Source organism: Nuphar pumila, chromosome 2 (assembly GCF_984573655.1).
Source record: "Nuphar pumila chromosome 2, dmNupPumi1.hap1.1, whole genome shotgun sequence".
Lineage (NCBI taxonomy): Eukaryota > Viridiplantae > Streptophyta > Magnoliopsida > Nymphaeales > Nymphaeaceae > Nuphar > Nuphar pumila.
In genome coordinates, this window is record NC_143250.1 from 127,985,486 (window position 1) to 128,057,574 (window position 72,089).

General features: G+C 36.6%; 2 protein-coding genes across 2 annotated transcripts in view; both read left to right on the forward strand.

Annotated features, from left to right (window-relative positions):
* The first annotated feature begins 29,873 nt into the window (after nt 1-29,873).
* LOC149847073 (signal peptide peptidase 2-like) lies at nt 29,874-52,023 on the forward strand. Its single transcript, XM_089996786.1, has 11 exons — nt 29,874-30,272; nt 31,648-31,763; nt 31,840-31,991; nt 32,103-32,188; nt 33,766-33,893; nt 37,181-37,231; nt 38,104-38,190; nt 38,291-38,360; nt 41,815-41,951; nt 42,025-42,102; nt 51,606-52,023. The coding sequence occupies exons 1-11, from the start codon at nt 30,233-30,235 to the stop codon at nt 51,714-51,716; spliced, it is 1,056 nt and encodes a 351-aa protein (XP_089852912.1). The 5' UTR covers nt 29,874-30,232; the 3' UTR covers nt 51,717-52,023.
* A 17,847-nt stretch (nt 52,024-69,870) lies between these two features.
* Nucleotides 69,871-72,089, forward strand: part of LOC149847074 (very-long-chain aldehyde decarbonylase GL1-9-like) — a 14,637-nt gene continuing 12,418 nt past the window's right edge. Inside the window, exon 1 of the mRNA XM_089998284.1 lies at nt 69,871-70,101. Coding sequence (XP_089854410.1) covers nt 69,871-70,101 — 231 coding nt within the window. The remainder of the gene's footprint in view (nt 70,102-72,089) is intronic.

Genomic DNA, 72,089 nt, shown 5'->3' on the forward strand with positions numbered 1-72,089 from the left:
TAGTATACACTGAATTACAGAACAAACAAGTAGTTCATGTCACAGCACGCACGTCTCAACAATGTGAATAATTTACATTTTGTTCTGATTATTAGCAGGTTACTGTGGGTACGCATAGGAAAATGTAAAAACAATCGAGATCGATCTGGGGGTATACTATGCCATGTATTTTATGATACCCTGAATGACTGACTGAGTCTGCTCCTAAGGAGACGACCAGTGACCAAGAGAGTAAATCCCCAAAGGCATTCGTGGCCCGTGGATGCATTCAAACTTCTGCAGAAGTGGCCTGAAGGCTATCTTTGTAGCATTTCTCCTAACTCTGATGAACAGGGAAGCCGAGTCATTTCCTCGAAATAGCCATTAATGTCATGTCCATTAGAGTTTTGTTTCATCCATCCTCTCTCTTGATGAACCATTTCGAACGGGCACAATAGAGATTTTTTAACCACTGCCCCATTCTACATGCTTAGGGCCATTATGCCCGCTCGAGCATCTTGCCTGTAAAGGCGCATAGTCACCATTATGTGACATATATGTGTAAATGCATGTTAAAGGCAACCACACACCTCTCATCCTACTCACCGTAGTATGCAACTTACCTATTCAAAAGTACAACCGCGATGAGAGGGTTCAACTCATAATGAGGGTATTAATATCACCATTTTAATGATCTCAAAACATATGACATTGCACGTTCGCGGTAGACATAGACCTCTCATCCTACTCATTGTAGTACGCAATGTACCTATTCAAAAGTATAACTATGATGAGAGGGGCATGGATTTCTCAAAAGGAAATCCCCACAACAATGCTTTGTCAATAAGATATGGTGTAACCATTTAAGTTCAAACTTGTCATGCTCAGGTCCTTTAGACTGTCACGAGCTTCTTGCCTGTTAGGCGAACATCGATAATACATAATTAGCAAAAAGTGTCAAAACACGTCTCAAGGTTACTACAGACCTCTCATCCTGCTCCTCGTAGTCCAAACATATCATACATGACTAAGGGTATAAATATAAAGAGAGAAGCATAAATTTCTCAGAAGAAATCCATCAGCAATAATCTTGCGAAGGAAGGTAAAGCGCCAACTATGTTAGTTTGGCCAGAAAACCCAATAACTAGGTCTCGCATCAAAGGTGATGCAACACTAGTCTAGCGATGGCGCAGGTTCCTTAGTAGAACCTTCGTCCATCTCATGCCCCTTAAACAAGGTTATCCGAGTTATATTGGATACTCAAACTGAAGTTGTAAACACTTTCCCCAAATACATCAATTTGGGAGATCCAACTGCTATTTCATAAAAAGGGTTTCGAAATTGGCTTTACACAACTATCCGTTTCGAAAATAGGTTGGTGCTTAAAAGTCATCCTTTGGAGAACCAAAGTGCATAAGTGTGCATCGTGTCTTTTAAGACTAATGAACAAGTTGGAATACGCTCGAAGCTGCATTCAGTGAGTGCAAGCCAACAAAGAGCAAGTCCGTGCACGTTACAGTGCGGCGATAGAGTACGATCGATCCGCAAAGTGTGAAACTGCATCGAGTGCAAAACCTCATAAGCAAAGCATAAAGTACAAAACTGTACCTCAACTAATCAACCAAGCAAGTACGTGAATACTTAAAGCAATGCATATGGTACAAAACCACACCTCGGCCAAACAAACACGCAAGCAAGTGAACACACAAGGCATCATAGAAGGTACGAAACAATACCTCAGCTAGACAGATGTGCAAGCAATACTCAAAGCAAAAGAGCAACAATAACTTAAAATCCAACAAGAACAGAAAGGAAAGCCTTGGCGCATAAAAAGCGGGGCAACAGAAAGGAAAGTACAGAAAGTAAATACGAAACAAAAGCATGGGAACATTGTTATTATCGCAAAATTTTTACTTTTGCAAGTCAAACTGACCTTTGAAAAAGATTTTGAAAATAACTCGCCTCCGTTTTAAAATGCGAGATAATTCCGAAGAATGGGACTCGTCTGTCGGTACGAGGTTCAACCGTTCCTGGCGCCTTTACCAGGGATAATTGAACCAAGGATCAATTGTATGCTTAACTTTGCTCAACTTGTCTAAATCATGTTTTATTTCCTAAATGCACAAAGAATCAGGCATGTGCTATGGCTTTTTGAAAATGCAAGTTTGAAAACATGATGTTTGCTTTGAATATTGGAAAATATTTGGAGATTCTTGGAAAAGATAACACTTGGAAAATCATGAGCTTAGTGAGAGAATATTTCTGAGGAAAGTGAAAATCGATTTTTGAAGAAATCTTGAAGTTTTGTGAAAATCGATTTTGAGAAAGGTGAAATAACTTTGGAAAATTTTGATTTCTTTGAATTCAAACTTTGAAATTGAATATATAACTTAGAAAATCGGGATTTTGAACTTAGTAAATGCTTGAAATATCATTGGAAAATCAATGTTTTGAGAAAATCGATTTTAGAATAAGACTTAGAACTTTTGAGAAAATAGATTTCTTTAAATTGAAATTGAAATTGAAATTTGCAAATGAATGAATATGGATTTGAAATACTTGATTTTGAGGAATTGAGGAAATCCTTTTTGTATTTTTGAAAAATGCACTGCATTTTGAAGTTAGCCTAAGAGTGTAGGCTGAATGTGGCTAATACGAAGATTATAAATCTAGGTATCATTCGTATTCTGACTATGGCCATAAATACAAATTCCACCAAGTTTGTCAACTCCATAAGAGCTTGTGCACGTGCCATTCGTGTAGACCATAGTGAATTTGAAATATGTGCATGAATTGGCATACATAGCAGTTATATATCAAAGCTTAAAACTATATGCAATGCAAATCCTAATCTATGCAGGAATTGAAATTCTTATTCCAAAGTTTATATTTAATTTACATCACTAATTGAATTTAAATACATAAAAATAAAGAAAATAAAGTCTTCAATGTTCCTGCAAAACTAGAAAAACAGGTTAGTGAAAATATGTTGGCTTTTCTAGATTTATCCAGTAATATCTAGAAATTGCTGGATTTTGCTAGATATAAGTCTTTTTCCATGATTCCCTTAAATTAAAATAAAAAAATATGAAATAAAATTGAATAAATAAGAAAGATAAGATATGAAATTTCGAAATTGGGGTTAAAATGACCAAAATACCCCTAATAGCAAGACTATGGCCTTGAAATCAGGGTTTTTAGAAAAATATTTGGTAAAATGTAAGTTTTGAAGTTCAAATAAAAATATATCAAGCTAAATATGATATGACATGCTTAAAAATATGAAAATTAGGGTTAGGGATTTCGAAATTGAGGTCAAATGACCAAATTGCCCCCGATAGCAAGACTATGGCCTTGAAATCAGGGTTTTCTGAAATAGATTTTAGTAAAACTTGAGATTTATGATTGAAATAAATATAAAATCAAACATGAAACATCCTAATATGATTATAAACATGAACAAACCCTAAAAACACACAGTTATGCACAAAAATTAAGAAATATCACAAAAATTGTGATTTTGGCAGTGTTTTGGGATCCTGTGGGGCCTTGTTTTGCAATTTGATCAATTTAGGCATTAAACGGATTCCAAATTTCATAAAAATTGGTACCTGCACTTGTTATGTCTCTGAAGTCAGATTGAAATCATAAAAATAATTTTTTGACATTATTTTAATCCGAAAATTGCATTAAAACTCTAAAATATGCTATTTTTAACCTAAGTCACAAACCAGTTTTAGAGTTAGACCCGAATCAGGGGTGAATCCTCCATAAAACTTCTGAATTTTTACAGAGATAAACTAGGAAGAAACACAGAGATTTCCCAATTTACAGATCGGAAAAATTATCTTCGGTTAGGGAGAAACCCTTCCGGCAATCTGAACCAAAATATAACAAATCTAACAGGGGTTAAAACAGCTACTTAGGATTGAAAATACAGAAATAAATAGCAAACCTAATAAAAAATTTCTGAACTTTTAGCAGTGAACCGTGAACAGAAAAATAATAATACTCACTTTTTAGAGATCATGAATCGGATCTGTGGTTTGGAATATATAAATAACACAAGTCTGATTAGGATTTTGGTAAACCCTAACGAGTTTTAAATTTAAAATCAGATTCTCTGACAGAGGAAAAATACTAAACAGAGATCAAAAACTCCCAAAATTTCACAGTAAATAGATCTCATTAATATGAATCCATGGCACTTTACAGATCTTGAATCGGACATCGGATGAGAAAACCCACACAAGTGCAAGTTACCCTTCTGATTTTAACAATGATTTTAAAGTTTTAAAACCCAATTTGATGTCTGATTTTTCTGACAGGGTTCCCGAATCCCAAAATCTCTGATTTTTTTATAGTAGTTCAATTACACATGCATGTATCACATATAAAAAAATCAGAAATTAACAGTGAATATTTCAATCCGAAACAGCATGCTCTTTTCTGTTCTAAACTAAAAACACACAGAAATTTGATAAAACCTAATAAATCATGCTTTAACTAAGGAAAACAACAAAATAAATAATAAAACAGTAAAACAAAATTGATTTCTATATTAAAACACATGTAATAAACATAACTAAGTAAAAATAAAAAATAAAAACAGGGAACCCATGGCTGGAATTTGATTTTACCTTTAAAAGAATGGATTTAACCCATAAAAAGGGTAAATCACATGTTTTATCGGTTAAGAAGATGTAAATCAATGCTATATTTGATTCTAATGGATTAGAATCCCTGTAAAAACAATAAAACCATGTTAGATCATCTTCTTGGACCGTTCTTGATGGTTCTTGAGGTTGAATCATGGTTGAATCCATGAAATAGATGGTACCAATGGCTAAACTAGCATCAAATCATGAAAAATATTAAATAAAACTAATAAAAAAATTTACCTTGGAGTTGCAGCAATGGAGGAAGGGATAGAGAGGAGAGAGAAGCTCCAAGAAACCTCAATGAGAGAGATGGAAAAATCGACCCCCCTATGGCCTCTATTTATAATAAAAAATTAGGTTTTAAAATCAAGTCTTTTAAAAATTTTGGACTCTAGCAAGGGGGGGCGATTTTGGTGTGAGTTTACCTAACTACCCCTAGCATAGATTATCCTAATTAAGTCCTAATTAGCCCTTAGCTAAACCTAAAAAATCCCCAAATGTGATGCCACTTGGCATTTTCCACATTTGGGTTTTTAAAGTTCTTTTAAAACCTTTAAAAACACTAATTTTAAAATCCAAACTTCAAAATGAGTTTTTAAAATAGCTTTTGACTCTTCTAAACCTCTAACACTAACCAAGACACTGACTAACCCTAGTCTAGTCCTGACTTACTCGAATATGGCACCACCCCGAGTGGGCCCTACTTGAGTTTTAAAAAAAAAATGATTTTAAAACTTGAAATTGAGAAAGTTTTCAAAAGATTTTCAAAAGTAAACTTTGAAATTTAAATTTTTGAAATGGCATAGGGTTCTAACTGGGTCAGAACTCCTCTGGATATGGTTCCAACTAAGTGGGCCCACATCGATTTTTGAAATCTGTGAAATAACACTGAAAATGACTTTGAAAAGGGGTTAAAGTCAATAATTGAAATTTGAGATTTTTGAAAATAGAGTCTCAAGTGAATTGGGACTCCGGGTTAGAGTCCTGGACTCTTAGGATTCTGAGATTTTGGATTTTAAAAGCCAAATGAAAGAATTTTCGAAAGATTTTATCAAGAAATGATGAAATAAGTCAGAAAATACAGTCAGGGTTAGACTCCTAACTTGACCAAAACTCATAAATAGAGTCCTGAATTAACTAGACTCTGTAAAATGACCTAAATTTTGAAAACGAACGGAAGAGATTGAAAATGGAAGTAAAACAAAACTTGAAAACAAACTCCTGACTGGATTAAGACTCTGGGACAGAGTCCTGATCGGACTGAAACTCTAGATTTCTGAGAAATTTGATAAACAAAGGAATTCAAAAGCGACACCACCTAAATGGGTCTCATCTGAGCTTTGAAATCAATCGAAATTTGAATTTAAAATGAATCCAGATTGTTTTCTAAGAAAATATTTCGAAATATAAAGTCCTGGGGTTGGAAAATGATAGAATATTGAATAAAAACCCAGGTTTTGAAATTGATTTTTGAAAGAAAAGCTTTAAAACTCAATTCTGGATTGAATATTTTGAAAACAAGAATGTTGATCTCGAAAATGAGATGTGATGACATGCAATGCTATGCAATGCAATGAAATGGTATGCCGAATGGATGAAATGATATCGCGATGATATATGAAATGTAAACACTAGATGAGGGTGAAAATTTGGGGTGTTTACAAACATAAAGTGCATCAACAAAGTAAAGACAAGTAAAAAGCCATGGCGCATAAAGCGCGGGGCAGCAAGAAGGTAAAGTGCAAAAAAGTAAAGAGGACAAGGATCATGAAACTGTGTCCTTGAATTAAAAGACATGAAATGTAAAGACATGAATTAAAAGCCTGAGCACATATAGCACGATAGTAATAGAAAATGAAAGTGCAAGGAAAGTAAAGAGGACAAGGATCGCGAAACTGCGTCCTTGAGTTAGAAGACATACATATATATTTTATAAGTATATATATATCTATCATTGTCCTCTTTCATTTTTAATTATATTTCCTTATTTTAGCATTTATTCATTCATTGTCCTTTTACGCAAGAATCTCCGACCTTGAGGGGTTCTGGGTCCTCGTACGCCTGTAACGTAGGTAAGCATAGGCTCAAGCTACGAAGAGCGAGTAAGCTCTGTCGTTCAACCTACGAGTGTAAAAGTGTTAGCATGCCAAAATACAAACGAGAAGCAGGTTCGATAAGACATGCAACAGTATTGGACCCCGATCAGAGAGCTCATATCCCTATAGGAGGACAACAAAGGCAGCAAGGCAGGGTGTCTTGGGTTCCCTGCCTGCTCGAACAACAAAGGCCCCCTGACAGGGCCTTGCTGACCACCGACAGCAAGCAGTGGCAGAGGCAGAGAATTCTCATGCCAGACGAGCAGAGACAAGGAGTGGCAAGGGCAAGGGTGTTTCGCTCCTGCCGACCTATCGAGAAAGGCAGAAGATGGTACGGGCTTGACCCTTGCCGGCTTGCCAGCAAGAAGAACAGGTGGCAGGGAGCTTGGCCTCTGCCGACCCGCCGGAACCACATGGAGGAATGGGGATCTACTCCCTACTTGCTTGATAGAAAGAACACAGAGGCAGAGGCTCTCCCCCCTGCCTGCTGGAAAGGAGCAGATACAGGGGTCAGGCCCTGTTTGTCCAACAAAAGCATAGAGAGAAGGGTGGAACAGGGAGGGCTTGACCACTCCCCGCCTACCAAAATGCAAGGAGACGGTAGAGGCTGGTCCCTGTCGACCCATCCGAACATACGAAGGTGGCGGAGGATCGATCCCTGCCCACCTAACGAGAAAAGAGAGGGAGACGGTGATAGGGCTTGACCCTTACCGTCGTTCTCAGACTCAGAGAGGTGGCAGGGTCTTGACCCTTGCCAACCTACCGAGAACAAAGGAAAGGGAGGTGGCAGGGGCTCGGCCCCTGCCGATTTGCCTGAACAAGAGGCAGGCAGGGGGGCCTTGCCACCTTGTCGACCAAGGCATGAGCGGTCCCTTCCTCGGGAGCCCCATGCCCAAGAGAAGAGGCAACGCAGGCGATAGCTATGTCGTCTGCTAGAAGGAAAAAAGGGGGTAGATGACTAAGGAGAGGTGCTCAGCACCTCCCTCCTTGGTAGACCCAGAGCCACCACGATGGTGGCTCTGATCCATCGACCCGAGAATAGGAGGGTCAAGGGAGACGAAGAAGAGAGGAGACAACGAGGCGGGGTGTCCGGCACCACCCTACTGGTAGACCCAGAGCCACCCTTGATGGTGGCTCTGGTCCACCACCACCAAACAGAAACAGGGGTGGGCTTTACCTGGGAAGATCGCGGTGATGGGGGAGTCCACGGACGATACAGGCGATGGCGGCGGCGTCGGGACCTCGTTCGATAGGTGAAATGGGACGAAGGAAGGAGAGGATGCTCTCGGGAGGGAGCTCTGACGTCGGGGGGCTCCTCTGTGAAACCGAAGAGGCATGAAGGAGAGGGTAACGCGATCGTCGGAGGTTGCTCAGGGAATCGATCATCAGGTGGCCTTCGACGAGCAGCGGGTGATCGTGACGGAGAGGGGGGTGGCTGAAACCATCGGCACACGAGGTTGGATGGGAGGTCTCATCACCAGGACTCACAACCATGACGGTGTGAGGCGGCCAAAGAAATGGGTGTCTGCTGAGGCCACCGAATTGAGGGTGGTTGTCAGCAGACGTCGAGCACGGGCAGTGATGATAGGGATGCACCACAAAGAGGGAGGAGAGCAGCGATAGTGGCATCGACCGAATACAAGGAGGAAGAGGGTGACAGGGACAGGGGGGTCGCTGGCGCTCAGAGGTCACCGGCACTCAAAAGTCATCAACGGCTCCGATCGCCGACGTCTACAAGGAAGGGGCTATAGATGAGGAGAGAGAGAGAGTGGCGAGGGTTTTACCCCTCGCCCCTCTCAGCCCATATCTTTTAAAGATGCAGGCTCTCATAAAATTTTGAGAGTTCGGGTCCAGGTCAGGCTCGAGTCCGGGTCAAACTCAGATCCGGACCCGACACGGCGGACCAACCTCGACACGTGTCTGACACGTGCCCAACACGTGTTTGACACATGTCCGACACGGATTTTTTTTATATATATGCTTTACATATAGTGTCCTTAAGCTGGTTTTCGAATGACTCCTTTGCATCAAAAATCAATTGCCTGGTGGTCTTGATCTGCTCATTCACCTCTCCCTCAAATTGATGCAGAGTCTCTTCTTTAATGGGGTTATTGGGTTGGAGAAGTGCCTAGTAAGCCGATCTTGAGAGAAGATCTGATAAGTTCAACAAAGACTCTTGCTCGGTATTCTCTAGCTTGAGCTTGCGAGCATAGGCAGCATAGGTGTTAACAAGGGCAACATGATCGTTCACCTGTTTTATGATCAGGTCGACAAGGGTCTTGAGGAGATCAGATTTGAGGGCGAGGAATGTCCTACTGACATAGGCGTGAAGATGGTGCTGGTGATTTGGATTCTTTAGAAAGCCAATGGGATTTGATTTGGTGTTCATGGTGGTGGCGGTAAGAAGGGAGATGCAAAATTTGGCTCCGCCACCGGGTGTCTTCCATGATGCAAAAGTCGCAATATCTAGAAGAAAAAAAAGGAAATGGTTGAAACTCACCAAAAGATCAAAATGAAAGCAAGGAGAGGGAATCTACCCTCAAGGTTGTCCTAGAGAGGGGGTTTAAGTGCACTGCGTGATGATGAAGGTTCTCGCGATGACAATGATGATGATTGTTGTCATTGAGTTGAGAGAGAGCTCTCACCGCAGGTCGAGTGAAAATAGCAAATGCCCAAGCATCGAGAGGAAGCCCTATTCGGCTAAGGCATGGGTTGTGGAAAGATGAAGAAGGAAGTGGCCTAGGATGCAGTAGGTGGATGGGGCTGGTCTAATGGTTGTGCGTCTCCCAGTGTGGGTGTCGCCCCTTTGGGGAAAAAGGTTAAAGAGGATGGGAGAGAGAGTTCACTAAGCAAATAAGAAGTGAGAAAATGGGCAAAGAGAGAAGCAGAGGGGTCAAATTCTCTAGTGGTGTCGCCCATCTCCCATTTTGAGTGAAACCAAATGGGTCTCATTTGGATCAGGTTTGGATCTAAATTACCTAAAACCCCAAAAACAATACTAAAATATATCTTATCAAAATTATTTTTTGTTTTTTAAGATCTATTTATCCAACATATTGTCTAAAGCTAAATCTTATAATTAAATAAAATTTTATTTACTATTTAAAACCCTTAAAACTCTATGTTTGGATCTAACCCGTATAGAGTTTAGGTCCAATCCATAATTTTTTTCAAAAAATTTATTTTTCTTATCTACCAAAATAGCTATACTAATTCTAAAAAGTTCATGGTTTTGGTACTTTCTAAAATCATAAATTATTGATTAAAATATTTCCCATAAATTATTTTATGACCAAAATACCCTTTTTGAGAATTTTTTTTTAAAACCAACAAAATACATCTGGTTAAGTTCCAAAACACCTAGATAAGTTTGTGATTCCTTAAAATAATTAATTTTCATGATAATTTAAATATTTTAATAATATTTTGTTTGAAATAATTATTGAAATAACTATTTTATCCTTATTGATCCGAAAAGAATAATTAAGCATGTAAAATACCAATACTTGAAAATAAAAAGTAGAAATCCATTTATAACTCAATGATAAAGTTGAATTCTTTATTTATTAATAATTCTTAAAAATTATAGGCTTTATATACAGTCAGCTCATCCGAACTTTGAAAAGTTGTGTGAGAGTGCCCAGAAGTTGAATGCACAGTTCTATCATGAGGACGAGACCATTATGTTTGGGGATGGATGGTGGGTTCTAAAGGCCCTTCGGGAGGATCTAATAAGCGAGGCCCATAGGTCGAAGTATTTTGTTCATCATGGTAGCACTAAGATGTTTTAAGATTTACAAAATATATATTGGTGGAATGGGATGAAACAAGATATTTTTGAGTTTGTATCTCAATGTCTTACTTGCCAGCAAGTTAAGATCGAGTATTAGAGGCCTGGTGGACTGTTACAGCCTTTGGACATCCCTAAGTGAAAGTGAGATAACATATTGATGGACTTCATCATGGTTTACCAAGGACCCATCATCAGCATTATGCCATCTAGGTGATAGTAGACTGACTGACGAAGAGCGCTCATTTTCTACTAATCAGGGTGAGTCAGAGTTTGAGAACTTGGCATATTTGTACATAGATGAGATCATTAAACTTCACGGGATACCACTTTTGATTGTGTCAGATTGAGATCCTTACTTCACATCTTCTTTCTAGCACTAGTTGGAGAAAGCCCTTGGTACCAAATGAAAGTTCAGTACAACTTTCCATCCACAGACCAATAGACAGACAAAGTGCATTATCCAGACCCTTGAGGACATGTTGAGAGCATGCACGTTCGATTGGGCAGGAGACTAGGATAAGCATGTGAAGGTTGTAGAGTTTTCATACAACAACAACTACCATGCCAGTATTAGTATGACCCCATATGAAGCTTTGTATGGTAGACCTTGCAGATTCGTTGGGATGAAATTGGTGTTAGAGAAGTGAAGTCTCAAGAGGCGATCCAGCATTATTCAGACCAGGTATAGAGGATTCACTAGTAGTTAGTTGCTGCATAGAGCCTACAGAAGAGCCACACCGACCAGCGGCATAAGGAGCTTAGTTTTGCAGTGGGCGGGCATGTACTTGTTCGAATATCGCCTATAAAAAGTGTTTTTAGATTAAAAAAAAGGAAACTTAGTCTTCGATAAGTGAGACCTTTAGAGTTCCTCGAGTGAGTTGGTGAGTCAGTGTACCGAGTAGCACTTCCATCTCAGTTTTTTTAGATCCACATCTAGATGTTGAGAAAGTGCATACCATACCCCTCATATGTTATTCAGTATGAGGAAGTCGAAGTATAACCAAATTTGACGTCGAAGGAGAGACTAGTAGAGATTGTGAAATGCCAGGAGATGATACTTTGGAGTAGGACAATTTTGTTCGTGAAAATGCTTTGGCAACATCACAGTCTGAATGAGTGCACCTGGGAGCTTGAGACTGATATGCATAAACATTACCCACACTTATTTGGTATATTATAATTTTGTAGACAAAACTTTTTTAAGGGGATAGGGATGTAATATCTCATAAATTTCCTTTATTTTTAATTTTATAAATATAATTTTTAATTTTATAAATATAATTTTTAATTAAATATTTATATTTCATGTTTAAAATTAAAAATAATATAAAAAAATTACATATATATTAATATATATAGACTGACATTAATATGGATCTGAGCAAGGTCCAAGACCCATTGATGATATATATATATATATATATATATATATATATATATATATATATATATATATATATATATATATATATATATATATATATAGGGGCGCTGACTATGGATCGAGACATGGTTCAGAATCCATATTGACTATGAATATACAGGGGCTGAAATCTAAATGGACTTGGGTCATGGGTCCAGCCAAGACCCATAGTTCATCCATAAGTTTTTAAAATAAAAAAGAATTTAAAACTTTAACTAAAAAGAATATATATATAAGTATATATATATTAACAGAGAATAATTAGGGAAGAATTTTATGTTAAATAGAACTATATCCCAAAACAAACAAAGGGGAGGGTGTCACCTCCTAAAGAGGAGTCCCTCTTGTGTTATAAGAGAGCGGCTAAGCCTTTCTCTCTCAAAAACGTCAAAGACAGAGGAAGAGAGAGAAAGAAGGATGTCACCTTCTCTACCCTCTTCTTCTTCTTCTTTTCGCATATTTGCAACACGAAGGTATGGGTTCTTCTCTTTTTTGATAGATCGAGGGTTTGGCATGGCCTAAATCGCATGGGTTTAAGGAAAAATCATGTGTGTAATTTTTTGCATGTATAATACATGTATTTATAGTGTTTTTTATGCTTAAATCTAATTTTTTGCATACTTGAACATGTCTGTAATTTTGAACATATATTAAACCCTAAACCCTCAATCCTAAATCCTAAACCCTAAACCGCAAACCCCAAACCCTGAATCCTAAACCATAAAGCCTAAACCCCTAAAATCCTAAACACTAATCGCGATTGGGCATATGATGATGTATGTTTTCTTTGATGATGATGGTCATGTATTGTATCTAAGCCAAACCATTGGTCATGATGTATTGTAACTAAATACTCATATATTTTGTAAATGAATGTGGTTGTAAATCATGTCGATTTGTAGTTATGAAGTTATTGGGACAACGATATATCTTTGTGAATGATGTTGATTTATATTTATGAAGTTACGTCGATTTGTATTTATGAAGTTACCTCGATTTATAGTTTACTAAGTCTAAACATTGTGTCAATTTGTTTATTATTTTTCTTTTTCGCCTTTTATGAATCAGTTATTGTGTAAATCGCGATACGACATATCATTCACATAAAAAATGCTTGTAAAAGCAAATCGCAATAGGACAACAAATTTTAATCCTGATTCTTACTAATATAGCATTATTGTGTAAATCACAATTTTTATTTATGAGTGCTAAACGTGAGATGATGATTTATAATAACGGGTTCTTACTAATATAGCATTGTGTAAATCATGATAGGACATCGTTCACATAGACAATGCTCGTAAACGCAAATCGCGATAAGACAAATCATTTTCGCTTTATGTCTGTTGTTGTACAGATCGTGATAGAACACCTTCTATAAAACAGTGATAGCGATTTGCAACTTTTACTTAAATATTTATATCAAGTTGTAAATCGATTTGTACTTTACTAAGTCTAAACGTCATGTCGATTTGTGTACATGTGGGTAAAAACCCTATTCTATGTAAAATCCTAATATAGATCTATGTAAAACCCTATTCTATGTAAACCCCTACCTGACCCGACCCGTTGTCAACGTCTAAAACTCTAATCTATTTAACATTTTTTCCTCTTTTCTGTGGCAGCTCAACAATTTTGTACATGTATTAAACATGTATTTTCAATGTTCTTGATGCTTAAATCTAATTTTTTTTATACTTGAATATGTCTGCAATTCTTTGCATGTATTAAACATGTATTTTCAGTGTTCTTGATGCTTAAATCTAATCTTTGCATACCTTAACATGTCTGTAATTTTCTACATGTATTTTCTAACATTCTTGATGCTTAAATCTAATTTTCTGCATACTGGAACATGTATGCAATTTTTTGCATGTATTAAACATGTATTTTCAGCATTCTTAATACTTAAATCTAATTTTCAGCATATCTAAACATGTCTACAATTTTTTTCATATATTTAATATATATTTTCTACATTCTTGATGCTTAAATCTAATTTTTTCATGCATTCTTGATGCTTAAATCTAATTTTTTGTATACTAAATATATCTGTAATTTTTTGCATGTATTAAACATGTATTTTCAGCATTCTTGATGCTTAAATCTAATTTTCTGCATACCAGAACATGTTTGCAATTTTTTGCATGTATTAAAATTGTATTTTCAGTGTTCTTGATGCTTAAATCTAATTTTCTATATACCTGAACATATCTACAATTTTTTTGCATGTATTAAACATGTATTTTCAACATTCTTGATGTTTGAATCTGATTTTTTGTGCTCTTATACACATGCCTGTGATTTTCGACAAGTATAAAATATGTATTTGTATGCATTCTTGGAACATATACGCAATACAACATATATGTATATATGTTGTTTGTATTCTTGGAACAGACACACAGTAATATATATATATATATATATATATATATATTGTCTACATTCTTAGAATAAATTCGTAGCATGTCATATATATATATATATATATATATATATATATATATATATATATATATATATTCTTTTGTAAAGTAAGTAAGAATGTGTTATCATTGCAAAATTTTACTTTTGCAAGTTAAACTGACCTTTAAAAAAGATTTTAAAAATAACTCACCTCCGTTTTAAAAAATTCGTGGGAAAGAGACTCGCTTGTCGGTACGAGGTTCAACCGTTTCTGACACCATAACCAGGGGTAATTGAACTAAGGATCAATCTGGTGTTTTGCTTTGCTCAACTTGTCTAAATCAATGTCTTTTCCTAAATGCATAAAGAATGAGGCATGTGCTATGACTTAAAAAAAATTTGACTGAGAACATGATGTATGCTTCAAATAATGAAAAATACTTGGAAATGTTTGTAAATGAAGATATCTTGAAAATCATGAGTCATGTTGAGAAAATATTTTTGAAGAAAAGAAAAAATCGGTTTTTGAAGAAATCTTGATGTGTTGTGAAAATGGATTTCTGAGGAAAATCTAGCAACTTTGAGAAAATCGATTTCTGTGAGATGAATTTGTGAAGTAAATCAGAAGACGGGGCATGTGGCTCTATGAAATATTTTCATGATGCAATCTAAACCTAAGTGAATGAATGAATGCAATTTGCAAAAAAATATTTTCTGAAGGATTTGGGGGAAATCTTTGAGAAAAATAATTTTTATGCCTAATAGAACTTAGATGAAATAGATTCTTTACATATCCTTGACTATGGCCACGAATATGTATTGAATATAGTTCATTTGATTCTAAAAGGAGAAAATACTTAGAAAAGTTTGGAAAACATGCTATGATTTCTGAAAATGCCTAAGAGTGTAGGTCATTTATGGCTTAGAAAAAGATGATAAATCTGGGTTTCATTCGTATTCTAACTATGACTATAAATACAAAACTCATCGAGTTTATCAACTCCTTAGAAGCTAGTGCACGTGCCATTCATGTAGACCATGGTGAGTTTGAATATGCATGAATCATCATCCATCACACATTAACATTATTGAAAAATAAAACTATATGCAATGCAATCTTATTCTAAGTAGAAAATTAAATTCTTATTCCAATGTTTATAATTTACATCAATGATAAATTAAAATAAAGAAAAAGAAAATAAAAGAAATACAGTCTTGAGTGTCCCTGAAAAACTAACAAACTTGTTAGTAAAGATATATCGGCTTTTCAAGATTTATCTAGCATTATCTGGAAATTACTAGATTTATCCATATATAAGCCTTTTACATATTTTCTTGAGATAAACATAATAAAATATTATGTAAACTTAAAGAAATAATAAAAATAAACAACTTTAAAATTCACAATTTTGAGGGAAAAGGATAAAAATGCCCCTGAAAACAAGACTATGGCCTTGAAATCAAAGTTTTCAGAAAAGAGTTCTCTAAAACTTTGGATTTAATGATCAAATAGATTCAAATAAACACCAAATCGGGTGTAAAGCACCCTAGCATGATTATAAACAAGATCAAAGCCTAAAAATTTAAAACTTTTTATAAAAAAAAATCAAAATATCATAAAAATAGTGATATTCGCCAGTGTTTTACTCAAACCGGGACTTCGCGGGCACCCTGTTTTCATGATTTAGTCAAATAATATATCATATTAATTCAAAAATCTATAAAAAATGACATGGATAGTTATAATAACCCTAAAATTAATCTGCATTCAAAAAAATATATTTTTGACATCATTTTAATATGAAAATTGAATGAAACCCTAAAATTTGTGATTTTGCCCGTGGGCACATACCTGTCATAGTGTTAGACCCAAATTGGGTATCAAATCACCATAGAAATTTATAAAAAATTACAGAAATATATTAGACAGATAAACAAAGATTTCTTTTTTTACAAATTAGAAAATTCATCTCCATTTAGGGAGATATTGTTCCGACAATATACGCTTGATTCCAGCGAATATATAACAAGTTGAAATAAACATATCCGGTTTTGGGTATAGGAAAATATATCAAAATGTGTTCAAAAATTACAAAATTTTAGCAGATGACAATAGATACACAGATAAAGATTATCTTATTTATGGATTATTGATCGAATCTTCAGTTAGAGAGATACGATCTGCACAAATCGATCTAGGGTTTAGATAATGCATAACGAGCTTTGTAAAACCAATTTTGATTTCTGTTAGAGGAAAAATAGCAAACAGATATATAAAAATCTGAAACATTTTTAAAAAATAGTATATAACGAACATATTGAAACTTACGGATCAATGATCGGATCTCCCATGAGAGAGAGATCACCTTGGCAAGTTGTCCCTGATTCTACGTATTGTTTTTACAGTTCAAAAAGCATAGTTCGGTTTTCGATTTTTTTGACAGGGTTACAGATGCAAAAATAATATGATTTGTTTATAGGAAATCACTGACAAACGCATGGATCAACTCTAAAAAAATCATATTTTTTTGACATAAAATCGAGTATAAAATAACGCGATTTCTGCGTGCCCAGAATCAAAAATGCGTATTATCATTAAAGCACATGAATAAACCTAATTTAAGCATGCAAAAACTATAAAAAATATAAATAATACAACAAATCAATTTTTCATGCTTAAACATGTAAAATAGGCATTAATATGATGAATAAAATAAAAAAAATAGGGAAAGCATGGTTGAGATTTGATGTAGCCATTAATTGAGGGATTCGACCATCGAATGGTCGAATCTCGATCTTTTTTGGGTGTTTAGCATAATAAACCCATCAACAATGATTTCAATAGATAAAAAATGTGTAGATGATCATGGGTGATCTGTAGATCACTTTCTTGGATCATTTACACGGTTTTTGAATAAAAAAAATGATAAAGATCATGCATAGAGGGGCGGCTAAGGTGAAAATACTCAAAAACAAATAATAAAATTAATAAAAAAATATGAAATAAAATAAATAAAACTTACCTTGGGGCTGCTGTAATGGAGGAAGGCTGCCGGAGAAGCGGATCATGAATTTTTGAGAGGGAGAGAGGGTGAGAAAGCATGGGCTGGACCCCCTTTAGGTGCCCCTATTTATAGTTTTTTTTTTATTTGGTTTATGAAGAGTTCTAGTTTGTCTAAAATTTTCTTAATTGAATTAATTAAGGGGGGACAGTTTTGGCTTGACCTTTCAAACCTCTTAATTATCTTAATTGAGTCCTAACTGAACTAAAACAAAATCCAAATGTGGTGCCACCTATTGTGGGCCCACATTTGATTTTAAAGGCTCTAATTTCAAGATTTTTTAAAAACAAGGTTTTAAAAGGTGAAAACAAAGGTTATATTTTAAAATTAATTTTGATTTTTTAAACTCCTAATCTAGTTGGGATACTAACTAACCCTAAGCTAACCCTAACTCTTTCAAATGTGGTGCCACTTAAGTGGGCCCCACTTGTCTTTTCAGAAAATGATTTTAAAACTTTAAAAACAAAGAGGTTAAAATGATGTTTTTCAGAAACTTCAAAAGGGACATCTAAAATAACTAATATTTTTTTTATACTTTTGAAATATGAAAGATATAAAATGAAATAAAATTGAAAATTAGGGTTTTGCATCTCTGTAGGGTGGGTCCCGCTTGAAGAAAGTTGAAAACTGATTTAAAAATCAAGTTTTTGAAATAAGAGGTTTTAAGAAGGAAAGTTTTGAAAATAAAATTGAGGTTCTAAATCAATCAGAGTCCTAAATGAATTGAAACTCTTCCAGATGTGGTGCCAACTGTGTGGGCCCCACATCAGGGTTTTGAAAATTGAAATAAAGACTGAAAAGGGTTTTGAAACAGAGTTGAAATCATCAGATGACAATCAGAGGTTTTAAAAATTGAGTCCTAAACGAACTGAAACTCTAGACTAGAGTCCTAAACCACCTAAGACTCTGACATTTAGGTTTTTGAAAGCCAAACAAAGAAGTTTTTGAAGATAGCCTCAGAGATTAGTGAAAATGAGCAAAATATGATACCAGGGCCAAAGTCTTAATCAACTAGGACTCTAGAATAGAGTCCCAGAATTTTGAAAAACTGGATCTGTTTTTTAAAAACAAGTGAGATAGGAGTAAAAGGAGGATATCAGAGTAGAGTTCTGGGCTGATTGAAACTCTGAGGTAGAGTCCTAAAATTTTGAAAATCTGCAATAAAGTCCTGAAATTTTGAAATTTGATTGTTTGAAGGACAAATGAAGAAGTATTTGAAAGATTCTCTTAAAATTGAAGTCAGTGTTATAATCCTGATCCAATTGAGACTCTGGGACAGAGTTCTGATTCGACTAAAACTCTAAAATTTTGACTTCTTTTGAAAGATTTTGTTGAAAATAAGTAAAAACAGCAACGACAGATAGAGTCTTGATCTGACAAAAACTCTGAAAAAGAGTCATAATCCAACTAGGACTTTGAGATTTTGACCAAAATAAAAGATTTTGATAAATTTTGTTAAAAACAAACAAAAATGCAGGTGAGAGACAGAGTCCTAGTTCGACTGAAACTCTGTGATAAAGTCCTAGTTAGACTGAAACTCTAAGGTTTTGGCTCTTTTGAAAGTCAGATGAGAAGGTTTTTAAAAATATATGAAAAACAGGAATAGAGGATGAAATCGGGATAGAGTCCTAATCCGACTGAAACTCTGTGACAGAGTCCTAGTCCGACTGGGGCTCTAAAATTTTAGCCAAAATGAAAGATTTTGAAATGTTTTCTCGAAAATAAGTAAAAATAGAAGTGAAAGGTAGAGTTTTGATCCGATTGAAACTCTGTGATAGAGTTCTAGTCCAACTAAAACTCCTCGATTTTGGCCAAAATTGAGGAAATTGACTAGGGATAAGACTACCTCTGATTTAAAACAAAAATGGAATTTTAAAAAAGGTTTAAAAGGTAAAAAGATAGAGTTTTGATCCAACTAGGACTCTGAAAATTTGAGAAATCTAGATGAAAGAAGCGATCCGGAAGCGACACCACCTAGATGGGTCTCATCCGATAATTGAGATCAGTTAAAATTGAGTTTAAAATGAATCCAGATCACTTTCTAAGGAAAAGATTTTGAAATAAAGAAATAAAAGATCCTGGGGGGTTGACAAAAGGCAAATATCGATCTAAAACCCAGGTATTTGAAATTAATTTCAAAAGAAAAGTTTTAAAATCGAATCTGGATTGAATATTTTGAAAGACAGGAGTGTTGGATCTCGATAATGACATGCAATGCCATGTAATGCAATGACATGCAATGCCATGTAATGCAATGCCATGTAATGCAATGCCATGTAATGCAATGAAATGACATGACATGGCATGCAATGATGCGAAATGATATGAAATGGGATGCAAAAAGGCAAACCCTGGATGAGGGATTTGAAGTCTTGCACCCCTGGCAGAGACGAAAAATTGAAAATTCCTGTCTGAGAATGAGAACTGACAATTTAAGTTGAACCAAAATAGAGGTTAAATATTGATTGTAAGATGAAATATTGGAATTTGGTGCAAAAGTTGGGCTCTGGATGGCTCTGGCTCGGGCGTTGACCAGTTGGTTCCTTAAAGAATTTCGAGAGTGGACCTTAGTGGCAAGGGAAAAGGGTTTGTGAGCGAAGGTAAAAAATTTGGGGTGTTTAGAGAATGTGGTGACTTCTTTTCTTTGTTTGGCTTGAGAAGCTCTTATTCTTGATTCTTTGCCATGAGGGGTGGCCTCTGTGCTGGTAGTGACTGGTGGTGAGGAAGCAATGGAAACTTTCAAACAAATGTTGGGTGCTATACAAAAGGTGAAAACAACCGATGGAAGAATTCGATCAATAGAAAACCAACTCGACAACCATGGAAGCAGGAGATCCAAAGTACTCACTATGAAGTAGAAAGTAAAGGGTCACGCCAAAGCAATTTGCCTCGTCTGGGGTGCGATATTACCATAAAAAAGAGCAACTCGATAGATGCTTTACTAGATGAGGGCTCTCTTGTTTTTGCTTCTTAAAAGTATGGACTACTATAAGGGGGGGGGGGGCAGAACGGATAAGCAGCGCTAGCGCCTTTTTCACTGGAAAGCTTGCTTGAATAAGAACTGAACTCAACGTGTCGAGAAGGAGACAAAAGGAGAGAGGAAGGGGATAGTTGAGTCACTGTTATTTGAGTTCCTCTGAGTTTAGAAACCGTAAGATTCAGTTTAAACCAGTCGAAACCAATTCAAACCTCGTTCTTCAGTGTCACTCCATGCCCTGCAGGGGCAAAATCATTTCTCGGTCATCTTATCTGAAACTTCATTTTTATCATTCCCCTAGCTGGTACAATCAATAATTGGAGCTCAGATCAGTTCTTTTTCTAAAAATCTTAGTCATATCTGAGACCCATTTCATATTTGGATCGGATCCAGTGTCAGATCTGAATCCAATTCTCAATTTTCATCACTCGGACGAGGATTTTCAATTCCTTGACTCTGCCAGGGGTCCATGACTTTAAATCCCTCATCCCGAGTTTACATTTTGTAATCATTTCATATCATATATATATTTATATGCTAGGCTATGAATTTATTCTAAGAACGTAGACAATATATATATTGTTTGTGTTCTTCAACTGTTATTTTTATAGCATAAAAACATGTATATCAGTCTGCATGTTTGACTACGTTTGCAACATTGACATACATGTATACCAACCTGCAATTTGGGTTGTATTCATAGCATAAAAACATGTATATCAGTATGTGTGTTTGACTACATTCTCAGCATAGACATATATGTATATCAGTCTGCAATTTTGAGAGTATATGCATAATTGTCTACAATCGTGACAACACTTACAATATATATATATATATATATATATATATATATATATATATATATATATATATATATATATAGTGTATCTGTGATCTTAGTAGACTTTGTAGTATAAGTATATTGTGGACAGTTATTCATTTGTGAATTTTTAACTGTTTTGACTTCTGACAATACGGTAAGACTGTTTCACATGGTTCAGTATGCATTAATTAAATTGCCATGATTGTATCATGAATTATGTTATGAACATGAAAATTTGATTAATTTTATGTGTTTCATGTTCACTGAAAAATCTTGCAATGCTATTTGATTGAGGTAATGCCTGAACCACTAATGGGCCTTTTGAGGCCATGAGTATGTGTTGCTCATGAAATGTAAATTGTAACTTGCATTGCAAAGATTTTGTTGAAAAATTTGGTTTTGAAATAATTACACTATTGATGTGACAGGGCAAGGGCCCGAAATTGTCTATGTTCTTGAACATATTCGCAACACAGAACATATAAATAAATATACATATATATATATGTGTGTGTGTGTGCGTGTGTGTGATGTTTGCATTCTTGAAATAGATTCGTAGCCTAGCATATAAATATAAATTTAAATTTAAATTTAAATATATATATATATTGTCTGCATTCTTGAGCTGTTATTTTTGCAGCATGAAAACATGTATATCAGTCAGTGTGTTTGACTATGTTTGCAACACTCACATATATGTATATCAGCTTACAATTTGGGTTGTATTTATAGCATAAAAACATGTATATCAGTATGCCTGTTTGACTATGTTCACAACACTGACATACGTGTTTATAAGTCTACGGTTTTGAAAGTATATATATAATTGTTTGTGATCATGACAACACTTATAACAAAAATATATATATATATATGTGTGTGTGTGTGTGTGTGATCTTGGTAGAGTTTGCAATAGAAGTATATTGCGGACAATTATTCATTTATGAATTTTTAACTATTTTGACTTCTCTGATAATACGGTAAAACGGTTTCACATGGTTCAATATGAATTCATTAAATTATCATGATTGTGAAACACCTCAATTTTTAAATCCCCCAAAACGGTGGATTTTTTTAAATACGTTTGAATCCTTTAACAAAATAGCATCGGAAAAAATCTATCGGGACTAAAAGAGGCAAATAAGTCAAGGTTTCTTTTTTTAAAAAACCAAGTCCATAAGGGAGGGCGCCGACCCTAGAGGGGTGTAGAAAGATCCTGCAAGAGTTGGACCAATGAAAGAAGAAGAAAAGAAAGGAAAAAGGAAATAAGGAAGTAAAAGAAAAAGAATTATCTAGTCAACTTGCTTGCCAAGCAAGCAAGTTGAAAATTATTTCAAAAAGGAAAGGGAGGCCAACCCATGGGGGTCGACCCACCCCTTCCCTATTTATGTAACATATAATATAATAAATATAGTACATAATCAATTTAGTATATACACTATATACTATGCTTAAAAATAAATAAATAAGAACATAAAATTAAAAAAAAGAAAGAAAGAAAAGGAAAGTAAATTGAATTTACATTTAGAAACTTAGCCTAGATTAGATCAAGGGTTAAGATTAGCCCTAGCCCTTGACCTAATCTAAGGATTATAAAAAGAGAGAAGGGGCTCACGCCCCCTCCCATTTTATTCCCCTTTAGTTGTTTTCCAAATTCTTTTCTCTCTCCCAAATCTCCTTTTTCCTCTCTTTTCCCTACACCAAGACTTTGGTGTTTCACCCTTGGCTCAGCAAGGGAGGGTTCTACATGCATGAAGGAAGCTTCAGGAGGTTGTGTGCGAAGTTGTGATTCGTGTGGAACTGCCGGTTCATGCCATAAGGTCGATTCATACAGGTAGGAGTCAATTTTGCCAAAAAAATAGGGGGATCTATGCTTTACTTGTGAAATGAAATTTGTGGCACAAATTCCATCAATTTTTCATAAGCATTGACCCTAAACCAAGCTTTACGCATGTGGGTTTGGCTTAGGGTTAGCAAAGTATGAAAATAAAATGGGTTTCTAAGAGAAAACCCTTTTAGAAAATATATTTTTCCCAAAACTGGTTTCTCAAAAAATAAAACCGTAAAATTTTAAATACTTAGGTTATGCCATGATTTTTCTGTAAATCTTTATTTGGGTTAGTAGAACATGTTAGTATAGATGTTTTGTAAAAATGTAAATTATTTCCATGGTTGAAATCCTTAGATATTACGTATTTGGTTTTAGCGGGTTTCTCAAAAAAAAATTGATAAATTTAGTGAAAGTCATGATATACTTTGTTAAGTCCATGCAAAATTTAATTGAAATTTGTAGAGTAAGTGCATGCTAATATTATGTAATTATTGCATAATTTTTTATTTTTATTCATTGAAAATTTCATATTTTACCTATTAAATTATATAATTTACCAAAATTATTTCTGAGAAATCAAGCCATGTGTAAGATAGGTCTATTTTTTTGGCCAAAGGGTTGAGAAAAATAGATTTGCCCATTGTAGATTATGTTAGCCTAGTATAGTGTATTTTTTATAAATTTTTTAATTTAATTCATGCCAAAAAATTAGAGATATGGATTCGAGTGACCCGTTTTGGCCCCACCCGAATACATATACCCGATATTATGCTTTTTGGCCTGACACCCAACCGGTAAGTCACTCGTGTCTCCCTCGTTCGGAAGAATTTGGATGAACGGTTTATTGCGTTGGAAAGCTAACAAAATTTTACACCCAATATGAAAATTTGAACTTTGTTTATATATTGAACACTGTTTTATGATAGTCAAAATAAAAAAAATATAGGTTCATAGTAAAACATTCATAACTTTCTCATATAAATAAATTTTTATGAACGGCTTGCGGATTTGAAAAGCTGACAAAAAATTCAGCAAACTGTGAAAAATTCTGCTTTGTTCATCAAACGAATAATTTTCTTTAAACTCTATAACAGTCAGATAGAGTTGGATTTTTCGCAAGTTTGGACCGATCTAAGGACCGAACCCCAAACGCTTACATAATTTTATTCATAGATATGCGTACCATTACGAACAATACACAGACTGTATATATGTTGTGATGGTCTAATTGTATGCAAGGAATGATATGTCAATGTTGAAGCATGAATGAATGTTTAATTAATGAGATGTGTTTACTTATATGAGTATGCGCTAAGTAAGGGTCCGAAAGGACGAACTTGCATATTTTATTGAAAATGTTTCAATGCTATCCCTGCTGTATATTTATGCATATCCTTGTGATAATGATGATGATGATGATATGAATGTGTGGATGCATGCAAGTTTTGAAAGTTATTGCGTTGCTTATGTATATACATGTATGTTTGCAAAGTATGAACATGTTACCGAATGCAATGCTCTAATATATGCATCTATTCTCCTAAAGTGGTTGAATCCTCTTTGATGGATTCAATCATGATGTTGCATGTAAGACATTTAATTTAAATAAGTGAAACAAACAACATTAAAGTAAGGGCTTGCAAGGATAGGGCAAGTGGTACATATGGATTCGTGAAGCTTTGTTTTAAGCACAGAAGGTTGCTCCTCCCCACGCATGAAGATAGAAAAACCCTCTGTAATAGACTGCAACATAGGAGGATGAAACTTATAAATGAAATTCTGATGCATCGAGATGGAGGTATTGGGAATCTCTCTCGCTTTTGTTGTCCCTCACCCAAAACTGGTGAATGGTGCCCGACCAGGCTAAAGCCAACCCTATATGAAAATACCGCCTGTGTCATGATCCTAATTCAGATGTCTGCCTATGTTTGTACCCATGAAACTAAGAAGTGAAACTTAAATGTATGTGCATTAGATAGGCATAACATACATCATATAAGAAATAAAATATATTTACAGATAAGATTTGGTTCATGCATATAGATGACTTCTGCATTGGTAAGTCCATGCATTTTTAACTGTTCATGAATTTTACCTGCTTAAGGTGAAATGAATGATGCATATTTGATATTTTTGCAAATAATATGCTTACTTGAATTATGGAGATGCATGTTGAATTATTTTAGATTTAATTTGATTCATTATGAAAAGTTAGATGAAATTCTTGTTTTCGTAATTCTGCTTTACTTGTTTAGTATAACTTTACCCTACTGAGACATTGTATGTCTGACCCTTTGATTTTAATGTTTTTCAGAAGGTGAGTAGACTTACATGCGATGGTGGGTGGCTGCAACAGGGACCGAGCCATATCTTTTCCACACCTCCGACGTTTTGAGACTTTGATGTTTTTATTTTGATTTATTTGTAATTGGATAATTGTAATTAGTTATGAATGTTTATGGATATTTAATTTAATTCATGAATGTTTGAATTTTAATTTCATGATTGTATGTTTATGAATGTATACGAGAAGTAACATGCCAAATTTTAATCCCGATAGAATTTTTTCACTACTATTTTGTTAAAGGATTCAAAAGTATTTCAAAAAAAGAAATCCATTATTTTTTAGGATTTAAAAATTGGGGTGTTACCAATTGTATCATAATGTGTTATAAACATGAAAATTTAATTATTTTGTGTTTCATGTTCACTTAAAAATCTTGCAATGTTATATGATTGTGATAATGCATGAATCATTGATGGGCCTTTTGAGGCCATGAGTATGTATTGCTCATGAAATGTAAATAGTAACTTGCATTGCAAAGATTTTGTTAAAATTTTTGGTTTTGAAATAATTACATTGTTGATGTGCAGGGAAAGTGACTGAAGTTATTATTGCATGTGGATTTGCATAATTGTTCTTATATGAAGAACTTTGAATTAATTAAGATAGTAAAAAAGACCAAACAGTGTAATAAATTTCTTCCCTATTGTCCCTCTAAAAAGGTGAGAATCTTAGATGACGGTTATGCAAGACCATGAGGATACTAAACGTTGTATATATTTGTTGTACCCAAGAACCCGATGTGTGGTTCATGTTCATAGCCATGGTTGTAGGAAACTTTCAGCTACTTTGCCTGGAGGTGGTGTTGTTAACTCAACTGTAGTTATTGGTGTACCAAAAAAGTAACATCAATGGATATAAATTTCTTTGATGTCCCAACATTATGTGTAAATTCCTAATGTTCTGATTTATGGTGTGGATTTTTGATATCAATAAGGGAATAAGTATAAAACTCTTTAAATAAAATACAAATTGTGTAATAGGCTACTACTGAGAACTGCCTTGAACCTCGAGAACTTTGTCTGTTTTTTAATATATGCGGGTTGTTAAGCAAGTGGGGATTAAAAAAATTGGATGTGCATTAAGTATAGACATGCATGCAAAAAAAAATATCGATTAATGAACTTAAAAGATATTCATTCATATTGCACAAATTCATGCATTTTTAAATGTTTAATATGACATAAAATTTTTATTTTATTGTTTAAACTCCTTAGATAATAAGTTTGTTCTGATGATATGTTACTTTTGAATTTTCTTAAACTTGTGCTTGATTTACTTTATGATATTTCCTTACTGTTGAGAATTTAAAGGGTCTCATATGAGAACTTTAGTTCTTACCTGATTTCTAAAAATATTTTTCAGGTATTGAGGCTCCGTGATGAATAGACTAACTCGCTAGAGGATACGAGAATTATAACATGATGGCCCGAGTTTTGGCATCCAATGGATAGCTAGATTTGATTTTAAAACTATTTAGAGCTTTATTGACATTATTTGATTAAGTAAATGAAATTTTAGTTCATGGCATAAATTCATTTTATGTTTGAAATGGTTGTGGGGCTGTGAATATTAAATCTATAATGTACCCTTGGTCCTTGAGAGGTTTATGCAATTGTAAAAAAAAATTACATTTTTTTTAGGGTCAGTTTGAGGTCTATCTAGATATACTGATCCGAAATGATCAGATGGTGATTAACTTGATAAGAAATTAAGCTTCTCGCATGTGATAATGCACATGGATAGTTGAAGTATGGTCTATGGTGAAAGTTTGAAAAGTGATAGTATTTGCCTCATGACTTGATAAAATCTATAGTACTCCAATAGAGTGCTTGTGAACATGATGTCTTATGGTAGGGTCATGGAAGAGCAATAAAAACCCCATGTTTTATGTGAGATCCATGTTATGATGTATTCACTTTGCTCTAGAACTATAGACTACATGGTTGAGTATGCAGTGGATGGTTGATACAGAAAATATATTATTGCACATTATATTTCATGTTAAGGGTTATGATAAAATTTTTGATATGATGAGAAACCCATATAGTTATATGAAATGAGCACATGAAAGGATCATGATGAAAAATCAACCTAGTATGTGAAAATCCTCATGATGATGATATATTATGAATGAAAAGTCTAACTAGTACATGTAAAACTTTTATGATGTCATGACTAAACCCATACTATATGTAAAAAAGTATCATGGTTCATATGATGATGAAAAAACCACATAAATATGTGAAAAATAACTTATAACATGTGAGTAAAAATATCATTGATATAACCTAAGAAATTGCACAAGGTTATATGGTTCAAGTTTTATCATGAAATGCTATATGTAATACATGATGCACTAGTTATGATGTAATATGGTTGTTTGCCCTCTATGGCCAAGTGGGAAATGTTGGATCTAGAAATTAGATTTAGTATAAGAACTGGGTCCAGTATAGGATCCGGATCTAGTGTAGCTATAGGGACGCATGCATGCAATTCAATGGGCCACATTTGTGGTTTTATTTAGTTCATTATGGATGGTTACAACCCCACGTTAAAGAATGAGGTAGGCCCATAACTCAGTGACTATTATGCTGGGAAGGTAACATCTACTATAAATGAGACTATAAGAGCGCAACACCTGCGTGCAAGAAGACATATGATCCAAGTGTGATATCCTTCTTGATGCATGTTGTTTACAAAAAATCTCTCATCTTTCTTTCCTCTCTCTTCTATTGTGCTCCACCCTATCTGCCCACACCATGATTCAGAAACTTAGACATTCTTGGTGCTTAGAACTCAAATAAACCACTTGAGCCTTTTTTCAAGAAGGAAAATAACATTGATTGTGAGTCACCCAATTCTACCAACTACCTAGCAAGGGGACATTTTCTATGATTGAAAGCAATTTTTGGGTGCTTCAAGTGCATTCCTCAAATCCATTGCTCTCAAACACATGATTTCTCAAAGCATGGAAACCTTATCTTTAACCCTAACTAGAAGTTCCCAAACAGACCCAGAATGTTGCCATTCAACTAGTTTTCAGTTTAGACCATAAAAGAAAAGGTGCAATTCTGCACATCTAATCTAACAGATTGGCTTGAGTCGAAGCATCAAGCAGGCAGGAAGCAGCAATAGCAGACCCCGAGGGCTAGTTTGAAGCCGTCAATTTGATAGGCCTAAAATTTCAAATTTTATGCAGCGGCGGCATTACATGCAGTTCCACTGCTGCTGACCATCCATCTCAACATTTTTGGAGATGAACACCATATCATTATCGAGAAATTCCAAGATGGTCGGCTGACAGCCAGGTCGTTGCAAGCTCTCCATGCAGCGACAATGCATCAAAATGTAAAGTCTCATAAAATTAAGTGTTGCCTGGTGGGGGGCATGCAGGAGCTGCTTGACAGCCACCCATCTTGGCATTTCTTGAGATGGGTTGCTAAGCATGCATCATCACTGCATAACAAATGACCTTTCATTGTCAATGCGTCGTGTGCACCAATAAAGGCTAATAATACCAGCCAACTACCTAATCATACACTACTAACTGGCTTCTGAGTTGCAGCCCATTTGACATAATGACGTTGTGTTGTGTGACTGATGCCCGTTGCTGGTGGGGGCTGTCACTCTCACTGAGTCGGCTATTAGGCTGCTCGACATTAGGGATGGCAGTGGACCGGGGGAAAGCGGGGCCCCGCCACGCCTCGCCCCGTTTGGACCGGGGATGAAGGGTATGAAATCGGGGATGGAGGCGGGGACGAAGGTTAAAATCCATCTCCGTCCGGGGGTGGAGATGGGGATGGACGTGCACTTTTCCCCACCCCGCCCGCCTCATCCCCGTTTGAACCGGGGATGGAGGACATGAAACGGGGATGAAGGCGGGGGATGGAAGATAAAATCCATTCCCTGCCGGGGATGGAGGCGGGGGTGGAGGATAAAATCTTGAGGCGGGGCAGGGGTGGAGACCTTGTCCCCCGCCCTGCCCCGCCCCGCCCCACTGCCATCCCTACTCGACATGAACGGGGCTCTCCGCATGGTTTGTAAGAGCTATCAGTGCACGTCTCTTTCTGGTGGAACGTTGCAGGTTCAAAACTCAGTAGTACCTTAAATAATAACGGGTGAAGGTCCGACTAACCACCAACAAGACATTGGGCTGCAAGTCTGAAGTCATCTAGCACAAAGGGAGAAAGGTACGCCAGCCATTTTGGACATGAAGAATCAACTAATGTGGTAACCCAGTTCGACTCAGGCTGAACAACTTCAACGATTTGGAAGGAGACACCGACTCACACCCAGACGAAACCTAACCCTAACCCTAACATGGCCGGCTCGTAGGTTGACATTGCGAGCCCTAGTCCCTCCTTGAGTCTCGCCCTGAGCTTACAACGAAGGAAAAACTTTCTTTTTTTCTTTTGACGAAAAGAACAAGTTGGAAAATTAAAAACGAGAGAGAGAGAGGACGTGACGCCTGGTTCAAACTTCAAACTTTATAATACAAAACAGAAGAGGGAGAGGGAGGGAAGTGGGGAAAATAGAAAACGGAAAAGGAAAGTAGCGGAAGAGAGAAAGAGGGGAGGAAGGAAAAAAAAAAAGCCCTAAGAAACATAAAGAGGGGAAACGCCAAGCACTGTGTCCGTTTCTTTGTGTTTCTTGGCCTTTGATTGCCGGCGCCGAAGCGATCGGGGTGGGGGAGGATCGTCGTCTTACTTCCTTTTCCTCCCGCCGTCGAATTTTCCGGCGAACCTTCTCGATTCCGCCCGATCCGTGGTCCTTCCTTGTCAGATCCCGCACCTGTTCGCCTGCTTGCTTGATTTTTTCCTTGTCAGAGATGATGAAGAGTGAACGCCTGGCCAATTTTGCCCTCGCAGGTAGGCTTTTCCCCTTCCGCTTATTTTTCTGATCCTCCGATTCCCCCCCCCCCCCCCCTCGTTGCTTTTTCTCGTGTTTTTCTTCTATCGAATGCAATCTTGATGCTTTCTTTTCTTATGGATTTATGGCCGGCGGTATATATATTATTCTGTTTGGAGTTTAGGGTTTTATGGAGGATAAGGTTTCTGGCTGTTTTTGTTTACTGTCGTGGGAAATTCATGTCGTGAGATCTTTGAGATCTCTCTCTTTTTCTTTATCGAATGCACTGATTTCTGTAAAAATTGGCTTCCGTTTTGTGAGTTTTGATTTTTTTGGAATGGTCTTGCAGGAAAATATTTTCCTGGGTGATTAAGTCTTTTCCTGTGTGAAACATATTAAGGTGGAGGTTTAGAAAATATCAACATTTCTTGGTTTGAGCTTGCAAAGTGTTGACTAGATTCAGTAGTGGGTAACGCTCATTGGGTACTGTGTTAGATACGAATGTGTTGTATGAATGAGCAATGTGCGTTCGATGTGGTAGAATGTGAAAAAATTGACGTTCTTCCATTGCTTAGTTGAATGAGGTTTAAACTTCAGAATTGTCACGGCTTAGGCCGCTAGACAGGGGGTCGAGGTTGCAATCCCACGGGCGTCAACCCCTTGCACTATAGCCGAAGCAAGGCGACTCGCTGGGGGCCGAGGGGTGCACCACTGTTTTATGTTGCCGGAAAAGCTACCGTAGGTTGGCAGGCATTGACCAGCACGGCTAGATCTCTTACTCTGGGGATGTGGTTTCTCCCTTCCTCATGGGAAAAAACATCAAATTTGTCATGGCTTAGTCAAGGGACATCATAATCAATGTACTTTGTGCATTAGATAGTTGACTATTGTTTACCATGGCCTGCACAGATATAAGGATGGTCTAAAATCATGGCTTCATCGTCATCTTGTGATATTGAATTGCACCTAGGGTTATTCTTTTTGCTGTTTTGGAGTGAAAAACAAGAGAACTTGTACTATACGATTCATTGATGTTCGTATGCTTTTATATGACTTTTTTCCGATCTGAGATTTTTTTTCTAAAAATATGCATGCTTAGCAAGATGGAGTTCGTACTTGTATTTTGCACATAATCCCCTTTTTTCACCAACTTCAACAGTTTTCTGTTCAATAAAAGAAAATTTTAATCATGAATAATAAAAATAAAGTTGCATAATGTTATTCTATCTGTTTTATTTATTACATGTGTGTGTGTTCTCTATGGTTTCTAATGAATGACAAAGCTGGTGCTTTGTTTAAGGAATACAAAACTGGTAGGTGCTGCTATTTCATTTGCATAAAATATTTATTTCATGTCTTGATGTATGATTTCTTATTTAAAGTGTATTCTTGCAGGTCTTGCATTAGCACCACTTGCCCTCAAGATAAATCCAAATGTAAATGTAGTATTGACAGCTTGCTTGGCTGTATATGTGGGTTGCCACCGATCCGTCAAACCAACACCTCCTATAGTAAGGACATTGTTTATTTGTTAATGCATCTTGAAAAAACATGAATATCTAAAATCATTATTTGAAATGATTGCAGGAGACTATGTCAAAAGAGCATGCCATGCGATTTCCTCTGATCGGCAGTGCAATGCTTTTGTCATTGTTCTTACTCTTCAAATTTCTGTCCAAAGACTTGGTTAATGCTGTCCTCACTGCATATTTCTTTGTGCTTGGAATTATCGCTCTTTCGTATGTTCTTCACACCTTTATACTTGCTGAACTGTATCTGTGTTGTTGTTTTTTGGGACAAGTGCTGCAACTAACTTTTCGGTAATATGTTTTCTTATTGTTCTTTGTCAGTGCAACTCTGCTTCCCGCAATTAAGCGATTTCTCCCGAATCGTTGGAATGAGGATTTCATTGTTTGGCATCTACCATATTTTCATTGTATAACACCCTTCTTATTCTTCTGCTTTTCTTTATGTAGCGAGTCCTTTCTGTTGATCTATGATGATATGCTTTGCACCTTGCTTCATAAAGTTATGCTAGTGCAGATAATAACTCTCTTGTAATTGCAATGCTTTGCACCTTGCTTCATAAAGTTATACTAGTGCAGATAATAACTCTCTTGTAATTGCAATACTAGTGATGCGGCTGCTTCCTTTCTCGTATGTAGCTTCTACTGTAACCTCTTTTAGCTTTGTAATGCTTTATATATGTTAATTTTAGTGATTGTTATAGTGTTTGGAGGGACTGAAGTTAGAGAAAGGATGTGATCATCAGGCACAAGCCTCCTTACCGGTGTAATACAAACAGACAAAGGAAAAAAAAGAAAGTAGAAATGAAAAATAGCAAAAATGTTAGTCCTCATAAAATTAAAAGAGTTGTAAAGTTCATGCAGAAGTTGGGTAAATTTAAACTTTGTTTAGTACCTATGTCGCATGGGTATGTCTCCATGGGTCCCGTACCTGTGTCAACACGGGTAGTACATGTTCTAGTAAGGTTGGGATAGGGGTTGCGTTGCAATAAGCCTAACATGATGCAAATCTTACCCATAAATCCATCTTTGGATTTTTAGGTGTTTGACCAGATCAAATGGGTAGGTCCGTTTTGGTCTTGTCCCTGACCCGAACCCCGGTGACCCTTGCTCCACCTTGGAACCCCCTCCTACCCAAGACAACTGGCAAGCTGGTGGTGGAAAAGAAGAAGAAAAAAAGCGGGGGGGGGGGGGGGGGGTAGGAGGAGGGAGGGAGAAAGAGAGAATATAAGAAGTGAAGCAGAAGAAGGAAGGATAGAACGAAAGAAGCAGAATGAGAGGAGAGGGGATCAAACCTATCTGTGTGTGCGTGCATTTGTGTGTGTGTGCATGTGTGGTATGTGTAATTCTCACTTTGAACACACACTTGATCTCTCTCTCTCTCTCCCTCCCCCCCCCCCCCCCCCCCCTTCTGCTTCTTCTTTCTCTCCTTCCTTCTCTGCTTCTTCTTATCTTCCACACACACATATTCTTTGTATGTGTCCTAAAGTCAGGAACTGATTTTCTCATTTGAAAGTTGTTTATAAGTTTTTACCATCACTATTGGAGTGTTTTACAATAAATTACAAAATAATCACAACACATTACAGTAGGACCTTGCTTTGTGGGGCAAACCTTTTGTGTGATGTAGTATTTTGTGTGCATGTGGAAATTTGATAGACAGTGTTTTAGTTCATCTTTTGTGTTTGAGAACCACAACCTACCTTTACGTTCTTCCCAATGTTGTGAAAAGCATTGAGGCAAAGCGAGGCGCTCCACAAAAAACTGAGCCGAGGCGTGAGCCTCAAATTTTTTTTTGAAAACTTAAAAAAAACTATAAAAAATATCTAAAATTACAAATAATTATCAAGGCAAGGCGCGCTTTTAACAACACTGGTTCTTCCCCTTTTTTCATTCATTTGGTGGTGGTCTATCATTGTAGCTTTAATGTTTTAGGTTTATTGGTATCCTTATGAAGTGTTGATTGTTCTACGGTTTTCTTTGGCAGCTGTGGAGGTGGAGTTTACTAGATCTCAAATTGTTGCAGCCATTCCAGGAACCTTCTTTTGTGCATGGTATGCTAAACAGAAGCATTGGCTGGCAAACAATGTTTTGGGGCTTGCGTTCTGCATTCAGGTTTGCTTATAGTCCATTTGAAAGAAAGGTCCACTTGACAGGTGGTCCTACAGCCTTTGCATTACATTCTATAGTTTCTAATCTTGCTTCATAGCAGTCAAAAGAAAGACTGTTCTACTTCTCATGGGACTAACAGGTTGTAATTAAATGCTTTATTTTAGGCATTTGGAAATGATAAAATTTTGAGAGATATATTCATTGTCATCGTTCTACTAAAATATAACGGAACCTCAATGTTGTGTGGATGTGCATGTAAAGATTTGTGTTCTGTAACTTAAGAACATTGAAACCTATACCAGACAACTGATGCTGCTTTAAATGAGTGCTATAGCTTGAGGCTCTTATTCCTATTTTGTGAAAAAATACAGATTCCTTTAGCTGCAAGCCAGTATATGGTGAAAATTGTTTTGTACACTGGTCCTAGAATGCACATTTCTACGTGTTAAGTCCCAAATCCTAAAACTGCATGTCTGTGTGGTTGTATAGTTGGATTCACACATTCAATATTAAAAACACACACGTAAACAGGTTATGTTTTTTCTATGGGAATGCCCATACACCCCTGTATTTCTGGCAATAAGGATTCAAAAAATTTGTTGGGGTTGATACCATCTTAATGAGCAATAGATCCCCTATCAATATTGAGTCTCAGCTGGAAAATGCTGGCTGGATAATTTTTGCAGAGATATCCTTGATATGAATATTTGAGTTAATTCTAGACCCTGTTTAACAAGACAAAACTCATCGATGATCCATCTTTTGATCGGCATGATTCTAAGTTTCTAACTCAGATTGGCTGGAAATTGGTAAGATGCCACTCTGTCAGTTTCCCAAACAATTGATGCTGGATGGCACTGGGAAGCACTACATGGAAGTGATGCACTCAAGTGTAGTGTGTGTGTATGAGAAGCTATATTACCGCAACACGGCACTTAGGGTGCCGTACCCGTGTCGACACAGGTACTGACTGGTACCTGGACACTGCATTTGCCGTATCCTATATTATATTATATTATATTATATATTTTCAATATATAATGTATATTTTAGATATATAATATATATTTTCAGTACATATTTTAATTTTTAGATATAATATATATTTTAGATATATAATATATATTTTTCGGTATATATTTAGTTGTACCCACATTTTTTGGAATTGCCGTGTTTACTCTCCGTACTCGTACCCGGGTGACATAGATGAGAAGGTGGTAGGTGCTAACCACTTTTCTATCTAACTGGGCTTTCGGAGGGGTTTTCTCATGTTTTACTTAAATCTGACTGTACAAATGTGTTTGGCGTGATCGACTTACTAGGAAACAACACTTGCATTATGTTTTTTCGATAAAAAACATGATTTTTCAGCCTTAAATGTTTAGGAAAATCTTAGACCGTTGATTTTTTAAACCTTATAAAAACCTACCTGCATATCAGAATCGGATGATCCAAGAGTCGACTTGTATAAAATCAAGCATGTAGAACACATCTGTACAGTCAGATTTAAGGAAAACACGGAAAACCCAGAGTTACTGGAAGCTTCTTAGGTAGGTGGGAAGCTCTCTTCCCGGAAACACGCTTCGGAAGCGTGATACTCCTCGCTTTCAAAACTTCATAGTAATCTCGATTCCCCCAATGCTTCCCACACGCATGGTCTATGCTTCCTATATGCTTTTCTCACGTTTCTTTTCATGTTTTTCATGTATTTCTTCTCACGCTTTCATTCACTTCCCATGTACTTTCTTTAAATTGGTAATCATCATTGTTAGATTTTAACAAAAATTTAACTCTTTTACTGAAAAATCATGAAATATAAACATGATCAATTTTATTTTAGTTTTTATTTGTTTCTTGTTCGATTCCTATTCAGTTACCATATTGCTTTATTTTTTATTCATATTTCGCTTTTAAATTGATATTTTGCTTCCCGCTTCTTATAAATTTTAAAATGCCTCAATTCTCACTTCCGCTTCCTGTATCGTTTCCCGCTTCCGCTTCCTAGTTTGGCAACCTTGGAAAAAACCCTTCGAAATCCCGGTTAGCTGGGCAGTTAGCTAGAAAAGTGGTTAGCATCTACCACCTTCTCTGACTCTCTCTCTCTATATATAAAGAGAGCGAGCGAGTATGTACATAATTATGATCTGTTTATATTTTGACATGCATAAACTTTATTTTTAACCTGTATTTTTCTCTCTAAAAAAAATACTCTTCTATTGTCATCTCATAGTTAGAAGATAATAAAATTTTGCTGCTTTAGATCTACATAGGATTCACATATGTTGCATAATACTCAGATATGGATAGGATTATCAACAGGTCAAATGTGGGATGGATTCAGGTCAGATATAATATAACCAGATTCAGAGTCAGTTTGCCTATACCAAACGTTGGATCCATCTCAAGTAGATACCCTAATTGGATGTTTGTATACATATAACTGGGTCAGATCTTGCCAGACTGATTCGGGTTTGGGCTTGAATGTGAGAATGCTATAACTGGATCGAGTTTGATTTGCATTCAAATATTACCTTGCATATTGTATCCTACTAAATAGACCCGGATTTGATCAGATATCCGGCTCAATATCAAACTCTTTGCATACATAGGTTTGGATATATTATGATCTGGCCTGTGCCCAACCTGTTTGCCCCCTCTCTCTCTGTGTGTGTGGGGTGGGTGGTGTAATGGAAGAACACATCTTTGAAAATCTTTAACAGTTGCAATTGATCTATGAAAAGGATATCTGTAGTTACAGTAATGTGTTAAAATGTGATTCTGCATTTTAGGTTTTTCAAAAGTGCAGTTTGGCAGTGCCAATGACTATAAATCACCAATTAGATTTTAGATTTTTTTAGTTCAGTGGTGGTTATTGAATATTAAGTGTGCTTATATCCACCACAAGGCACAGTGCGTGCAGGGAAATGTATATATATATATATATATATATATATATATATATATATATATATATATATATATATCGATTTGCATGCTCTCTATGCAGTCTCACAAGGAAATTTGGTGATCCTTTTTGTGTATCTTTTTTGCTATGCTGTTCACTCTTTGATTATATTAAACAACTAATTGCATTTAACCAGCTTTCTGCTACTTATCATTTATTTTGGATTACAGAATGAAAGTAACATTGAAAGTTGTTTTGGCTTCCCTAATGATAATCTAATAATGTTTGATTTACACTTCTGTTCATGTTACTCATTTGGGCTTGATATCCCTTGTACTTTTATATCCTTGAGGGATTCAATAAATTAATTCCTTAAATTTTGCAGGGCATTGAGATGCTGTCTCTTGGATCTTTCATGACTGGTTGTATTCTTCTGGTCAGTAAGGCTCCTTCTATGGATACTTGGCTGTGGAATATACTACTAGAATTAGTTTGTGGTTGGTCGTTTATGTTTCTTTTCTGTTTTATGGTTAATTGTAATTGTAAGAATGAAAACCTTCTTTCATATTAACTGTGTTAATCCATCAACAGTAGCAACTGTGGCACTCAACATTCTCTGAGTTGGTGAATCCAACATTTAGTAGTTACCAGTGGTAATCTTGTTCTGAATCTGTGGAGTCAATATTTTCTCCATTTGGTGCTTTTCACAGTTTGTATTTATGTCCAATTTTCTATAAGTTCATGTTTAGCCTTCCATTGGATACTTTCTTTGCATGCACAGAGAAGTATGTATGGTGAAGATAGGATTCTTGAGATGCATTTCTACAGTAAACAGGGATTCCTTGGGCCATATTATATCTTCTCACTTCCCAATATTGAAGCTTTTATGTGTTTTTATGTGTTTTAACTTGGCTGGGTTTTTATGAGTGTCAATGTGAACTTAGAACATTGGCCAACAATTTGGCAAGACTTGGTTATATAAATGTATGATGTAGTTAACTTGATAGATCAAGATTAACTTGCCCAAATATAGCACCACGTGAATAATTGATTTTTAGCCTAACTTTTGATAGTATGTACATATGCACTTAAATACATATATACATACATACATGTGTCTGTGTGCACGAGCATGTGTGTGCATGCTTATGCAGGTGTTTGTGTGTATGTGTTCTATAGGTGTGTGCTCACATGTCTGAGTGTGTGTGCTTGAGTTTGTATGTGCGTTTTGTGTGCCTCTGCGTGCATGTGTGTTATAAGGTGTACTTGAATAAGAGCAATGGGAACTGACTTATTTTTTATTTGTAGTCTGGTTTGTTCGTGTATGATATCTTTTGGGTCTTCTTCACACCAGTGATGGTTAGCGTGGCAAAATCTTTTGATGCCCCTATAAAGGTTGGGTTTTCCTTTATACCTTTTTTTTCTTGAATTCTTCACATAGTTCTGATTTTTTTATTATCTCATGACACATGATGCCCTGTTTTCCATTCTGCAGCTGTTATTTCCAACTTCAGATGCTGCACGGCCTTTCTCAATGCTTGGGCTTGGGGATATTGTTATCCCAGGTACATTCAATTTCCTGGTCGTCATTGTCGTGATTGATTAAACTTGAGGTTTCTTCTAGCTTTGGATAAATTAGTTGGAGATATCATTCTTTACTTAGCATGTTTATGTCCCAAGTCTTTTCACAGCTATTTCAGTTTTGCTGATTCTTTAATTTGCATTACATTCTCTCTCCCTATTGGTGAATTTGGATTTGGGAGTCAGGTTCGTGTTCATATCTCTTAACTAATAAACTTACAGCCAACAAATAGGTACATTTTTGTATCTAAGTTCCTCAGAATAATTTAACAAACTCAAGGTTATACCCTTGTGGTATTCCATGTCCTCTAAATGTAGATGGATTTTTTGTATCAACATTAGAAAAGAAACACACATACACAGGTATATTTTTGTATCCAAGTTCCTCAGAATAATTTTAACAAACTCAAGGTTATACCCTTGTGGTATCTCATGTCCTCTAAATGCAGATGGATTTTTTGTATCAACATTACAAAAGAAACACACGCACACACACACACATAATTCAGTGGACTTGTCAGACGGACAAGGAACTACCTCCTGGAACACTTGATCTTTAAGCCGTATTTGGTGACTTCACTAATGAAAATAACATAATTATGAGACTTAGACATAGACATAATTGAGGCTAGACCCTAAACATTATAATGAATTAACTCGAATGGAAACAAATCTCCTTTATTAGCAGAATCAAAAGGGAGAGTAAACTACAACTAGAACGCAAAAAAGACACTTTAGGTACTTTACCTCTTGATGCGTTAAGACCTTTGTTACATAGAGTTTGAACAAAATTTGAATTACAATGACCAAGTCTTCAATGCCAAAGCTTGTTTTCTTCTTTGGCTTGGTCAACTTCATACACGAACAAAGCAGAACTACGAGCTGTACTTTTTTGAGCTTTGTTAATGACGTAAAGGCCTCCAACCCTTTCTCCTTCAGCGAGGATCTCTTTTGTGAGAGGGTCCTTCACAAAACCAGAAAGAGACGAGAAGACAACATCATACTTTATTTGATTTATCAACTGAGACAGAAAAATAAGATTACAACGGATATTGGGAGCAAGGAAAGTATCGGGTAGACAAAGGTAACCATGACTAGTGGTAATAATGGCGGTTTCTATATGTGTGATGGGATGATGCTTTCAATCACCTGTAACTATACTATTGTTACCATGATAAGGTACAATGTTTGAGAGCTTATCCGAATCACTTGTGACGTGATGAGCTGCCCTTGAATCAATCAGCCTTGTATTTTGAGTTCTCTGCATACTTATTGATGCTGCCCAAGTCTTAATTTTCTGTCCTGGACTCCACACATTTGCACCAAATGCATAGTTTTGTCCTGAATTTGATGTAGATTCATGATGTAATCCTGTCTGACTGAATGCCATACTTAGTGGATCCACATCTTGGGAAAGCCCAAGTGCAGAAACATTATGGCTAGCCTGAGATGTCCTGGCTACAGAGGCTAGATAACCACCTTGAAAAGTTTGAGTGCTGCCCACCAGGGGGAGAGGGAAGAATCCCTCTCCCTTGACCTAGATAACCACCATGTCCTCTACCTCGGCCACCCTAGCCGAGTTATTAGAGCCACGACCAGCACTAGCAGCCACAATAACTTCGTGATGAGTGTTGGTTGTCTCTTTTCCCGGACATGTTTAATATGGATTCGAACTCTAAAAGCATAAACCAGAGCTCATCAAAATGAGGTCTAGGCTTTCGACTCATGTACATGGCAATAAAAGTATTATGCTCAGTACCCAAGCCCTTCAGGGTTTGAGTACAAATGTCCAGGTCCTCCAAGCGGCTGCCTATTGCTGCCAACTGATCTGAGATATACTTCACCTTATTCAAAAATTCAAGAGCACTGGAATCACCTATCTGCAGTGAACCGGACTCTGATATGAGATGATAAATCTTTGGGGTGGATATTTTCTCAAACCATTTGTGGAGAATCTGTCACAAATCCTGCACAAACACTCATGTGGGAATATGCAGCAGTACCTCCTAAGAATGGGTTGCAGTAATGTATGCTACGACAGCTTGATCATTTTTTTGTCATGTAGTATATGCTGGATTTTTCAAAATAACAGTCTTGGCAGCCTCTCCATCCTTCAGTTTTCCTGAACCTCATACACAAATTCTGAGGGCGTGATTTCAAATCCTTCAAGGTGCCCCATCAAATCATGACTGCTGATAAAGTGCATGATTTGCTTCTTCTAGGTGATAAAGCTGGTCTCATTCAGTTTGTTAGTGACCAATTGACATAGGAAAGAGGAATTGATCGGGTTTGAAGAAGCCATGACAAAGCTAATATAAAAGAAAAGAAACAAGAACAAAAAACATAATAAAACAAGGTGAAAGAAAATCTGCATGTCTGCAAAACAGAGGGAACGACAAGAAGGAATCTGCTGACGACAGCAATGAATGACGCCAAAGTCTTTTTAACTGTATCAAGCTGCTGAAATCTGATTTTTTATTATAGAATCAAGGCCGTTCCTCTTTTTTGGCATCTTTCTTTTCCCTTTTCTTTGGCCTTTTTTTTTAAAGAAATCGGTCTAATGTTCCCTTTCTTATCAGCTAAACAGTTGAAAGATGATGAGAGCTAAATAAGGAACTGACCCAACTTAAAAAAGAAAGCTAATATATTGATAATAAAGAAAAGGTATTAAGAAAGATGAGATGCAAAGATAATAGAAAAGAAGAAAAGAGAACATGACTGATATGAAAAAAATAAACAGATCTGAAAAACTTTAGAAAGAAGGGGAGTAGAACAAAAGAAAATAGGGATATGAGAATCAAAAGATTTAGGGAAAAAGAAGATATAAGACTAGGGTTAAGGAAAACAAAGAAGTGAGATGAGATCAACCAACCAATAAGAACCAGCGGTGGATAAGCAGCAGTGCTAAACTATGTAACAAGGTCCTATCCTTGCCCCTGGTTTGATATCATGATAAGATTTGCCTCGGGACAGGTGGCCTGTTGTTCATACAATAAAGAGGGAGAAAAGTGAAGAAGGATGGTGGAAGTTAGGATCGTAAGTTCCCCTTAGGTCACATCCTTCTTTATATTGCTGGTGTATATTCTACATTACAAAAATACCCCTGTTAAGTAAAAAGAAATACAACATAGCTCATACTACAAAGGTCTGAAATACCCTTAATAAAGCATCTATTTCTAACAACGGTAACCTTTGTTTCATGTTTTATTTTGCTTGTTTGATTAGCATTATCCATATAGAATTTATTAGGAATATCAATGTTTTAGGTAGGTTTGATTTAAGATCCTTCATATGGAATTTGTTTGACTGTTTACTAAGCATTGTCAACTAGTTTCTCTCTTCTTTCTTTTTTTAACATATTGTGGTAAGCCTTGTTGATATCCACTATTTTTTTGTGTCATTCTTATTGAAGCTGACATTGTTTTTCCTTCTCAACAGGTATTTTTGTTGCCTTAGCTTTGCGTTTTGATATGTCAAGAGGGAAAGAGAAGCGGTATTTTGTTAGTTCATTCATTGGTTACACTGTTGGTTTGGTCCTAACAATTATTGTGATGAATTGGTTCCAGGCAGCTCAGGTTTGTTAGCTTATTCTTTGCTGCCCTTTTAGTACAACCGATATTGATGCTTTAGCTTATTCTTTCAATGCAGCCTGCACTTCTTTATATAGTACCTGCTGTTATTGGCTCAGTTGCTGTGCATTGTCTCTGGAATGGTGAAGTAAAAGAGGTTAGTTATAACTCTATCTGATTTTCTTGTTAACCATGATTTCGTTCTGTATGGGGTCATCTGTGATTATACTGGCATGCACCATCTGTGCAACAAAAGAAAAATTTTAGGGCTGTGTATGGGTTGAAGATGCTAAAGTATCAAGTATCTGTTAAAATATGTTATACATATATATCTCTATATATAGATTATGACACGTACACATATATATGTCTATATGTCTATCTACATATATAAATATATACGTCTTTTGTAAATACTCACTAGGGGTAAAATAGTCTTTTTACATTTTCATGCATATTGTAATTTTCCTTTTTTCTTTTCCTCTTTTTTCCTTTTTCTTTTTATTCTTTTTCTTTTTCACCTTTGAAAGCCCCCCCCCCCCCCCCCTTGGAAAGCACTTCATTACATGGTATCATAGCTTTGGTTGTGAAAGCTTCATCGGATCCTCTCTTGTCAAATAATATCTCTCCTCTCTTTTGCTTTCAAACTCTTTTTCTCTAAATGGCCAACAAAGATGCCAAAATCGACCTCTCAAGTTAGATGAGACCAATTATCGTATGTGGGCGGCCGATATGGAAAATAATCTCAAAGGTAAAAAACTTTGGGGTTATGTGTGTGGAACCATTCCAGAATCACAATATAAGTTAACCAAGTTTGAAGACGATGAGGAAAAAGCATTGAATGAAGAAGAAAAAGAGAAAGCTATTCTTGACTTCTCGAAAATGGAAGATTGGGAAAGTGAGCATGCTAAAATTTTAGCATGGTTCATGAATAATGTTGAGTTAAAAATTTGTGCAAATCTTGCAAAGTTTAAGAGGGCCAATGAAGCTTGGTTCTTTATGAAAGGCATGTACACTCAAAAAGATCTTGCTAGACATTTCTTTCTATAAGAAAAAGTAAGATAAACTAAGCAAGGTGATATGAGTATTATGGACTATTATAGTACCCTATCTTCTTTATGGGAAGAACTTGTCCTTCTCGAACCATAATGGGAAGGTAGTGCTATTGCCATGAGGCAAGATCAAATGGAGAAAGAAAGATTTTTCCAATTTATTCATGGGCTTCATCCTGAGTTTGAGCAATTAAGAGGATCCCTCCTTCATAGGGCTTCTATTTCTCTAAGTAACATTTTAGCCGACTTGTGTCAAGAAGATACTCGTTTGGCCTTAAAAAAGGATGTTGATGAAGTTCATGCCGTGTCTAGACCCGACAACAATGTAAGACCATACAAATCACCCCATTTTTGGAAAAATAATGGTAGTGGAGGAAGAACAATTATTTGCCATAATTGTAATGAATCAGGCTATATTCATCCGGATTGTCTAAGGTTTAAAAAGAAGGTGGCTTTCGTTGGGGAAATTCCTCCGAATGAAGATTCAAAGAAAGATAGAGACATAAAGGAGTCCATTGCTCATCTTACCGAAACCCTTCAACAATTCATGAAGATGAATTCCACTCTATCATCCTCTACACCATCCACTTCCGGTGCCGCCATCTCATCCTTCCCAGGTATGACCTCTTGGATTCTTGATTCGGGTGCCTCCTTTCATATGACTCCGAATGCATCACTTTTGTCAAAACCAAGTCTCAACAAATTCAAAAGTTATGTTTCCACTGCCGATGGAACATCCTTGGATGTTGAAGGCATTGTGAATCTTGAGAAAACGTATGACCAAAACAAAGATTTTTTCGTTCCCAAAATCCGAATTATTCCAAAACTTAATTTAAATTTTTTTTTCCGTTTCTCAAATTACCGATTTTGAACGTGATGTCACTTTTTCACCTACCCATTGCTATGTGCAGGATCTCTGGTCCGGGAAGCGGATTGGGCAAGGCCATAGAAGAGGGGATCTTTATTATATGGATTTTTTGTCGTTGCCATCCAAATCATTTTGTAATCATGCTCAATCTAAAGATATCGAGACTTGGCATAAGAGGCTTGGACATCCTAGTATTTCCAAGTTGTATCCCTTTCCTTTTTTGAAAAAATTTTGTAATACAAATACATTTACATGCAATGATTGTATTTTTGGAAAGATCCATTCGCTTCCGTATTCGCATAATAACTTTGTGTCAAAGAGACCTTTTGAACTTGTGCATTCCGATGTGTGGGGGCCAACACCCGTTATGCCCAAAGGGGTTACTCCTACTATGCTACTTTTATTGATGACTTTACTAGATATACATGGGTATACATTATTAAAAACAAATCCGATGTCTTCACTAATTTTAAAGAATTTCATGTTCTTATTCAAAATCAATTTCAAAACAATATAGCTATATTTAGATCCGATTCTGGAGGTGAATACATGTCTAAAGATTTTCAAAATTATTTCAAAACAAATGGAATTTTACACCAACGATCTTGTCCTAAAACTTCACAACAAAATGGTCTTGCAGAAAGGAAACATAGACATTTAATTGAAATTACAAGAACACTTCTTGTCTCTAAAAATGTTCCTAAAATTTTTTGGGCCAAAGCTCTTCTTACCGCAACATATCTTATCAATCGTATGCCCTCTTCTTCTTTAAAAAATGTATCACCTTTTGAAAAATTATTTAAAATTACTCTAGATTTTAATAGACTAAAGATATTTGGATGTAAATGCTTTGTGCTTGTTCAAGGATAAGATAAATTATCACCCAAAGCTCTTGAATGTGTATTAATTGGCTATGGTGAAAATAAAAAAGGCTATAGATGCTATGTTGTTCGAAATAATAAACTCTATGTATCAAGAAATGTAAACTTTCTTTAAGAACAAAATGGATTTGATGTTCACACATCTAGAGAAGACATTGACTATTCCTTCCTATTTGATCTAGCTCCTAGAATTGAGTCTTCTGATGCAATTATTTGCGATAATACTTGTGATGACATTTCACATCATAATGATATGCCACTACATGGTAATGTTTCTCAAAATAAGAACCTTAATAATATAAATGTATATATCCGGCGGTTGGGGAATGAGCATCAACCTGCTCTTGAGAGATATTCCTAAGACTTCTCCTTAGAAGAACCTATTAATCCACCTAGGAGATATTCTCATAATAGTAGGCCACCACAAAAATTTGTATCTTCTGAATCTTTCTCACCTAATTATAAGGCTTGTCTCATGTTAATACATTTGTATCATGAGCCTACTTCATTTAAAGAAGCTAAAGATCATCCACATTGGATTGAAGCTATGAAAGTTGAATTAGAGGCTCTTAACAAAGCTCAAACTTGGAGTATTATTCATCAACCATTAGGAAAAAAGGCAATTGAGTGTAGATGGGTATATAAAGTCAAAACCAAATGTGATGGATCTCTAGAGAGATACAAAGCTCGTTTGGTTGCAAAAGGTTACGCCCCAAAATATGTGATTGATTATGAAGAAACCTTTGCTCCTGTAGCTAGAATGACCAGTGTGCGAACATTAATTGCCTTAGCCTCCATTAAGCAATGCTCGATATATCAACTTGATGTTAAAAATATTTTTTTAAATGAAACTCTATGTGAAGAAGTTCTTATGGATCCTCCGCCAGGTCTTGAAATTGGTAAAGAAAATATTCAAAAGTTAAATAAAGCTCTCTATTGTCTTAAACAAGCACCAAAAGCTTGGTATGATCTTTTTAGCAAAGTAGTTCTCGATAATGGTTTTTTCTCATGTTATACTGATACTGCTTTGTTCGTTAAAAATTCTAATGAACACATTACAATTTTATTATTATATGTTGATGACATGATTATCACAAGTAATGATAAGAAGGCTATTGATCTTATTAAAAATATTCTTAAAGAAAATTTTGATATGTCTGACCTTGGTTATCTAAGGTATTTTTTAGGAATTGAAGATGCATACTCTCTCATGGGGTATGTTCTCTCTCGGATGAAGCTTGCCTCCGACATTATTGATCGGTCTGGGCTGACAGATAACAAGAAGGTGGAGACGCCAGAAGTGATCAACACCAAGATGAGAGCCAGTAATGACACTCCTTTAGCAGATCCCACACCTTATCGTCAATTGATTGTGTCACTAACATATTTATCTATCACCAGACCCGATATTTCTCATGCTTCTAGACTGCTCCCTCCACCATTCACATGGCCGCAGTCATGAGAATTATCAGATATTTGAAAAGCACTATAACAAAAGGATTATTCTTACCCTCTTCTTTACCTCTTACTTTACTTGCTTATACTGACTCTGATTGGGGGGTAACCCCGATGATCGTATTTCTACCACAAGTTATTGTGTATTTCTTGGAGAGTCACTTATTTTATGGAGGTGTAAGAAGCAACAAAAAGTTTCTCTCTCTTCTACCGAAGCAGAGTATCGTGCAATGACCACTATCACCACTGAGATTGTATGGTTAAGAAGTTTGCTTAAAGATATGGGATTTTCATTGTCAACTCCTTCAAAATATTGTTGCGACAACAAGAGTTCTATCTACATTGCCAGCAATCACACCTTTCATGAAAGAACAAAGCACATTGAGATATATTGTCATTATGTTCGTGATGAGTTTTTACAGGGCATCATTCAATTGCCATATGTTCCTACCGAGTACCAATTGGCGGACTTCACCAAAGCTTTGCCTTCGCCTCGTTTCTACTTTCTCCCTAGCAAACTCTCGGTGATCTCACCGTGTGTTTGAGGTGGGGTGTTAAAATATGTTATATATATATTATGACACATACATATATATATTACATATATATATATGTCTATGTGTCTATCTACATATATAAATATATACGTCTTTTGTAAATACTCATTAGGGGTAAAATAGTCTTTTTACATTTTCACGCATATTGTACTTTTTCTTTTCCTCCTTTTTCCTTCTTTTTCACCTTGGAAATGCCCCCCTAGGAGGACGTTGGAGCATCCAACGGTCATATTTATGACCGTTGGAAGGTCTCCAACATCCCTCTAGGAGCCCTTCCAAGGCCTCCTCTTTTGTCTATAAATAAAAGGGTTTCCCTCCATTGTAAAGCATGCTTCTTTGAAGCCTTCTTGAGTGGAATATATTTTTTCCTCTTCTTTTGGGTGTTTTGCCACTTTTGTGGCTTTGTTGTACTCTTGCCCATTAGTGGCTATTTGTGTATGTGCGTACTCTCTTGTTTGCTCTTGGAGACGCTGCTCCTCTTATTCGTCACTTCATTACAGTATCAACACACTGCTATTTTATGGACTGCAAATTTCTTTTCTGGTCAATCAGTTATATTCAGTATTTATGACTTGAATGACTGGATCTCTTTATTTCTAAAATGGCTCACTCTATTTATATTTATAAATTTAGCTGCTTCAGGTGTCGGCTGAACAATGTGTCGGTGGTGGACAGTTTTGCATTCTTGTTTCACATCTTTATATTGTGCTATGCGTGGATAGTGCTTTCATATTTTGGGTGTTTGGATCCCATGATCTCTTGGTTTGTGCAATAAAAACAATGAGCTGTGCTTATTTTACTACCGGTTCAAGATTTGTCAAGGATTTTAGTGGATAAATGCATGACTGGGGGTGTTCTAGGTCTGCGTGTGTACCCCTTCCTCAAGACCTCAATTTCACCAATGCAAAATAAATTTTTTTAATCAAGGTTATTGACGCATAATGCTCCAGTTAGAAGGATGGAGAAATGGGAAAATATATTAGTTAAAGGAGGTCGGGGTAGGCCTAGGCAGACATGGATGAAGGTGATAGGAAATGATATGAATGCTTTGAACCTCACCGAGGACATGGCATTGGATAGAAATGAATGGAGGAGAATGATTCATGTGGAAGACCCAGAATGATTTTCTTTGTTGGTTCATATCGCCGACCCCAATTGTTTTGGGATGAAGGCGTAGTTGTTGTTTGTTTAAGGTTATTGACGCATAACATTGTCAGTGAGAAAAAATATGGGTGGTAGTCATGTGAGCCACAAAACATTAAGACATGTTAGCAAATAATTGCCAAATTGTTCACTGTATCTTTTAGTGTGCCTTTTAGCACTAGATAGGTCAGTCTGCTTCTGTACATCTGGAACCACTAGTAGTATTTTAAGTGGAAGAGCAATGATATCTTAGTACTTCAAGTTCCTCTATGGTAACTTATGCCAACCTGACCTGGGTTGAGGTTGAGTTTCATCATATTATGGTGTTCTAAATATGAATAGAAAGGAAATGATTCCATGATTGTCAATTCATGTTGGAAAATGGTGACAAACACTTTACATATGGCCTAGCTTTTAGATGTTGACAGATCTGATTTTATCTGCAGACAACCCTCAGCCAAGCCGTGTTCATGGGCGATCCAATTTGGGGTTCAAACGTTTCTACAGTTGATTCACACGTAGTAGGATCCATTCCAATCAGTGATCCAATATAGTTTCATGAACATTAGGTTTTCTCATTTATAAATAGATGAGAGAGGGTGTTTAGAGGGGATTGTTTTGATGAAACATTATCCTAATATTTCTTATTCTTGTTATTTGTAGTTTAGTTAATTAAAATTCCATTTTTCTAGTTAAAAATCGTAGTTTGGTCTATTTTTCCAGCAATTCCTCTTCAGAGTTTGCATCAATTGGAATCGAGGTAAATTTCTGTGTCCATTCAAGTTGGTGAAGAGTCTGAACGTTGATGTGCTATCATTCATCAAATTCGAGCTGATATACATGAGAAATTTGAGCATTTGATTTTTTTTTGCTTCAGAAGCCCATAGTGTTATCCTGCCGAACATCCATTTGTTGGAGTTTACGATAAATAGACTGGGATTTGGATCCACATTTTGAAGTGGGATCAAAATTGATCCATCAAGATGACTTAAAAGATCATGACTGCAAATAAAAGGAATTATTTGGCGTTTCCAGGTGAGAAAATTAGAATTTGTTGACTTTTCAGACACAAGTTGCCCAAGGAAATTGGCAGATAAAAGATTAGAAGTGGGATCCGAAGTGAAGAATTCAAGAAAATAAAACAAGATCAGAGAATGCAACAGGAATTCCAATATGTTGACGTCAGATTGAACAAATTTTTTTTTTTATTAATAACGTCAGATCTGATTGAAAATAAGCAATAATTCCTGTATCTAATTCAGATCTGATTGTCAGTTCTCTTCAACAAAGTATATAAATTTTAATTCAGATCTGATTGGTGTCAGATCTGATCAACTACGAATGATGATCTTGAATCTTGATTCAGATTTGATTGTCATCGGATTTGATCAACCACGAATGGTGATCTTGAAGAAGAAGGGCGAAGAAGAAAGGAGGAAAGAAGAAAGAAAGAAATAAGAAAGAAATAAGAAAGAAGAGGAACCAACAGGGAGAAATAAAAAAAGGAACAGATAAAGAAATCAAATCGATCGATCTAGTCACCTTTGACGAAACAATAGTGATCTTCATCAACTTTGCTCTGATACCATATTAGAAATATCAGATCGTGAACAAGTCTCAATCATGTTACCCAAGAGAAGAAGAGAAGATCAGAGGAATTAGGGCTGCAACATTCCCACGTAGAATCCTTGCATCCTTGCTTAACGTGGGTTTCATTAATCACAAATATTTATAATACAATCAATTGTACATTAGGACAATAATATCCTTAAACAAATAAAATATACAGCCAAGAGAAAAGGGTAATATGGTCCAGCACACATAAGAAAAGAAATTACAAATATCGGACCAGATCTGGATCTGGATCCAGATCTGGTCCAGAATCACCACGTTCCAACAAGTATTGAGTGCACTCCTACTACCAATGGAAAAAAATTAAATATGAGAAGAAGAGTTATTGCTAGAGTAAGGAATTGAGATACTCGTGCAAAACTTGCTTTAGTTCTTGTTAGAACATAATAGAAGTAGGATAGAACAAAGGCATGTTATCCTTTGAATCTTTTAGCAAATGAATCATCACATGGGCATCCTTTCTGTGATCATGATGACGTAGAACACATAAAAACTTTTTTTATTGGCTTTATATGCTATTGCTTTGGAAGTCACAACTAGTCCTAAAGAATCGAAACCCTGGTAAAATAAACATTCATCCTAGTGATGATTTGCCCAAAAAAATTGTTAAGCTGTCCAAGGTTGCCAAGGGCTGTTATTTTGTTTGACCACTGCAGGTAAACAAATTATCTATTGCATTGTGAACTGTAGGTTCATCATAAAGGAAGGGCACCATACTGTTCGGCAATATGAGGAGAATAGAAATAATATGTATGGCAATATGGAAAATGATGGCAGGCCAGTAGCGTAGAGATCTCCAAGATGTGTGTTAGGTTTGTTAGATGGTTAAGAGTAATCCAAAAAAGATGAGACCGTTTCTGGTTGATAGGGATAAAAATTTACAAGGTTATAAAGATTAGGGGATTAGCAACAGGGTTTCAGATTTAAGACTATTTGGAAATAGGATTATTATTCTTAAGTATCTATGTAACATGAACAGGATCCACTGGGACATACCTAGAAGTGAAAGCATATTCATGGATTTGAGACCTAGAAAGCATACATAGAATAGGTAAGATAAGAGGCATATACAAGGGGCCATATGGAGAATATGGATTTGATTAAGAAATGAGGTTGGTGAACTCACATCACGGCTAAATATGAATACATCATGTCATACTTGTCTCTCAAATCAATCTCCTTTTAGGATGAAGGGGATGGCCAACTTAGGTTGAAAAACAGGTTCTTGAATATCGTACTGGTAAAAAAAGTTTGAGTTTTTGTTCTTAATGATTTTAGATGCAAAGCAGCAATAGATTAATAGATGCATAGTTGTGCACATTAAAGAATGGGTTAGGGATTTTGGGAAAGTTGAAATCTCTGAGGATTATAAAGTATTAGACGATGAGAGGTAGAATGCTTCTTGAAAGATGCATATTGGCAAAAATGAGGCTGAGAATGCTAGAGTGACCTATAACTTGATAGAAACTTCTAAATCGCAAAATAAATCTGGAAACCACATTTATATCAGAACTTACCAATATCAGTCTTGCAATAACCCCAAGATGGCTTTTTCTTGAGAAAAAGTGGTTGTTCCGAGGGAACCCTGTAGAAAACCTTAGCAATTTTTGTTTTATTATAAAACTTGAAAGAATGCAACTAGTGAAATTGCCTTAAAATTTGAATCCCTAAGGAAAATATTGCAAAAACATAATGATAAAATGAAATATACTAGCATTTTTAGTTATTTATACAGGTTTGAAATTGGATTGCATTCGATGCCCAAACATACACACATGTACATGCACACCGGCACTCACACGAGCTTTCCTTTCTACTAGATCATGATATATAATCCTGGTACAATAAGTTTGCATTACATCTCACCACAAAAAACCAAAACTCAATCTTGTGGCACATTCTACCATAACCAACGCCTATTAAATGATTCCTTTATAAGGAAAAGGGGGGTTGCCTACATGCGCATGAGTTTAAACAGATGTTAAGAGAGCCCTTCATACACTATTAATGATCTCTGATTTCCTTGTTTTATGTCTTTGGTTAGTACTAGAATGAGTGTTCCCTTTTTGCAGTTATGGGAATTTGACGAGTCTGAACCTCCAACTGATTCGAGTACTGCTGATTCATCAAATCCAGATGGAGAGAGAACTGGTGAGGCAGAATCCAGTAAGAAAACACAATAGAGGGAGAATTTGCTGCGCATGCAATCTCATGATCTGGAGTTGTATGACATGCAATCGTGCCATTAGTTGTTGAATGGTAAGTTACTGAAACAAGGGCTAATTTTGTCATCCAATAAGAACGAGCCCATTTCTGAAGTGGTCATATGAAACAAGACGAAACCGATAGATGTGCAAATACACATACATTATGGTCGATTTGTATGTTCTCAAAAGATCATTTGATTCTTATTTCAAGGAACTGTAGTCTTATAGATTCTGACACCATTTTGTATTTCCTCTTGCAATCTAGAAAATTTTCTTTTATGCTCATTGGGCTGATGAATTGTCCTTTCATGTGAATTGGCATTAGTCATTTGGCCTCAGAAAATCCTCCAATTCAGTTTTTGAAATACTCCCAATTATGTTATGGCCGTGTCAAATAGCCATGACACTTAGCTGCTCTCTAGATCCCTGCTCCCCCTCCCTCACTGCCCCCTCTTTTTTTTTTACGACTGCTACCAAAGCATGATTGCTATCATCTGGTACTATTTTCTGTTCATCATGATATACATACCATGGTCATGTATTCGACACTTAGCCGCTCCCTGGATCCCTGCTCCCCCCTCCCTCCCCCACCCCTCTTTTTTTTCCGACTGCTACCAAAGCATGATTGCATCAGCTGGTACTATTTTCTGTTCATCAGGATATACATACCATGTAGTCATGTACTTAAATTTGTTATTGCTAGGTAGCTCTTTAAAAAATAAATTATGTGCATGCTTTTGGAATAAATTGCAGCATTTTTGGTGGCAATCAAGCTCCCCACATAAGATGCTCACATAAACTTGAAGAGGACAATAGGAAGGGACGTATCGCTAGATGGGACTGCCTATGTTTGCATGCATGCTAAAAACAACGATCAACAAAAAACATACTATTCCAATGTCCGGGCTTGCAATTCTCCCTGTATTGCATGCTTTCCTCTAGGGAGTGAAAACGCGTGAACTGTCTTATGTGCTCCAAAATCCCGACCAAAGACTTGACCATGACATGATGGTAAGGCTCGGCTGAGACTTGTCACCTTAAAATGAAGAAGAAGCTTACCACGAGCATTTATTCGCCAAAAGAACATGACCAAGTGTCAGATCTCTTGCAAATAAATCAGGCCCAATATATTCGCGCGATCGGATTTGCAAAACGAGCTGTAAAAGATACTCATCTCGTACCAAGTTCATATGGACCGTCGTTTGAACCAACCAAATTTCGCATACATAGAAACCCTGCAAACTCTATAAACTGGTTGTAGCATCCGATTACACCCACCTCTCTCTCTCTCTCATATTCCGAATTTACCAGGTTATTCAATTCTTGGACATGTATAAATGCTCATTGTTATATTCTAGGTCCATGGAAATGCCAACAGAAATGGTGAAATTTATCATGGGAATATTATTTGAGCATAGTTATTTTTCTCTTTTTTTTTCCTTTATAGTTTTCTTTCCTTCGAACACTCCAAGTACTTGAAAGAAAAACTCAATATAAAAGTGCACGACCATGTGGCTTATCATATTAGAAAGAAATTATTTCTCCATATATTCAGTCACTAGTCAGATCCATATCCAAAGGTTGTGGCATCTACTCCAAATAATTCTCAAAGCTGATCCTCCAACCAACTTGATTCTATAATGCATGAAATCTTGGAGGCATTCATGAATGAAAAAAGGCAAATTTTGATATAAAATAGGCCTGGCCTCTGGCATAGCCATTCCAATTTTCAAGATTGGACAACCAATTATCAAACATGAGAATTATCCAGAAATATTACTTGTCAGCAATTTTGATCTATTTAAGTGCTTTAAATGACTCGTTGATAGGGCACACAAATTCCTTTTTTCCAATATGATACACAATACGTAACAGGGATAAGGTGCAAAGCAACGTGGTTCAAAAAGCCAGAGAATGTAATGAAACTGTAAATATTGCATGTCCCTGTTAGAATTTAGTGCTGTTAGTAATCAAGTATGTAAGTATCCAATCAGAGATTATTGGCCAATAATATCTCATATTACATAGTTCGACTTGGATCCAAAGGTAAGAATATGACATTAAAAAAGGCAAAACAAAGCGACCCCACAATCTCATGAGTTCCCCAATTTATCTTGAACCAAAAAAAATAAAGCTTGAAATGGGTCGATATGGTCAAGCCACACTGCACAACATCCATGTGAAACCTGTACCATAGTCACTCTCAATCCAATGAAAAGCAAATGAAAGTTTAAAAATAAGGGGAAAATCTGTTGGCTAATCAGTTGAGCCAATAAAGAAGGGGAAAAGAATGAAACAACTACAAATTCTTTCCCGAAAGCACACACTCACAACTCTTCTCTGTTGTCATCTGGACAGCTTCCCAGACAATTTTGCAGTGACCTCTGCAGCCTGCTTGCTTCATAGCTCTTGGAGGCCGCATCTTTGACCACCTCCCCAGCAGCAGATGGGGAACCAGGTTTCTCTTCTTTCCTGAAAAAAAATTCATCGAAAACTGTGATCAAATTAAAACCAAACCCCATGCAACCAATCAAACACACTTTCTACCAGGTCACCCCTCATCAATCCATATGATCCATCAATAATGAAACCAAACACAACGTGTGTCCACGACGTGACACATACAAACCTCATATTAGGGCGGTGAAATGGGGAGTTGAGTAAGGTTAGATGTAGCCATGGCCTCACTTCATCCCAATTAGGGATGACAGTGGACCGGGGTGGGGCAGGGGACAAGGTCTCCACCCCCGCCCCGTCTCAAAAAGTTAACCTCCATCCCCGGTCCATCCCTGTGGCGGGGGGGGGGGGAGACTTTGGACCTCCACCCCCGCCCAGTCTCAAACTAACTATCCCCATCCCCGCCCCGCCCTGTCGCCGTCCCTCCCCCAACGCTTCCCAATGATTTTTTGTACAATTTTAGTGCATCCTGGACCATTAAGTTTTTGTACAATTTTAGTGCATCATTAGAAAAAAAAATATTTATTTACAACATGAAGAAACTGAAATTTAATTAAATGGAGAATAAAATCAAAGACTGCATTTGCTGGACCTTGAAGATGAGACCAAAAAAAAAATGAATAGGAACTCAGTTTCTTAGGTTTCTTTAATAAGCAGGCTCCAAGACAAGATTAAAACCATTGTAAATTCATCGTCAGGCTTCTTTAACAAATCATGTAGAACTCCAACATAGACGTTACCATCCAATAGTATGATATTTTGTAAACTTGCACAGTTGCTCATAGTCTTGATACAGTAACCCAATACATTGTCTACATTTTTGAATGGTACAATAACAAAAGGAAAACTTACTTTCTTCATATCATCTTTTCCTTATTGTATTTCCTAGCCAAAGCCATCAAAGAAGGCTCTATAATCCCACTGCGAAGCCTCAAAACAAGATGCAGTGTTGATTATGCAAGTACACAAGTCAACAAAGGCAACCAGGAAAACAAGGACAATAACAAATACTTTAGATACAAAACCAACCATGTTTACCTTTCTGAATATTGTAGTCAGTTAGGGTGCGACCATCTTCAAGCTGCTTCGCAACAAAAATAAGATGCTGCTGGTTTGGAGGAATGCTTGCAAAAAAAAAAATAGGACAATTTTCCATGAACCATGGATCAAAAATTCAATTGAAACTAGTGGCTACCATGGAAAACATAATACATGCACATTCTGCAATCTTCCAAAACAGATGGCTAGCAAACTATTCATAGTGACAAAATCTGAGGCTTCAAGCAATAATCGATAAGAGATGCACATGGATTTCAAACAAACTATGCATCTCTAAAGGACAAAACTCATGATTCAAGCAATTTTCAAAAGAGGGGTATAGATTTAAAAAAAGCTACACGTCTTCAAAAGATAAAATAAAAAATGGCTACGGATTTCAAAGGAACGAGACATTCTTAAAGGAAAAAAGTAAGGATTCAACAAATGAAATAAGACCTGACCATGTAACCATAAAAAATAGAGAATAAAAGAGAATAAAATGAGGCTGCGACAACCCTAAGTATTAGAACCGTTATGCAAAAGGATGATCCTGATCGACTGACGGCTACGGTGGATAGAGAGAGGGATGGTCCCAACCTATTCTCTGAGATGAGTACGATGGAGGTGTTTGGCACCGATGGTGGATGGAGAGAGGGTCAGTGATGATGGTAACCAACGATGATGGAGAACCTTCATTGCCGTTGGTGGACGAATTTGGCGCCGACAATGATGGTCGCCGATGGTGGACAGAGAGAGAGGGCTAAGGGCCGAAGAACGTGGTGATGCACGATTTAGGGTTAGTATTAGGGTTAGTAAGTTAGTATATACTATTGTCAGTTTTTTGTAATTTTATTAGTTAGGTTTAGGTATTTTAGTAATATTATTAACGGGGATGGGGCGGGGCGGGGCAGGGCAGGGGAAAGTGTAAGTCCATCCCGGCCTCCATCCCCGCCTCCAGCCCCGTTTCATGCCCTTCATCCTCGGTCCATATGGGGCGAGGCGGGGTGGGGCCCCGCTTTCCCCCAGTCCACTGCCATCCCTAATCCCAATGGTTCCTTGGGGTGGCTATGCCCATTGCCCTCTCCACTGCATCTGGCATTTGCTTTTCCTCCCTACCATCTGCCAAGTTGGGCGAAGAGCAAACAACAGAGAGATGAGTTTGAGTGCATACCCCAGTTTATCATCCATCAACCTCTGCATATGCTTCTCTTTTGTTCAAACACAACCGAAAAAGGAGAGGGAGAAAGAGAATAAAGGAGACCTGAACTGCATGGGTATGCAAAATTAAAGACTAATATACGCTCATGCTTGCACTCAGGTGGCCTGTTAAGTATTTCGAATGGTTGGAATGTGTCTATAGATGAACTCATTGACACATTACTCTCGAAAATCATACTAATCTTTATAATAAAAAGAAAGTTTTAATTTTTCTCAAAATTTAGAGTTTGAAAAAGTTTTTAAAAAGTTGGATTTTTGAGGGATATTATAGTTGGTAACAGAGCAAGGGTAAGAGTGGCCTCAAGTTGCGAGCAGGATCACCTTCGTAGGTATAATGTCTATTCTGTAGATGTTGTTGATGTGCACATATGGGATGTGTTGATATAAATTGTGAAAACATGATTTGATGTTTGCTAAAAAACTTAGAAATATACTAGGACTCATAATTCTTGTGTGTGTGTTTGCTTGCTTGTTCAGATGACGTGGGCAAGGCGAGTGAATGACCTCCTAGACACTCTGGCCACCATAGTTGGAGTTATGCAGAGGCAGTCGATAGCCATGGATGCCATGAGGGCCAACTTGTAGGACCTGGCAGAGCGACGACAGAATGCAAAGGGAGAGGTCGGATATAAGAAATTCAAGGACATGGACCCCCTAGTACTCAAGGGGAAGGTGGACCCTATTGTGCTCGAGAATTAAATTATGGAAATGGAAAGGATGTTTTGAGTTTTATGAGTTCTTGAGGATCGACAGGTAGACTTTGCCACCTATCGATTGAAGGAACAAGCTCTATGGTAGGAGACAGTCCACCAAGTTAAGTTTCAGAGTCGGGCAATCACTTGGTTGTAGTTCACATATGTGTTTTTCGAGACCTACTTCCTGGATTACGAGAAGGTCAAGAAAATACAAGAAATTTTGAAACTTTATTAGGAAGATATGTCCTTGGTAGATTATATCTTCAAGTTTTGAGAACTTGAGTGATTCTGCCCACACGTGTATGTCACCGAAGAAGAGAGAGCGACAAAGTTTACTCAGGGTTTGAAGTTTGTACTTCAAACAAAGGTACTTGTCGGGGAATCTAAGACCCTCGCCAAGGCCATTGAGGTGGCTATTATGTTTGAGGAGGATTGGGCGGCCAATTTGAAGGTTCAGGGTAAGGCAATGGGCAACATTATGGGGGAAGGACAATATCAGCAGAAGAAGTTTCATAGCAAGCCAAGATTCACACTGCCTGCAAAGAAGCCTTTTTGTGAAGGTTGGGGAAAAGCAACAATAACAGACTCAGTGACAACCTACTAGTGATGAAAGGTGCAGAAGATGCTCTCGTATTCATGTGATCATGTAACAACCTGACAGATTTCAACCAAAAAATATCAGGATTTTTTTTCATAATATTGATTTTATATTTTTTTCTAAAATATAATAATGCAACAGTCTCCTCAACGAACTTATTCCAACATACCAAGTACTAGACGGCCTGCCTGAGCGCGAGTGTGTCAGCCTCCTAGTACCAGATCTATTATGTAACCATTGCCAACGAATTCGATTGAACCATTGCATATAAGAAATTATTAAATCAAGTTTTTCATCATTAGCATCACCTTAATCGAATTAAGCTCTAGAGAGTCAGCCTGTGCATGCACCGATGTTTAGTAGTTCCATAGAATAAAGTTTAAAGTTAAAGCATTTGAATGATAAAATTCTTATATTATTTCTTACGTGAGTAAACACAACGAAAAATATTGATTTTTGGAAGTCATTTTCATAAACTAGTTTCTTGGTTAAATCTATCAGACACATTACATTACAAGAATTACTACCATCACATACCCCTAATATGAATTGTTTAAGCATAAACTAATTAAATTTTAGAATTAAATCAATAACTAAATTGTTTAATTAAATAGTTATTCAGATAATAAAAAAGTATTAAAATTTAAATAAATTAGGAAGCCCTTGGGATCATCAAATACATCAGTGTGCACAACCCCCTCCAGCATCCTACATTCACTCTAATCATCTCATATCACCCGAAAAACATTTTCATTTTGAAAGAATAAGACTTTGAAAAGTCTCAGTAAAATTCACAGAGCTAATGCAAGAAGTAACACATAAAGCTTGCATGATATAAATATATGAGAATTTGCATCAACTATCAATGATATAAGATTTTTGCAAGCTATTCATGCATCCATAATTCATAAGCAAGTCTGAAATAACAATCTTAAACATTTAACATCAAACCATATGAGAGCAAGCTATATGTCAATAAGCAAGAATTTATCAACTTTCAGGAGCAAGAATAATATGCCATAAAGTAAAGTGAGCAAATAATTTATGTTTCACTTGATTACCCATTCTACCTAGGTATGACGTAGACCATCACAAAAAACATATAGACTAGCTCAGTGTTTGTTATGCTATGTATTTTATTATTCTCGAGTAGCTCCCTAAGTCATACCCCACAAGGACAGGAGCCCAAACCATGAGAGGAACGATTGCTCTGAAATAATTCTACTCAGGAAAGTGATGCCACTCCACACAATGATTATGATTACTCATTTCTGCAGAAGTACATTAGGATCTGCCCACCTAAGATAAAGTAGCAGTCCTGGTCTCCCTACATTCTCTAGGATGGGGGACCGAAGAGAAATTGACCCTTGCAGACTAAGACATATAAGGTCTAGAGAGTTTTATACCCCCTACCCTATCTAAGTTAGGCCAATTCCAGCAATTCAGTGCAGCAAAAACATTTTTCTCAAAAAATTTTTTGGTTAATCTATATTGCACATAGATTTTAACGTGTATTATTATTACTTTTTTGTTAGGAACTGAACCGACCCAACCCCATGAGGTCTGGTCAGGTTGTTCCTAGATTGATCAGAACTGATCCATGAGGGAATCAGTTTGTGATCCCTCGTGCGACCGGTTTTGACCAATCGGCTATGCCTGTTTTACTCAATTAAATCCCATAGTGCATCAAAAACTAGATTTTATTATTATATATATTTTTGAAAAATACCATGCCCTTACACACGTATATATACATATATGTATCAGTACATATGTATATGTATAATGCATATATGCAAACTTATAATGTACCATATTCATGACTTATTCATACTTGAATCAGTTCATGAGATTAGTAATCAGTTTTGAAAACCGATCTGATGCTCAATAGGATGGAACTGACACTGATCTCTCATACATGATGATCGATGTATGGTTTCAAACCTATTCAACCTTGAAATATGCTTGTGCATACCACCTCCGATCTAAGAGTATCAAATAGAATCCCCTAACTTATTTCATCAAAATCGATAAGCATGAATGTCAAAACAATTGGTTTAATGGCTTGATCCACACCACTCCTTTGATGTGTAGCTGAAACTCCTTGATCAACCTACTTTCAATAGAGGTTCAAACCTCCTACACTCAATGGAGAAGGAGAGAAGCAAGAGAAAAAAAAAGAAAAAAGAGGGAGAATGAGAGAGAGAAGAAAAAAGACTTAAATTTTTTAAAGAAAGTCAATAGAGGGGGCATGAGCCCCGCTTGGCCTTTTTATAACTTGTTTCCTCTTTTCTCAAATTTTCCTACTCCCTAAACTTTCTAAATTTCATTTCTAAGAAAATTTTGAAATTACTCTCTTGTATTTTTTCTTAATTTACCTACTATATTGCATAACTATGTATTAAGTCTCATAATATATACATAAGATGTAGCTACATAATGTACATTACCTAAGGTTCAAGTAAGCGCATGGGGGCCCATAAGCATGGGATGCCCCCCTTGTCTTTGCTTACTAAATTCCATAACAATTACCTTAGGTCCTAATTCTTGGTATGTTTTTTACTTCAACAATTTCCTTTTATTTTTTTCTATATTATATTTTTTGTTACTTGCTTAGAAATCCATCCATGTGAACCTTCTAGGATGGGGTGTCCCACCCTAGAAGAGGTCCTCTCTTAGTCAAAATCAACACAAGTTGCCTTGTATTGGTTTTTGGCAAGTTTTGAATTTATCCTATTTATTTTTTCCTCTTTACTTGTTTTTTGTTTTTAGAAAACTTTTAGAAAGGTATCTTAACCAAAGCTTTTAACTTACAAATTCTAGCATTATATGCCACATAGGATGGACCCACATAGGAGGACACTCCACCCTATGGACCTCTACCATTTTATTAAACATAATTAAATATAGTTTTTTATTTCATAAAATCTATATTTAATAATTTATATTAATTTAGATTATGAATTTCAAATCTATATAAGCTAAATTCTAATTTAATGAAATTACATTCCATACATATCAAATTAGACTTAAATTCATCTAAAATTCTTTTTGACTTTATTTTGATAAAATTTATCAATTATTCTATAAAAAATGTTATTTTTCATAAATTTGATTTTGAATGCAAATTTCACTAAAATCAAACCAGAACCAACTTTACTTCTTCATAAAATGTCTCTTAAACTTGGATTTAGACCAATTTTCATTTTTACACTTCTTTCACCTAAAAATCATTATTAGTATTGTTTTATTCATTAAAAATACTCTAAAAAATCGTAGGTATTACATAAAGAGCTCTTGTATGCAAAAGTAGGCAAAATGCTGATTGACTCATGAGCAACAACTGGATCTTATGACTCTTGTTTCTTTCCAATATTGTTGTAGTTTTTAGAGGGTGATGAGAAGGCGAAGGTCCCACCGGGCATGCCAAAGTAGATCGTTGATTGTTTTAACACTAAAAGTGAGAAATGAAAACTTGAAACTTTATTTCGGAATCTCTTCACCTTTACAATAACGTCTAATTACTAGAACTCAAATTATAAGTGAGAAGAAGAAGAAAAGAGAGATAAATGGAGCAGAAGATGAGGGCTTGAGAGTTGATTGCATCCTCGTGTCTTCTTTGGCTCCCTTGAATGCACTATCACTTTTGCAACTTTCTTGCTTCCTTTTCTCTATATCCTTCTAAACTTACATAGCTTCTCTCTTTTATAGAGTTGCTCCTTTAAGTTTAGCGTTTCATTATGGAAGTTATTTCATCATGGATATGGTTTTTGTTGGATGAATGTCACATGTACTTGTAACTAGGGATGGCAGTGGACCAGGGGAAAGCGGGGCCCCGCCCCGCCTCGCCCCATTTGGACCAGGGATGAAGGGTATGAAACGGGGATGGAGGCAGGGACGAAGGTTAAAATTCATCCCCGTTCGGGGATGGAGGCGGGGATGGACTTACACTTTCCCCCGCCCCGCCCCATCCCCACCCCGCCCCATCAAAGCTTAAAAATATTTGAGACATTTTCAGCTTCATCATTGTTGGAGCTCCTAATAGTCAATTAACAATTACAACAATATCTCTCTATGACAAATCTATGACAATTTTCTGATTTCTAAAATCCCATTTGATGGCATTTATGAGTACCTTTCTCATAGACAAATCAAGTTATGTGAAACATCTGCTGCTCCATGTTCAATAATAACATCCATGCTAACCCCTTTGATGGCCACATGCATTATATATGTGATTCTTCCATCTTTAAATGGCATTTTTGGAGATGTCGATGCAGATGGACACTCCATCAGACAAAACAAAATTCCCCTTCTTGTTCTTCATGATGTTCCTGTAATTTTCCTTCCAACAGCATCACCATGTGACTAATGACTAACTGACACTAATGTGGAATTTCAAATTCGAAAGATACCTTTTCTTATAAGCTAGGTCTTTATGAACGACTTTGTTTTTCATATCATAATTTTTTATCCAAGTAGAAAAACTATTTCAATTTTGTATCAAAATATGCACCGAGCATTATTTCAAGATGGCTACCTTTCACTTAACTTTGGCTAAAGTATGTTTGACTTTGATTTATGAGCTACTCTAAACTAGCCCTTGGTAAATTACTTGAAGCATTTATTGTTGACAACTAGTCATTAGCTATTATTTAACAGTTGGATATTTAATATTAAAGTGTTATTATTTGATTATTATAATATAAAACCTAGCAGGTAAATAAGCGAAATGGATACTTATTTTCAAGTGAGTAAACATAATTTCATACTTGATCTCAAAGATACATATAAAATTCTATGAAAAGTCGTAGGTATGGCTTGGGAGGAGATCTTTCATATCTTTCGAGATCAAGTACCCTACAATATGGGGTCAAAAAGACAAAATAAATGATTCATTTTTAGCCTTTATAAAGTTGATTCTTGAACTTTTTTTCACGCTCATGCTACATCGAGGTAGTGCATAAGAAAAAACTGCACAATCTGATTCAATTTATTGTAATAAATTAGTTAACATGTTGGTTAATCGTATTATGAAACACGAAAAAAAAAACTATTGGCTCATTAAATTATCTATTGAGCCATGAAAACGATTTAACAAAAGATAAAAACAAATCCGCCTCATTCCAGAATCTTGGCCTTTCTTCCACTATGCCCTGAAAAGTAACTAGGACCAATTTAGTCATATTTTCATGTTTCAATTGAACACTTTTTATTTTCTATCATGATCAAAAGAGAAGATTATTCTTTTTACGAAAATATATGCAGATCAAATCACAACCTAATAATCTTATAATAAGAAGAGATCTTTCTCGATCAATCCTCCTGTCCCTCATTATTCGAGAATCAAGTACCTTTCCAAGTTTGAATTAATTTCTTTCTAGCTATTGTACATTGATTCCTAACTATTGGCCATAAACCACAAAAACCAATTCCCTCCCCCATTTAGAAAACAAATGCATCTCTCTCTCATTTTGTTTTTAAATTACTTATCTCTTTGGAGACTTAGAGGCTAATCCAAGGGTAACCATGTCATGCCTTTGGTCTCACCTAGTGTAATATGTAAAGTGAACATTGCATGTAAGGTGAAGCATGATTATATCTTGAGATAAAGCTACACTTGAAGCCCTTTGCACCAAAAGATACATTAATAAGTACGGCAATTTTCACTTTGCAAAAAAGCATGTATAATTTATGCTTTTTAGAAGGTGTTTGCATTGTCGTCCTCACCTATCTGCGGGACACCCACATGAAAATGCAGGACGTGCAGACGCCACGAAATTACATCTCGTGGACTCTTTTTCAGCCTCAATCAAGGGTGATTTTAACCGAAAAACTTGAATAAGAACTCGATGCAGCGAGGAGATAAAAAGGAGGGAGGAAGGGGATATCTTTCTATTGCCTGCCCTTTTTCTAAACTGGTTTATCGATGGGACAACGAACCAAGATCCGAGGGAACCTTCAAGGATGCATAGACAGATAGCCATCCTGCAAAAAAAAGAAAAACTTGGGCTTTCTTAGCTCTTGGTGACTCACACTAGTCCACAATCGCTTTGAAGTAAAGGTCAGTCTTGTACATATCCTTAATGGCCTCCTCCACTAGTCCCTCCCTCCCTCCCTCCCTCCCTCATGGAACGGTGAAAATGCGCACCAAATAAAAAAAGAGAGCACCTGTAAAGAGGACAACACATCTTGTCTTGCAGTGGATAGGACGGGTTGTCCCTGTCCTCGCCTATCCTTGATTGTCCTTAGCTAGCACTTTAGATAATCTTTTTGCCTTTTACATATTTTTTCAATAAACATTGTCATTGTTTGCTTACAACTTGTCACCTACAAGGATGTCAGGCACAAAAAGGTAGCATATAGCATGGTTGGCAATCTCGGCGAGTCAACTCATCACTTGGCCCAGTTGCCTGGTATTGGTACCTAATCGAGTCAGAAAAAATAGTAGGACTCGGTTAGGTCGAAAGACTCGATCTCGGGTCCATATTTTGACTTGTCCGAGTCAGCTGAAACTCGATCGAGCGGACTGAGTTTTTTTGAGACTCTGTCGTTTACCTTTTGTTTTCAGCAATGAATTTAATCACTTCTTTTAGTATGTTTAGGAATAGGGATGGCAGTGGGGCGGGGAGGGGCGGGGGACAAGGTCTCCACCCTCGCCCCTCCTCAAGATTTTATCCTCCACCCCCGCCTCCATCCCCGGCGGGGAATGAATTTTATTCTCCATCCCCGCCTTCATCCCCGTTTCATGTCCTTCATCCTCGGTTCAAATGGGGATGAGGTGGGGCAGGGCGGGGATATTGCGGGGAAAAGTGGTCGGGGCAGGGTTGGGGCGGGGACGGGGTGGGGCAGGGAAAAGTGCACGTCCATCCCTGCCTCCACCCTCGTACGGGGATGGATTTTAACCTTCGTCCCCGCCTCCATCCCTGTTTCATACCCTTCATCCCCGGTCCAAACGGGGCGAGGCAGGGCGGGGCCCCGCTTTCCCCCGGTCCACTGCCATCCCTATTTAGGAACCACCCTTCATAGTGACAAATATCATGAGAAATTGCCTGAAAGTTTAAAACTGCAATTTCTAGCGAGATTTTCAAAATCTCACAAGATTTATGAAAAAACATAAATACCGCAATTTAAACGCAATATTTATTTTTTAAAAGGCTATTTATCACGAAAAATGTGTATTTTTATTTTTAAATAATTTTTATTAATATTTTCTTATAAAAAATAAATTTTTTATTTTTAAATTAATTTTTTTTACGAGAATTTTCTGGAAAAACGCGAGATTTATGAAAAAATTTCAATTTCTCGCGAGTTTTTGAAAAACGAGAAATTTCTGTTTAAAACGTTTGTCACTATGCCACCCTTACACCCCAATTAAACATAAATTCTTTAATGACCTCACTTATTTTCTTGCGTGCAATTCACAATTTTTTAGAAAGTTTGATTTTCTAATCAAGTGTAATTAAGTCTGTCTCGTTTTAAAGACACCAAATTATGGATGGCTTTAAACGTTTTTTAATGACTTCACTTTTATGGTTACAAGTAGTTAGATAGGTTTCAAGGCAGTTTTTCTTGTTAGGCACCTCCCCATACCCAATTAAATTACTTTTAATTAATTCAGTTATAATTTTTTAAAATAACCATGCTACCCGTATGTCTTGCCACATGAAAAGCCTAGTTTTTAGGAAATACTCCTTTTTTTTCACTTACCACAAGTCGTGAATCTCTCTGGGTGGCTAAGTACCTATTATTTTTTTGGTTAAAGCACATATATTAATTTAAAATGGATCATAATAAATCCAAATCCAAATCCAAATTAATATTTTCAAATGTAAATTAAGATCTGAATTGAATCTAATCAGGCAAGTTTGAATTTGAATCCATAAATACACGTGAAAATATTATATCTAGTAGAAAAAAGGATAAAAACAAGTTATTTACATGTGGAAACTCAATTGGATTAGATTTTTAATCCCAATCTGAATTGCATTTGATTCTCAATACTGATCAAATTTGGTCCAAATTTGAAAATAATTCAATTTAGTAGATATGTGTCCAAATAGAATTAATATTTGTGTATTAAAGATCAGAATTTAAGAACAATGTGCCAGACTTGGATCAAATATTCTATTATGTTCTATATATGTGCAACCCTAGTGACAAATGGCCTATTTTACAATCTTTCACATAAGTTGTATAATTATTTTTAAATCTATCATAACTGGTATATATTAAGTTCGGGTTAAGGTTGGTTTGAATTTCAGGTCTGACAGGCTCGGGTTTGGATTAAAGTTGGATATAAAAAAGGATTGAGTACAAAACATATTTGGGCCTCAGTAAGATATTAAATGGGTTGGACATGAAAAGGGATTTGGTTACACATTGGGTTTTAGTGTTGTTGAACTATTTGGGTCGGGTATAAAAATGGATCAGGTCCAACTGAATCACGATTTATATTTTCCATAATAACTGACCCATTTTAAAAATGGGTTTGGATTTTAGACTCTGCCTAAATCGATGAGTCTGTTAAGACCAGGTTGGATCTTATAGGTTCAAAACATTGATTGGGTTTGGGTAACCCGATCTGATCACATTCCTAGGTGAAACAGTTGGGTTGGCTTCAAGAGAGAGAGAGAGAGAGAGAGAGAGAGAGAGAGAGAGAGAGAGAGAGAGAGAGAGAGAGAGAGAGAGAGATGGCTGACTTTAAAGATTTCAAGAAACTATTTCACCAGTTGTAGGGGTAAAATGGTAACTTCAAAACATGAGTTACTGTTAACCCAAAAACAATCCAATATCAGTTTATGATTCGGGTAATTTGATTAAACAATAAGAAAACTTTAGTGGGCATTTGCAAACTCTGAAACATTTGGTGTGCAAATGAATTAGACAAAAAAGCTTGAGAGTATTTGAAAATCCTCCCTCCCCTCCCCTCAAATTAAACATGCTTCCTTTAAATGATTTTTAAATATCCACCACTCCATTTGCCAATCACAATCCTCAAACTTTTTCCTTTTTCAATCATTTTTTTTTTCTCTTTTTTTCTTTATCTTATTTTTTGCCTATAAATATGTTTCTTCAATAAGTGAAAAGATCAAAACTTTGAAATTACATGTGCTTGTCATATCTCTATATATATGAGAAATCTGTATTTCAAATTAATATACTCAGTTTTTGTATTTACAAACAATGTGTTTATATAAATCGACACACACGCAGTCTTCTATAATTTTAGAAAGTTATATTATTATTATAAATTTTTTTGAGAGGATTGTTGAACACACTTAGATGTTAATTTTAGTAATAATGATGATAATTTATTTTTAATAAATTAAATAAAAATTATGACTTATCCAAGTCACCGAGTTGGATGTTGCCTATCCGATACAGAGTTCAGAGAATGCCAACCATGGCTTATAGGCTTACATACTATGATAAGTTTGTGGGCCTACAATTTAATGAGTAGAAAACGTCCATGAGTGGGGTATATGGAAGACCTTTGAGAAATAGGCAGCATTATTCGGAACATGAATAAGCCTATGAACTCAAAACATTGGAGCTAATGAACATGGTCACCTGTGGCATGAAAAAATGAACGTAGATATGCCGTTAGGACTTGGGAGTCATATTCAACCGTTGTAAAAATGGGTTCACTAGGTGAATCGGTTTCTTAAAAAAAAAACCTAACAATTGAATCATTTGTGATCAACAACTTTTTACCATTGAAATGACAAGTCATTTGAAAATAAAAATACTAAAAATCTATTCGATTTTTTTTAACCCCCTTAAAAGAATAGTAAAAAATCTATCTTAATCGTCCCCTTTAGAATCACTGCTGGGCCGATTCGATCTGAATCGGATGATTCAAACCGATTAAAATTACATTGGGCAGAGATCGATCGTTAAGTTCATGCAAAACAAGGCCTCTTTTTTGCCCTTGGAAACCAACATAAGCGAGCAATGAACAACGGGCACCATCGGTTTGGTAGGAGCAGTTTGTGCAGTCAGATGGGATGTTGCAAGTTGGAACCCCAGCCCCAAAGGGGTTTGGTGCAGTGGGATGGGGCCTAGGCCGCCAGAAAGGCAGTCTAGGTTCAAATTCCATAGGTGTCACTCCTTGTACAAGCCGAAGCGTGGATGAAGGCAAGGGGTAAGCCCACAGAGTTTTATGCTGCCATGACAGTGATCGTAAGTACGACATACAGAGCCAGCGCGACTAGGTCTCTGATCCTGGGGACTGTTTCTCCGTATAAAAAAAAAAAAGAGTCAAAACCCATTGGTATAGCCACCAGTAGGGCTTGTCTGCTGGAAAGGAGGAGGGGGCTAAAAACCCCAGCTTGATCATAAAAAAACATAAGCCAATGACTCATTATGGTCCTTCAATTGCTTTCCCACTGGGTTTTCAAGCATTTTAATTAGTAAGAAAATCATTTTGCTCACTCCCGAATTCATTGGTTTCCTTTGCTCAACATGCACCACACTCTCGCTAGGCTAAGTTTTTAATGATTTTCATGGAAACACGGTGTTATCATGCGGGTCACTCGCATATCTTTTTTTTTTTTCAACAGAGAAAGCTTGGGTTAGGCAGACCCCCCTACCAGTTATACAACTATACCATTGGGATTCGAACTTGCAACTTCCCAAGACAAGGTGACGTGCATTAACTGCTCCTGCCTTTCTCTCAAGATCATTAGGGTGGTCCCTAGCTCACACGCTCTCCATGACCAACCTAAAGGGTTACAAATTACAATATAACTAAAACATGTATTTTGGGAGTGCCATAACAACATTGCACACCCAATGGTCTCTTGAGGTATGCCCCCACAAAAGCCAATGTGAGGGCCAGTGATGATGGACATAGTAATTATTTTGAATAACAAAGATATATAAACCCATAAAAGGAGCCCACAAACGCTCAAACTTAGTTTTTAAGAGTGACTTGTGAACATCTCTAAGGTTGCTACGAGATGTCACAAGTTTGAAACACGCAGGAGGCACCCTTTATCACAAGGTGAAAGCTGCCTACTCACTCTATTAGGCAGGGGTAGGGATGGCAGTGGACTGGGGCAGGGGCGGGGGCGGGGGCGGGGGACAGGGGACAAGGTCTCCACCCCCGCCCCGTTTCAAAATCTGAACCTCCATCTCTGCCTCCATCCCCGTCGGTTAACCACCACCCCCGCCTCCATCCCCGTTTCATGTCCTCCATCCCCGGTCCAAACGGGGGCGAGGTGGGGGGGCGTTTCCCCTTGGTCTATAGTCATCCCTTGAAGGATTAGGGATGGGATGGGGCGGGGCAAGGCGGGGATTGAGACGGGGATGGGGCGGGGCGGGGAAAAGTGTAAGTCCATCCCCGCCTCCATCCCCATACGCGGATAGATTTTAACCTTCATCCCCGTTTCATGCCCTTCATCCCCAGTCCAAACGGGGCGAGGCGGGGCAGGCCCCATTGTCCTCCGGTCCACTGCCATCCCTAGGCAGGGGGGCCTCAGCAACAGGAGAACAGGAGACTTGCCAATGTGCAGTCTTTGGGGCCTACTTGTATTGATATTAAATTAAAATAAAGGAGTAAATGGGTTCACGTAGCGGGAATCTGTGAGACAGGAGTAATTGATTTTCAGATTGTTGGAAATAAGAAAAAGGTTGGGAATGGAAAAAATAATGTTGGGGTGGATGAACATCTACAATTAATCGATTTGAGGGTCAAATATCTGTAGGGTTCGTAGCACCACGATTTTGTCGTCCTTGAGGCATCCAACCACTCATCCGTCCATCGAGACCCTCAGAAAACCTGATGGTTTTGCACATATATCACCACCCAACGCCCATTTTTCTGAAAAAAAAAATAAAAAAAATAAAATAAAATTATGGGTGTTTGATTTCACGTTCGTTTGAGCACACCCACACTGCACCAACTAACCTATATATGTGGTCTTGGCCACAGATGAATACCCAAAACCCAACTTCTGCATGAGAGACTTTGTGGGTCTGTCTGATCCCAGCGTCTTCTGTGCACACACATTGTTGGTTTCTCTCAGAAGAGAACTATGGTGCTCTGTGAATTCGCCATCATTTGAAGACACCCACTCTCTCTTTTACCTCTCTTTGGGCCTCTTGGAACAGTCCCAGGATGGTGTTTTGGGAGGGGTATGTGAGCGACGAGTCCATGGGAACGTTTGCTCCCATTGTGGTCTATTGGCTGTATGCCGGAATGTATCAAATGCTGCCCCCGTTGGATCGGTATCGGATGCACACCAGGAAGGAGGAAGAGGAGAAGAACTCGGTGCCACTTTGCTCAGTGATCAAGGGCGTCCTTCTTCAGCAGCTGGCCCAGGCAATCGTTGCTCAGATGCTGTTCTCGGTCGGTCTCTCTGCCTCGTTTCTTTTAGCTCTTACTCTTTATTTTTTGATCTACATAATTGGTTTTGAGTCACTTGGGGAGCGTTTTATAACTTTTGATTCATTATTTTGTTTGCGCATTTGGCCAATGAAGTTTCTTCCATCTTCTATTGTAATTGAAAAGTCTAAAATTGCATGAATCACTTTCAGTGTAGCTGTGATTTGGCACATGATCAATGATTACAAGCGTTATCATTGTTGCTTTCTGTGGAAGTATTGTTATTTCTTATGTTCTTAGTTGCCCTCCTTTTTGTTCATCTTGTGGCAGTGTAGGATCTTTTTGCCTTTCTGTTGGATTCCTGCTTTTTGGTGGTGGTGTTTTGTCACTTGACCTGTGAAAGCATGATTCGCTTATGAGTTTGAGTTCCAGGACTTGCATTCTAATAAAACATTATTTGTCTGTGGTTAATTTTCTGTTGTTGGTGATAACGATGGGGTTTTGGTGAATGCTACATTGGATCAGCTCATGAGAATGAGGGTTCTGTGGCTTTTGTTCAATGAGGTTGGTGGTGGGCCCAAATACATAAAACGTAAGAAAGCCTGGATTTATATGGATCCAAGAGTTATTTTGACAAAATGCATGTGATACAGATAGGGAGTTTAGAGCTGAAAAAAATGGTAACAGTTTAAATGCAAACCAAATATATCATAGGAAGGCCCCTTGGAAAGGAATGATAGATACATTAATGATAAGATGTACCCACTGGAAAGCCTTTTCCGTTGGAATCTATGTCATGATTAACGCTAGGGAGGCTTGAGAGGTGTTGATGCGGCACCAACCTGACCCCCTCATATCATAATTGTGTTTATATTTCCTCTCTGGTTTGTTTTGTGCTTCTAGTCATCGCCTTCTTCTTGTACTTCTTATCTAATAATTCCTTTTTAGCTTAAAAAAGGAAAAAAAACCTTTCAACCTCTAGGTCTCATACTGCAGATATCGATTCTGCAGAAAATTAAAGTAATCATGAACAACTATCTAGGATTATTCAACTCATAGCCATGTTAATGCATCCACAGTTGCGTGGTTGTTGACACACGATACAGAAGTGTTTCCACGCCATGGCCCTATGAAGTGTGATCTTTATGTGCAATATAATTTCTGTTGATGTTTGGAAGTGTTGTTTCGGTTGTATTATTTTGCAGAAGTCTACCAATATGTAGAACATGGTGGGGGTTAAATTGGATAAAGAAGCTGATAGATACTGTAGGTTAGATGTATGGAGTCGTCTTCACATTTTGTTGGGCAAAGAAAATATTTAAGGACCTAGGAATAAAACTCTAAAAGCTGTGTTGGATATGAGACTCATTTGAGATCTAGTAGATTTTCTTTTTTGGAACCAACTTCTCTTGGATATTGGAACTACTTGCAGCTTGCAGAAGTTTTACCTCATTTACGGTCATCCACTTTAAGACTTGGGACTTTATTTAAAGTTGATCGTAGAGTTGTTGATGGGGTATGGTTGTTTCATATCTTTATTGTGTTTAATTTGTCTCCAGACCTTTCCTCATCTTAGGAAGTTTGTGTGTTCCTTTTTCAGAAATATACAGCAAAGCAGATGATAGTGTTATTTTTGATACATCAAGAAGTTCTGTGCACTTTGATAGTTTCACATGTCATCAAAAGCCTTAGAAACATGTCAGAAGCTTCTTGTTGTTATTTTTAGTTAATTTATTAGTTATCCACCTTGTTTTTTTCTACTAACTTCATTTTGCATGGACTGTTAATGGGACAGCTAAGCCTCTTCACAAAATATGTATACTTTATTCATGTTTGATTGACAATGACACTTGTCATCTGCTTAGATTTACAATGACACATATCATCTGCTTAGATTGTAGATGATACTTATTCCAAAATCTTAGATTGTTTGTAATTGCATACATGGATGGTTACCAGTTCCCTTGTGTTTATACAATTTATCGTTGAAGTTTAGTGAAATCATTCATTAG

Excerpts from the sequence above, each read along its gene's own strand:
- LOC149847073 (XM_089996786.1), top strand. The coding sequence starts at position 30,233 with ATGATGAAGAGTGAACGCCTGGCCAATTTTGCCCTCGCAG. Across the intron at positions 32,189-33,765 it reads GCATCTACCATATTTTCATT|CTGTGGAGGTGGAGTTTACT; the intron begins GTATAACACCCT and ends TTTCTTTGGCAG. Across the intron at positions 41,952-42,024 it reads ATTGGTTCCAGGCAGCTCAG|CCTGCACTTCTTTATATAGT; the intron begins GTTTGTTAGCTT and ends CTTTCAATGCAG.